A 72,089-nucleotide genomic window follows, 5' to 3' on the forward strand; every position below is an offset into this window, starting at 1 on the left:
GCTCGTAAAAAGTCCAGCCCCAGGATGCAGGCATCCTGGACGTCAGCCACCCAGGCAGCAAAAGGCATGGTTAGGTCTCCAACCTTAAACTGAAACATCCCCCTCCCTTTTATGGGGGCCAGGTCACCAGTCACTGTCTTAAGCTGCACATTGGTTGTTTGCATGGCAGTCCCAGCTGGAATGATGTCAGGTCGGACCAGTGTTGTGTTGGACCCTGTGTCGAGGAGTGCTGTGCAGGATACCCCATCAACCATCACCGGAATGTGGCAAAAGTCACCAACTTGGGTCCAGCCTACAGTAATGACCATGCCAGGTGACAATGTGGGTGGTGTGGGGGTGTTGGTCACGACGGCCCGTGTACTCCCACCTACACGGGCCCCTGACCGTTTCCCTGCGCCGCTGCAAACCTGGGGCACTGCCTGATGAGATGTCCAGCTTGTCCACATCCCCAGCAGCTTTGTGGTCGGCGGCGTGTGCCAGCACGGGGAGGTGACTGAAGAGCAGCCGCCTGGGTCATGCTGTGTGGTCCCCCCTGCCTCTCCATCCGCTCAGCAGGTGCAGATGTTGCTCTGACCACTGGTGAATCCTCAGCCCCTCCAGGAGGTCCTGTCAGCATCTCCCTCTCCAACGCCAACTCCAGAGCTGCACTGAGTGTGGTTGGACGAGCAAGCTGTGTCTGAATACGGAGCTCTTTGGGACTGAGGGCCTGTAGGAACTGATCACGGGCGAGCTCTGTCTGCACTGCAAGGGGCATGTTGTCATAGGCCCGCCTGCAGAGGCACTCAATGTCATGGGCCAGGATACGCAGCGGTTCTCCAGGCAGTCTCCGTCTGTTGTGAAACTCTGACCTCAGTAGCACAGGCTGGTTATACTGCCCAAACCGTCTCTGGAGTGCCCCAACTAGAGCAGTATAGTCTCCCCTCTCTCTTTCACTCAGCAGCAGCAGGCATGCTGCTGCATCCTCACACAGGCACAGAGCTAATTGCAATGCTTTATGTTCGACAGACCAGCCAGCTGCAGCAGCTAATAGTTCAAACTGAGCAATAAACACTTCCCACGGCGTCTTACCGCTGAACTTGGGTGTCTTTATGTTTACCGTAGCCGGCTGTGCATGGGCGCTGCCATCATTGTTTACATCACATGACCTCCGCTCCGTCCCGCCGAAATGGCGATCATGGCGCGAACGGCCCTCCAGCCGAGACAAACCTGGGGAGAACCCAGCCTCAGCAGCCAGCCGGAGCGCCGCTTCCCTCACGCTGCGAGCGGGTCGGATATCCATCTCCTGCTCCTCCTTCTTAACAGTATTCCTCCGCATAATCGGGAGTTGTGTCCCTGAGCCGTGAGCAGAGCCGCTGGCAATAGATCCAGGCGTGGTAGTTCGTAGTTTAAGCTTCTGACACCAGTGTAACGTTCCGTTATGTCACCCAAGCACCAGGCAGAGGTTTCGTTACTAACACCATTTAATCAGGCCGGACACACACAGAACAGCTCTCGCCGGATACAGCCAACTCTAACTCTCACAAGAAAAAAAGAGACCTCCCTCCCAAGAGCGACCCCCCACATCTCCTTCCGGTTCAACCCCAAAACAACCTAACTTAAAGAGAACAATAACTGTGACACACATTTAGCAATAACGTCCATCATGGATCATTACAATACATTTAACAAAATTAAGTAATTTATACAAAGGTTTTTTGTTTGATCTAATGAAATGAAGTTGCTTTTACTTGCTAATTTCATTTACTACATTGAAAAAGTTGAGTGATTTATTTATAAGTTTATAAGTGCTTTATACAAAGTTTAGTTTTGCTTAAATTCCATGTTAAAGTTTCACGGAGCTTAGCCAGCAACGTGTCCCGCTCGTGAATTTGAGCAACAGACGAAGCAGAGGAAAACACGCCCTCGGCGTATCCTCACTGCCGCTATAAGGAGCAATGTAAGTGTAAAAAAGGCTGTTCCGGGGGAGATTCAGCACGGGAAGTATCAGGAGACCTGGCTCGCTCTCTTCCTGCTGACGGCGGAGGGATTGAGAGCCGCCTGCGCATGAGCTACCGGCTACGAGCGGAACGGGTGAAGAATATCGACTGTCAACCCAGAGGGAGATTGGTGCAGCGGCCAGTGGACTGTGTGCGTCTATTTCAAGTAAGGACTGGGGTTGGGAGTAATAGCTTAAGATGGTGGAGCATCTACGCCCTGGACTGCCGTGATGTTGCTAACTGCTAGCCCAAGGAGCGTGTTATTTCCGGCGCAGCATGTTAGGGTTGTATTGTATTATATTGTGTTGTATAGTATTGTTATCTGTTAGACTGGGCTGGTGGCTGGTTTAGAGGGGTAATTATACGGAGATTCCCTACGTTTTATGTGATCGCGGGACGCACCCGTGCCGCGCATTAATCAGAGTAATTAGCAGAGTGAATGCCGCTCCGAGTGCGACTGTAAGCGGTCATGTTTGTGTTCGCTTCAGAGACTAGCAGAGGGTGCCACTGGATCGTTGTAAAGAGTATACCTACTAGTTATGTGCATTATATGTTAAGTCTGGGGAGTAAGGTTATTTACTGAGCTATGGTTGCTGTGTTATGGTTAAACCTGTTACATATGTGATTTGTTATGTTTAGATTGTAAGGCTGCGGGGTGTACTCACATGTGCATTTGTTATGATGTAATTTTCATATAGTTAAACCTGTTTTGGTGGTTCTTGTTGCAGACCACACAAATACCCACACACCTGCACCCCCGCAGACCCATACTACTGACCCTATGCGACCACAACCTGGTGGAGCTAGGAACAGCTGTAACTGCCTTGGTGGTGGAAATAAAGCAAAATAAAGCGAGCAAGACATCCGTGTGGTTCTGACCGATCACCTGCTGTGGGTCCCAATTCAGTAATCTGGCATTAGTAGTGTAGAGGAGGCAGACTGCCCCTACAGTAAGATATTTACAAACTGCCAAATAACACTTATGTACACATTTAACAACAAAATTATTATGCTAATGAAAATTAATATTTTATCAAAAAGAAAAAAAAAAAAAAATCAACCGTAGGTGGAAAAAAAAAAATGCAGAAAAAAGATGTATTTTTTCTGCATTTTTTTTTGTGGCTGCGAGGCATATCCGGTTAAAGTGAGGAGCCAATCAAATGTGTCCCGCTTTTGTGTTTTGAATCGGAGGGCGTTTTAACCGACGCAGCTTACGGTGAGGAGAAACACGGACTTGTGCGCGGATTTTTGTTCAAAAAGCGAAATAAACATTCACACACCAACATGGATTTGGACTCCATGAAATATGCAGAATTGCGATGTCTCGCTAAGGAGCTCGGGCTCAAGGCGAACATGAAGGTAAGAGCGCGGTACTTTTTAAAATAACTTCTCCTTTGTGTTTCCATAACGTTAAGTAGCTGTTGTCTTAGTTCAACGTGCGTTGGGCAGACTACATTCAAACGCATTTTTTTTCCCCTCAACATTAGGCCGACAAACTTCTGAAAGCCATAAAGCAGCATTATCAGCAAGAAAAAAAAGAATCGGAGGAGCAGGTAACTTACTGCTGTTTTTTAATGTATTGGCTTTGTTGACAGTATGTCATGTGTACAGCGCTAATCAGTGAATGGCTCTTCCAGAGGCGAGACATTGATAATGCCCTAAAAAATGAAAATGAAGCTCAGGAGAAATCTGAGGATGGTCAGGATTCATCTTGCAAAGAAGACGTTTCCAACACTGCTGGCTTTGTGAACACACGTCGAGGGAAAAGAAACGGTACCAAGAGAAAGATCTCTGATACTGCAACACTGACTAAGGGTGATGCCGAGATACCTCCTAATGCTGCAAAGGTATTATATATTACACCGCACTCAACACAAATGCACCACAAATTACTGCTATGTCTGTGTACAGGGTTGCTTTGTTGCAGTGTCAGTTCTTTGCATTCTGGAGGTTTAGACTTAAGTGCTTGTTTTTCCTTTTAAGGGTGACACTGAAATAGGTGCATCTAGTGCACCCTGCAGTGCTAGGGGTTCTAAGAAGAGAAAGGTGTCCTCTGCCAAAGATACAGACAAAACAGCAGAGGAACCTCCAAAAAAACTCCAGACCACTAACATTAAGGATGAAGCACCTGTGGCTGCTGAAGCAGGTCAGTAATAAAAGTTGATACACACTTATAACTTCTTTAATCTACTTGACAAAATTAAGTTCACTTTACTTGGATTTTATATTTCATGTAAAGAAATAAGAAATGAGTAAGTACTTTAAACACAGAACAGTCTTGCTTGATCAACATAAATAAATTATGCAAATAGTTGCCTTAATTTTATTATGTAGATAGGGCAGGATATTTTTATCAGTGTAGAGCATGGGAGCCAAGGGCTGTTTTTCTGAAAACTCCCATACAACAGCACATCTTTTTTTTACAACCAGAGGAGTCGCTGCTGATGGCCAGTCAGCAGAATGCAGGCCCAAAGAGCCTTCACAGTGGCTCAACCCAGAAACTACATCCATCTTTGCTCTGCAGCCTCCATCCACAGGGCAGCAGTGCTCTAAAGCTGGAAATATGTAAATGGATACCCTTTCACTTTGTCAGCATCTTGTTTAACCCTCTGCTATGAATTTTTTTTTTTTTTTTTACAGTTGTCTGCACACGTCTTGGCAAATATAACCATTCTGACACGTATCAAAAACCATTTCCTGTTTTTAGGGTTAAGATTGGGATTATCGCTCATGATGACCTCACAGGGCTAAATGAGATGTTGCTTTTGTATATAAGAGATTTTGGCTTCAAAATATGCTAAACTCTGAGATTAATCAAAATGTAATGCTGTAATGATGCTGTAATGAGATGCTGTAATGAGTAGAAGCAGAGTTGAGATATTTAATTGGGTTTGCCCTTTTAAGTGGACATCAGGTAGTAAAAGGGACCTGTATTCAGAACTCTTGTGGTCAACAAAAGGCGCTGCAGTGGAAGGAAAAAAGTGAAATAACTGAAGTCCAAAATACGTGAAGAAACCAAGGAATGAAGACAGAGAGAAGACTTCCATGCTAACTACACACCAATGAGAAAGATAAGAGACGGGAAGTGAAAGCAGGAAATAAAAACACAGTAAGATGCATGAGAAAACTAACCTTCAAAACAACTAATCTTAAAGAAGGACAATATGCAGTTAAGAAGCATTTCAGGGGGAGGACAAAAGAGAACCTGCCTGACTGCATCAGGGAACATCATCTTAAATAATGGTTCTTAAAATATCTCCAGACTGCTGACATTTCTCCTCCTCCACCATTCATATGTACCAGAAATGTCTGCAATGCCAGTGACAGCGAATGCAGGTCTGAGCTCAACTTTCTGTTGCTCCTCCCTTCTGTGTAATTCACTTGATTGTGAGGCTGGAGCCAGCCTTTCACTTCTTGCATCACCATGTGTCCACTGAGCTGCGCAGTGGCTTCAGTCCATTTAAGTTGAGTGGGTGGGTTTCTGACAGCTAGAAAAACTCATAGTGGCATCAGATAAACTGCTGGGAAAAATGGCCACAACTTTGAAGAGCTTAATTTGAACATCCCACAGATGTAAAGATGAGGTTGCTATACTCTGTGTGGTTAAGTTGTTAAAGTGCTCATAAGCTGTCATCTATTATCACTTCAAATGCTTTTTGTCTGGGAACCTCTGTGTTAATCAAGGATCAATATAATAAAGTACAGTGTGAACTAGTGGAGTTGTGGAGGTGATTTAAAAGCATCTACATGCTTCAGGCAGACAGAGCTCTTTTGACAGTTCACAAGCAACACGGGAGGAAGATACTGTAAAGAGCATCAGTGTGAAGCATCTCATGACATGCTCAGTTTTGCCAGTGTACAATTGTGCATTGAAATGAAATCAAAAGGGAAACTCTGTTTATAAAACGAATCTCATCCCACAGCAGATTCTCACTGAGCAGAACCTGCAGCGTTCTGGTTGGTAAGCTTCTGCTCTCACCTCAGCTGAGCACTGACCTGATTTGTAAACCTAATAAATTGAAATTTCAGAACCCTGGGTACACTGCAGCAAAGCACGACTGATTTATTGCCATATTTATGAGATACGAGAGCATAATTCTAAACAAAATTCACTGGGTGTTGCATTAAACCTGGTCTGCCCCTCAAAAGAGCAAAAGCTTGGAAACGTGGGTGTAAAAATCCTGCCTGACTCAGGGATGCTGGCAGCCGGAGAGACTCTCTCAGACTGGATTTGGTCGTTCATTTGTTTTTTTTTTTAGACACTGAATTGTTAATTTCAGCTACGGGGAACAAACAGGAGGAAGAATGAAGGATCTCACTCAGCCAACATGTCTTATTCCCTTTAAATAATGCAGAAATGTTATCCCTTTTCAAAGATGCATCAAATCAAACCATGGAATAATCTGCTCTGGTATATCTTGGAATACAGAATATGTTAAAAATATATGCTACTATCATCTGTTTATGGTTTTCACATTAAACTGGGATCACTGGGGACATGTCAGTGTCAGTTTACACAGCATGTAAATACCACTTTATTCTTCTGAAGGAGGTTTATCAGACTTGGGAATTATAACCATGATGATGTCATAGAAGTTATCTTGGCACATATTTAAAATCCAAGACTTGTTACAAACCCGAGGGCAGAGAAATTCCTCACAGAAATATGCCATCTGGAAACTGTGGGAATCAGGCTTTTGAGGACTGTGGCTTATAACACCAGGGACTAATTTGATGTCTCGGCCTTAGCTGTCTGAAGTTTAAAATATATATTTTAATCCCCACTCTGTCCACCTGCCTGTTCTGATTTGCTGTCTTTTCCAGGTAGTTGGTAGGCATAGTTGTGATGCTTGTTTGCATCATCTGTCATGCAAAGTGCAATACAGGCATTTTAAGCCGTCTCACTCTCTCTCTGTCCCTCTAATGAACTCTTTTAGGTTTTTTGGTTTGCTTCAGTACAAGATCGCCCCAAACACCACAGTCCTCATTATTCTGTCCTGTTTAGGCACATTTTTACAGTAGCTACATTTAACTGTTTAAGTAAATTACTGTTTTCTCAGTTCTTTGTGCAGCACAGCTGGCACAAAATATGGTCTAGTGGTCTGATTCTCGCAGAGGTTGCCACAGGTCATGGGCTCACATATAGGACAAGCAGCACATTTGTTACTACCTTGTTTGAGGCACACACATAATTAAGGTAATGCATTCAACCCAAGGGACAAAGAGGAATGCCTGAAAAGGTAAAAAGAAAAAAAAAAAAAGGAAGCCCGATGTTTAAGTCTACTGAATCCAAACTGGGAGCTTGTTCCACAGGGGTGGAGGGCCTGATAGCTGAAGGCTCTGCTCTTTAGAACTGATTTTAAAATAAATGGATCTGGATGTAACAAGGAGTCAGTGTGAGAAGCTAATATGGGAGAAAGCTTGCTTTCTGGAGAGATTATATTGCATCAGTGCAACAAGCAGGTGCACAACAGAGATGCACTGGGGACAGATGCAGCTCTGTACTCATTATTGCAATAAAAAAGGAGGTAAGTGTGGTTTTAAGAAAACAGTTTTCTTGGTTTGCCATTTCCATAATGTGAGTCACCATTTGTTCAGCGCTCTGGTAGGATGAGTCGAGATGCTGTTCGTGTCATTCAGGAGTGAAGGTGTGCGATGTCGTGAAGCTGTATGCACACACTGTACAAGCATAACTTACAAGGGGAAAAAAGTGTATTAAACCTTATTTTGGGTCAAAGTCGGCAAACTACTGATGCACTGGGTTTGACTGCCAATTCAGTAACCACTGAAAACCACTAAAAATTACAGCTCCTCATTCATTTTGACAGGAGTTTGCTTCTATTTGCTTCTAGAAGGACTTTGAGGTAAGGTGAGTCCTCATTATTTTTTGTTAGACAACACTAATAGATTACAAGGACTGTAATGAAGCTGGTGGACAAACCACTCCACACGACTCTGTGCAAATGACACCTCCTAATATATTCTGTAAGCCTGCGTCTGTCCCCAGACTGCTGCTCTAGATAAGTGTGTTCTGTTCCAGCTTGCCTTATTAAATCCGCTTAAAAATAAAGCAAGATCTCAGTTCCATAACACTGTGCAGGCCGCGACACACAGGCGTGTGATTGACTAGTCGAGGTGGAAGCCCAGGTATCTCCTGAGCATTAATATATTGTACTGTCTCACAAACACATGCACAGAAGGCATATTAAGCTCTCTCTGTGTTATTTAGAGAAACCACTAAATATTCAGTGTAAGCTCTACCCTTGCCACAGGCTGCACACACAAACACACACACAGACACATCGATGTAAGAAAACACACACACATCCACAGCAACTGACAAAAAAGCTGTGACAGACTCAAGAGGTGAAAGATAAAATTGTTGTTTTTTTTTAATGTCAGACAAATCTCAGGAGAAACCCCGCTCTGAATCCTTCCCTCGCTCTTTATTCTTCCCTTTTCACCTCTCGGGAGGTTTAGAGTTTTGCTCAAGGACACCTCAGCATCAGGAGTGGTCGCCTACGGCAGCACGCATCAGGGTGAGTCAAGAACAGGAAATTCAGCTGAACCTCCCTCACACACCTGTCAAATGTTCATTGCATTAACTCTTCCCACTCTGAGAAATCATCTGTCAGTGCTTTTCTGTCTGTGGGTGACGATCACAGTGGGTGCTTCATTTTTGGTTTTTTGCACCAAAACTTGTGAGTTTCACTTGATCATGTTGGTGTGTGTTTGCGCAGATTCAGTAACATCAGTGTTCAGGCTGTTACTCTCTGATTTATAGTTTTGATTTGGTAGAATTAGCCAGGAAGTGTTGACTCGTAGTAGTTGGCTGAATTTGCAGAGATTATGTAAAACCTGTTGATCACAGAGATTTATCACATGAGCTTCCATTTTGGTAAGTGAAGCAGTGTCTTAGTCTCTGTAAGATGTCTAGATGTTTCCTGGGCCACAGTTTCAGGGCCAAACCACACATGACTCGCTTTGATGCCTTGAGATATCAACTCTGGGAATTTGGGGGCTAACTTTGATTGGCTATTAGATTGGTGCAGTCACACAAAACCTGGAAACCCTGTTTCACTGATTCTCTCTGGATGCCGTTCAATTCAGCTTTATTTATGTAGCTGTTACAGCACCAATTCACTTCAGCAATCGTCTTATGGAGACCCTGTTTAAAGTCTCCCTCCATATTTGCTCTGCCTCACAAAATGAGTATGAACACTTTTGGGAGGATGTCATCTTTCTCTCTCTGCCCCCCCTCCTGTTTGCATGTCAGGATGCAGCACATGAATCATGGATAGACTACTAGGACTCATACCTGCTGTCCCACTGAGTGGCACGAGAACACAAACGCACACTCGCATGCACACTTTCACCTCGCCTCTGCTGTATAAATTATTCAGTGTGATATCAGAGAAAGGTCTTCTTTAGAGTGTGAGGCTGCATTTACACCTCGGCTGCTCTGACTTCAACATGTGATTCTCAGGCTGTTTATGTGTGTCTCAGTGTGTGTGTATTTTTCCTGTGTGTCTCACCAGAAATATGACTCTTGCTTCCTGTGTGTGTCTGCACACATTATTGTGTGTGTATGGCAAATATTTGGAATACAAAGGAATGCAGGTTTGTGTAAATGAGTATTCTTCATTTGCATTCCTACTGTGCCCGTGTGTGCATGAGAGGCGCAGTCATTGTGCATACAGAGAGGAGGCAGGTGCAGCCTTAGGTTGACATTACCAATGACATGGCCGGGGAGGAAACGGGCGAGGAAGGGCAAAAACGCAGGACTCCAGAGGTAAACATAACTTAAAAGGGCGTTTATTCAGGTAAGGGGGGAACACAAATACCAAAAAAAACCTCGGAAGGGAGACGGAGGGCAGGCACAGGGAACACAGGAACACACGGGCACACAACGTCAACGACGCGACAAGGAACACATGGAAACTGAGGGCTTAAATACACACTGGGTAATCAGGGCAAGAGGAAACAGCAGGGAACAACAGGTGAGGCAAATGAAACTAATTACACAGGGGAAGCAAAGCTGAACACAAAGCACAGGAAAACCAGACTGTCAAAATAAACAGGAAGTGACAAACCAAGGAACATACTGACTAAACACGGGGAACAGGCACAGACTCAGGACAGAGACGCAGACATATCACAACACTAGGAAACACAAGACATCAACCTACTGGGAGGACACACTCAGGAAATAAACTAACACAAAACGCTGGGCCAACGGCCCAGGACATGACAACCAATGACATACTTTGAGGCTAACAGTCACCAGCAGCAGCAACATCATGTAACATATACAGGCTGCATCATGTTTCCGTGAAATACAGCTGCACAAATATATTTGACAACATTAAAATTAATGTGGGGTTTGCCAAATGAGGGCAGTTGTGTTATTTTGATGAATGTATTGTTTTCCTCTGTAGGGAATGTCGACAGTAGCCACAGAGAGAGTGAAAGATGGACATGACCACTGGTTTAGTCTCTGTATTTTGAAGATTTGCGCATAGCATTTTGGCCGCCACCATGTTGGAGCTTTGGAGGCAGAAATGACCATATCTGAACAAAAGGATGTGCCAAGTTATCAGCTAATAGTAGCTAGCTTGGTTAGCAAGCTCCGTTTATAACTGCACAGACACAAATATCTGCTAAATAACTAAATAAAGCATTGTGATTTCCCTCACTAAAACTGAAGCACAAACTCCTTGGATGGCCTACACCACATACCAAGCCATAATTCTAACCAGATAATCCATAAATAATCCTGCAATAGGCACCAACAGTGCACAGTGAAGAGGCCTGTTTCAGTGACTCTCAGTAGCAGAGATTAGGACTAGTAGATGCTGATTGGCTCCAGCATCCAGAAGAATGAGTCAATAAAAAATTTAGAGTCGTTATAAAGCGGAAACGTTCCATGGAGGCCAACCACAGGCGGTGAATATGCTTTAGAGTCAGCTCCCATCAACAACCATGTTAAAAAGCCCAACTTTACAGCAGACTTCAACATACTTACAGCTTTCACTGTATAGCAAATTGACAGCTTCATAACAAATGCTTAACGTCCCTGTTTAAATGTTAAAGGCTTCAAGTTAAGGGCATAGTTGCTTTGACTGACCAGAGCTGCTAGCTATCTGCTGGACTTCACCTCAGTTAATGTCAATCATGACTGGACCTCACTGCTGTGTTCGTGCTGTTGTACTGGGATTTTAATTAATCTCTTTAGACTAATTAAATAATGCAACTTGTTTTAATAGCACATCCAAAAAGTTTGTGCTCCAGTTTTGGTAAGTGAAATTCTAGTATTTTATTTGAATGTTATTTTGCACTAATTAGCAGATAATGCACTCATATAGCCTGTGGATGCACCTTATTAACAAAGCTCACTTGCCTTGGCTAAGAACTATAAATATGGTCACTCCTGACTCCCCCCAAAAAACGTTTTTTCTTAGATTCAGGTTATGGTTTAATTGCTTGAACCGGGTTTAAAACAAAACAAACAAATAAACAAAATCTGCTCCAGTGACAGCACATTACTGTATCACATAAGTAGTAAAGCAATGAATTCAGAGCAACATGTTAATACAAATGTAGCCTCTCAGATGGCGGGAGCACAAATGTTTGCCATGAACGCAGCCACATGATGTCTTAGGTCCCTGTTGCAGGGCCTTGATTAGTATGCGGGTCAAGACTTATCCCATGTGACCGATCCAGTTTAACATTGTAGTATCTGCTCTTTTTTGTTAGCAGATCTTTTTAGTAGCATGGCAACGCAGCTTATCCTGATAAGGGCTGGTCATTAGAGATGCATCTGTCCATACATTTCCAAACCCACTCCCTCCCACCCTTTCATCCATCGCTCCACAACCAGTATACGTATTCATGTATTCCCAGCTCTCGAGGTGCCAGGACTGCTGTCTGTTTGATCTCCTCTGTGGCAGCCAAAGGTCCCTGAGCTCCCCTCTTTGTTGTCTGCTTCCTCTAACTGAGATCGCCCTCAAACTACAAAACCTCGCTTAGCAGGCGTCAGCATTGGTGCTGGACAACATGTTGGGTTTAGTGTTATTATTCCAATCTCTCTACAAGGCAGAATGGCTATATGAATAATGAGCATGAATGTGATGGAATTCAGGTGAGAGGCTGTGAAAAAAGTATCTGCACTTCCCTGTAACAGATTTAGCCACCAGCTACTCTCCAGCTGCATTCCCTGGATATACTACACAGTCTAGTCTGGTTTAAACACATTTTATCACTCAAACGGGTGAAATTCGTCTCATATGAAGAATTTACAGATGAGTACAGACTTTGAGAAAGAGCTTAGAGGAGAACCTTCATGTTCAAAGGAGACAGATGAAGCGGTTCAACATCTGATTGGGTTTTCCTCCCTGTGTTAGCTGGAAGATGATCCAAAAAATGTTGAAGGATGAGTTCAAGGATGTGGCAGAGAAGAAAATAGGACTAAAGGTCTTAGATCTGAAGAAAAGAATATGAATTTGAGTTCCTGTTTGATTACTTTAATTCTACCTTTTGTCATTCAAGTAGTACAGATAGAATAGTGTATCCTTTAAATAGTCTGGCAAGCTTGCCCTTGGATTTGTCACCAAAGTTTAGGTTTATGTGTGCAATGCTCTGATCTCCTATCGGTCCTCATGCAGAAAGTACCTGACTTTTTGAATCTCAGTGTCTTTAAATTCAAAGTCCTTTCACAAGCCTGATGTTTAGTGGATACGGTGTTAAAGCTTTCATGTTTAATCATTATTATGTTAAACTAGTTGGTATCAGAGTAGAGAAAACAGGGAAAAATGTCATGATTATTACTGTAAAATGATTTAACTTTAACAGACAGGCCTATTGTGCTCTGCTTCCTTGCCTGCAGTTATTTGTGAGAGATGGCAGGATATTTTTCTAAAGGTTGACACTTTTACAGCTCAGTTCTGAAATGAAACGAGCACAGGAGGCAGGATAGTGGGTAAAAAGAACTTCCTGTGTGCAGCACATCTCAGTGTCAGTCATGTACCTGCCGAGTGTCTTTGAGCAACACTAACAAAAAAAACAACACAAAACTCCTGATTCCTAATTCACAATGAGGCTCTGCATAAAATGTTGCTGAAAATTGTAACTTCTAATTTCCAGACTGACGCACTGTTGAAGGGGTAGAACTCTGCTTAACTTGTATTAATCTTTACACCTCGTGCCTCTGTCGAAGGTTTTTTTGTAGTATAGAAAACCAGGCTTCCTGAGGTTGACACGCTGATCCTGAAACTAAATTGGACAACAGAGCTAAACATGAACACAGTGAGAGCACTGTGCGCTGTAGGATGTTGCTTGGTGTAGTTCTGCTGCTGAAGTGAAATCATTTGAAACTGATGAGCTGTTATTTACCTTTAGTTTCTCAAATGAGGAAATACATTTAAGCTAAGATTTTTTTAAAGTCAAGCAAAGTTTCCCACTTGCCTTGAATGTAAATCAAATTAAAACACTGCCATAAACTGGAGGAAACCCAGCACACACACAAAGCGGAAAGAGGATAAATGGACTTCCAGGGAGTGATATTAATAAAAAAATCAAAAATAAAACAGTAGCCAAGCATATCTGAAACATTTTGACACATTATATTTAGTACAGTTAAACAAATTGTTTTTCTTTATGAAATGCCTAATACCAAGCTCTGCATTAGAAAGCAAGAGGGATGAAATTGGCACAAATGCAACCATCTACTGAACAGATGACTGGAGTTCAACTCCTATCTAAAATAACACAAATGCTTCACTCGGTTTGGCTTGGTTTGGAAACAACAAACAAATTGGTTGTGATCGGTAAAGATCATAATTTGGATTAAATTACAAATCTCCATTATGCCTGTTTTTAGGATGCCAGTTTCTCACCACTTTAAAGGAGAATATAACTAACAGCCGACACACAAGACCTGTCTGGTTGTTATCTGCTGAAGGACAGTCTTGAGCTTTATTATTTATTAAATTTTTGGACAATGGCAGTTGAATATTGTTGCAAAGGTTTAAAGGCCTAATTTTGCCAAACTAAAAATTTTAGTCTTTCCCACCTGGCACAGTGGATGATGCCGTGTGACTCTCACTGAAGACAGAATGATGAGACTGAGCTCTTATTTTAGCTCAGCACTACCTTTCACTCTCACCTATCGCCCTTATTTTAATTCATATATTAATTCTAACATGATGTCTTCCTGTTGGACCACCCTTCCTTATTCTTCTGGTTTTTCCTGTTTTCTAATATCCTTGTTACTGTCACGGCACGAGGAAGGAGAGGACACACAGGCAGTTGCTGATGAGAAAAGGTGTAAGTTTATTTACAGTGAACTGTGAGAAACGTGAGCGCAGGAATGTCCAGGGAATGAGGGGGGAGCGGCAGCTGAGAGCGGGAGGTGAGGTCCGAGGTGCTGGAAGGAATCCAGAGAGAGGAGGGCAGGAAGGGCAGGTGAGTGAGCGAACAGGTGAGTTCCAACTGCCGCAGCAGGCACGGTGTGGGAGGCAGTGACAGGACCAGAAGGCTTCCGAGCAAGCGGGCTGGAACGGACACGAGGATCTGGGAGAGACAACGCAGAGCAGGTAAGTCACGAGAATCACACATGAAAGCAAGTCACAGGATTGAGGCCGACACTAACTGAAAAGTTGTCAATGATCCAGCGATGAGTCGAGGTCTGCTGTCATCTTAAGAAGGCTGTGCTGATTGCCTCAATGGAGAACAGGTGTGGAGCAGCTCCATGGAGGGACCGCCCTCACATACCAGAACCCACAGGGCATGACAGTTACCTTCTGAACTGATTACCACCTTCATCTCTCTATATTCTTTTATCTTCTGCTTCTTGTTCTGCCACGCTCCCTCTGTTCTCTGATTTGCAGTATTTGAAACCACCACAGCAATGAATGCCGTTATTGTAGAGCATCAATTCTAATGTGCTACGTTTGGCGCTATGGCAAACGGTGATAAGATTTACACAGACGCAGACATGTTGGCTCTGTTCTAGCCAGCGGTTGGCACGGCTATAAAGAATGCTGAGTATCATATCAGTACTAATATGTAAAGCTTAGCCCTTGTGGTAAACACTCAGTGACATATTTGCATACACATAGAGGAGCTGGCAGTGTTATTGAACTGATTGGCTGAGCTATAAAGAAATTTGAGGAAGCAGGTTAGATTTGCGCGGGTGAAATTTTGCTTCCTGTGAAAATGCTTCCCTTTAGTGAGCCTCTGACTCTGCAGCCTATGTTAAGAAAAGAAAGCACTAAAAGACATTAACCACATGTTACATTTTGTACTTGGAAATGAGCATAAGCGCAACAGTTTCACACTGTTGATATATACACAAAAGCTCATTATGGCTGTTGGTTGATAGAGACCATGAATGTATTGGCTTTTATCTTCCACGGTTATGAAACAAAGGATGACTTTGTGTTGAAAGTCTAAAGAAACTTCATCAGGGCAGCTGCTTATTGTCCCTGGAGCTTGTGGGTAAATAGTGAGGTTTCTAATAAATGCCATCAATATGATTGAACATATGAGCCAGAGATTTACTGATGGGTATGACTGTGGCAGTGTTGTACTTGCCACCCTACCTAATAGTGATGTGAGTGGTGGAGAAAGGCATTTTGTGTGTGGTCTACATTGTCTTATTCACTTGAGTGTCCATGGTACATGGATGGTACATGCTCTAAATAGGAAGAGGGGAAGAGAACTTCCACCGGCTTCATTACAGACAGATTTAGACAAGTCACCTGGTGAAGAAAAAATTATGTTTAGAAGACAGACTCCTGCCAGCGATGCAGCTGATTGGTGCAAAATTAGTGACATTCACCAGTCAGGGAGTAGGTCAGTCAAAACACTAGCTAAAAAAAAACATCACACTTGAGCAGTTTATATTGTGACAGATTAATTTCAGTGAATGTGTGCAAAGTTTTTGCTTAATGCTTGACTATAAATATAATCCTTTGAGCCAACTCTGTGTTTCACTCTCTTTTTAATGTAGGTTCTGTCACAGACACAAAGGGCAAGAAGCTGGAGGCAGAGCTTTCAACCAAAGGCAAGCATTTAATGCTGATTGAAAGTCCAAGAAATAACAGAAGTTCACAACAGCAAGGGAAACGGAGTCCAGAAAGATAACAAGGAATAAAGAAAATAAATCTGATACACAGGGTGACATAAGGGAACTACACAGATGACTCAACAAACAACAATAATCAGGGGGAGTTGAGACAGCTGGGTGATGAGGGACAGGTGAGACTAATCTTAGATAATTAGACAAAGAAAGTAAAACTAAGGATAAAGTACAAGAGAAAAAAGGCTACCAAAATAATACAGGAATTAACTAAACACAGAGACAAACACACTAAAACATGACATAGAGGAACATGCAGGGAAGCTAGGAAAATGACATAAGCAACTATACTAAAAAAGAAAAAAACTCAAACCCTGACCAGAATACAAATGGAAATAAACTGAAACTAAAAACTAAAAGCTCAAGATATGATGAAGGAATATAGAAATCAAAAGAAACAATAACCAACTAGGAACCAAATAGAACAGTAAATAACAAAACTTCAATCAAAAAACCTACGACCCAGAGCCCGGGACCATGGCAGGCTAACTTATGTCTCAACTCGTACATTTGTATGTATTGTGATTTTGTATTCCTGAGTTTCTGCAGGTGCACCAATCACCATACCTTAAAAACACTTTTTGGTTTAAAAAAAGAAAAATTATGATCCAAAAATGGCTTTGCAAAAGTAAGTACAGTAAAAGTACTTTTTCAAATCAACCTTGAGTGACTGGACATGGATATTTTAAGCCATAATTTTTCCTTTTTTTTTTTTTTTTTTGCCACTGTTCCCCTCCATGAGTGCTGGTGGTTTGAGGGACACCAGTAGCGCTCTTCTTACTTTTGTTTAGGCTTTTAGGTTTGTTGGTCAGTCACTTGGTTTTGTTTTGTTTTTTGTAGTTTGGAGAACTTTCTTCCCAGATGAATATTCTGGTGTGGCATCTGCTACATCACCATATAGTATTAACCTACAGAGTTGACTTGTCTGATGTTATGTGTGAACCTGTGTGAATGTCCTGGGATTTAGTGATGTTCCAAGTCTGAATCACCGGCTCAGTTTGCTTCTTAGGGACATCGTAAGGGTCTTGGCATATATCTGTGCCTTGCTGCACAAGAAACAGAAGTTACTCCTCAAAGGAGCTTTTCAACCCATGGTGTAAATCTGTAGAAGAGCCAGCAACAAAACAAGTAATCCCCTGTGTCGCCCTCACTTGAAGTTATTCATCTACATACAACATTGCTCTCCTACATCTCTTTTATGTTACTCAATAAAGGACACGTGTTTAAGAATAAACTGGCCTTGCTGTTTTGTATTTAAAAAAATGAATATAGTAATTTTAACACTCTTTAATTAAAAGCATCAATAATTTGTTATGAGTACCTCTGGCTTCCACATACAGACATTGCAGCAATTCTTAGTTGTAGGAAAACTGTGGGTCAAGGGGCAACTGAAGGCAAGGCCTAAACATTACACAAGATCAGGAGGAGAAGTGTAGTCATGATTTTACTTGTGGTTCACAAGGGGCAAAGGGCAAGGGGCAGCAAATCAGACAATAGTTGGATGAAAGAGTTATTTTGAACAATGCATCATGTAAGGCCATTCCAGAAGAGTCCAAGAATGAAAATATGGAGTTTGGAAATGAGCATAATAAGTCAGCCTTAAAAGTGACCTTTAACCCAGTGTGCCTTAATAAAGCACACTGGCAGTTTATCAAGTAATAGAAACTCAAAATGTAACAAAATCAAAATTTTTGAGTTATATTTCAACTCAAACCAAGACTGTGTTGCTCTGAAAAGAAAAAAAAATCCTGTATGAGTTTAGGAGTTGAACTAAAGAGAAAGAAAAATGAAGTTGAGTTGCAGAATAAGAGTGAGTGCCGTCCAATCCACTGATTTCCCCTGAGAGTGAACCAACATAAAATATGGTGGTGTCTTAATTATTCATAGAACTTAACAGGCTGAGATCTTACCACTCACTGATGTATGTGTGTTTCTCTGCAGTAGGAGTGCTGACTCACTTTTTGTGCATTTATGAGATGCAAATCAGAGTAAAGCCTAAAGTTGAACTGCAAGTTGTAGAGAGAATGAGCCTGAGAGGGAGTCAGAAACAAAGAGAAATAAAGTGAGTCAGAGACATAAACAAGAACACTGCTGACCTAATGCTTCATGCATTTCCTACTTCATCACAGGAAGCTTCACTGTCTCAAAATTTTTCTTATTTTATCAAAACCTCATTTAAAAAATATAAAAGAATGAGGGGAGAATCTGTCAGAGCTGTAATTACACACCAGCAGTGCCTCAACCTGAGTGTGATGACCTTAGGCTAGTTAGAGAATAATGTCAGAACTGCAAAGCTTCTCAAATGAAAGTCATTTTAAAGTCAGCTCTTAAATTATATTATAGTATCATCAGAAAAAAATTATGGCAATGACATTTTTTTTCAACTCCATTGATACAAGAGGCTGGACAGCTTTTGTTTTCTTCATAAGCAAATGAGGACAACAGCTGAGCTTTTGTTGTGTGATAAAAGATGGTTGTAAATGGGGCTCACTGGGATCCCATCACTGTTCAGAAATGTTAGAATTTAAATGGCCTGCTTGATCATTTGTTAATAATAATTTGATGTCTGTGATATACATGTGTAACAGTACAGTTAGGGGGTAACTATTGTATGTCTTGCGGCAATGTCAGGGAATTTCTCCCCTAGGAAATATAAAGATTGAATATTTAAACAACTACACAAGTTCAAAAATACACCCTGGTAAGAGAGATAGTTTCAATGATTAAAAAAAAAAAAACACTATTGAAAATAAATACTATGGGATAAAAGGTTAAAACTCAGAACACAATTAAAAATAGACTGGAGCTGTGTATTGGCCTAATGGTATTCTGGAATCAATATCAAGAAAAAAAAATGTCAAAGAGGCTGGGATGGACTTACCAGTAGCCAGGGGCCTAACGAAGGGGTATTAAAGAAACACACTACAGATCAGCTTCACATCCCAAATGCTGTACAATAAAGGCAATATGGAAGGGGGTGGGGCACCAACAGGGAAGCCTCACTGCTACTACAGTAGCTCATCCTCCCGTAGCCAAATCCAGCAACTAAAAGGGATCAAACAAAACAATAAGTATTTCACACGAGCTGGACTTTATAGTTATGAACACCTGGCTCAAGAACAAGTGCTTAGCAGTCTTACCTCAAATGAAAACTAAAATTTGTTCAAAAGCTTACATACTCACTTGTGTGTATTTTGTAAGGTGTTTTTTGTCCTCCAAGCTTGCAAAATCTGATCCAAATTACTTGGGCTATCTCAACAAGTTGCTGCCAGCCAGATATCACATGGTGGGGAAGACAAAGGAGAGGCGTGAGAGGCAAAGCCCGAGTGACTTCATGCTAAGGGAGACGCTGTCCCACAGTTAAATTGCAGGTGTGCCTCCCCTCAGCACAGCACAACAATGTGGGGGGTGTAGAAATAGAGTGGGGAGAGTAACCTGCCTGGCTACCTGAGAAATGTTTAATATTTAACAACAATACTTTGTGTTTGGTCTACACTCTTTGATTAAAAAGGCAGTTCACTGATTAGTTAAGGGGCAGTTTTATTAATGTTGAGAGTCCTCCAATTATTAAAAGCACACAAGAGTTCCAGGTGCCAGACTCAGTGGATTAGTCTCAGTGCTGAGTAACACTCTTTGTTCTTACAGTCACTGATTAAAGGGCTATTGCTGGACTTCCTGGCATGACTGTTTGATTTAAATGCATTTTTAATGAATAAGAAGTTCTAGTCAGTCATATGCAAAAATCATAGAGTTCCTAAATGTGACTCCTCCTGTGGCTGTTACAGCTTTGTTTACAAAACACTTGTTTCCAAACCATCAGTACGTCTATTAGACCCCATTCCTACAAGACTGCTCAAAAAAAGTCTGATCATAATTTAATTCTTTAATCTTAAATATGATCAGTAGATCTCTATTAATGGGCTACATACCATATGCCTTAGAGGTGGCAGTAATTAAACCATTACTGAAAAAGTCATCATTTGATCCAATTATAGGCCAATCTCCAACCTTCCTTTTCTCTCAAAGATTCTTGAAAGAGTAGCTGTAAAACAGCTAACTGATCATCTGCAGAGGAACGGTTTATTTGAAGAGTTTCAGTCAGGTTTCAGAATTCATCACAGTACAGAAACAGCATTAGTGAAGGTTACACATGGTCTTCTCATGGCCTCTGAGAGTGGACTCATCTCTGTGCTTGTCCTGTTAGACCTCAGTGCAGTGTTCAATACAGTTGACCATAATATTTTATTACAGAGATTAGAGCATGCCATAGGTATTAAAGGTACTGTGCTGCAGTGGCTTGAATCATATATCTAGTACACTCAGATTTGTTCATGTAAATGGGGAGTCATCTTCAGACACTAAGGTTAATTATGGAGTTCCACATGGTTCTGTGCTAGGACCAATTTATTTATATTATGCATACTTCCTGTTTGATAGCAATGAATTCTAGGTTCAGACTGTACAGGTAAGGATTCTGATACTAATATCCCCCTCGGGGGTGCTGGTAAGGAGCACAGACAGGATGCTCGAAGATCTTTTAGGTTCTTTAATTAGGAACAGATGACATGCAGCAGCCTTTTGCTGTAAGTACATTGGTATGTTGAGCAGGTGTGGGTGTGTGTGGTGTTTTGTCAGCTATGCACACAACTTGAGCTGCTTACACTGCTAACATGGCTGGCTCCGTGTCAGACTAATCGAAGTGTTGTGCAGTTCTGACCTAAAAAACGCAGTTCCCCATGTTTGCCACTAGATGTGTCTCGACACCTTAATACCTCTAAATGTCTCTCAGTGCTACAACTCACTGCCTTTCCAACACTTCCCTTAGGCAGTATTCTTAGAAAGCATTGCATACATTTTCATTGCTATGCAGATGATACCCAGCTTTATCTATCCATGAAGCCAGATGGTGCACACCAATTAGTTAAACTGCAGGAATGTCTTAAAGACATAAAGGCTTGGATGACCTCTAATTTCCTGCTTCTAAATTCAGATAAAACTGAAGTTACTGGGGTACTCCCTACAAATCTTAGAAACATGGTGTCTAACCAGATACTTATACTGGATGGCATTACCTTGGCCTCTAGTAACACTGTGAGGAATCTTGGAGTCATTTTTCAACAGGATATGTCGTTCAATGCACATATTAAACAAATATGTAGGACCGCTTTCTTGCATTTGCACAACATCTCTAAAATTAGAAACATCCTGTCTCAGAGTAATCCTGAAAAACTGTTTCATGCATTTATTACTTGGCTGGACTATTGTAATTTATTGCTATCAGGCTGTCCTAACAGCTCCCTGAAAAGTCTTAAACTGATCCACAATGCTGCAGCAAGAGTACTGACAGGGACTAGGAGGAGAGAGCACATTTCTCCCATCTTGGCTTCACTTCACTGGCTCCCTGTTAAATCCAGAATAGAATTAAAAATTCTTCTTCTCACATACAAGGCCTTGAAAAATATTCTTATCTAAAAGACCTCATATTACCATATCATCACAATAGTGCACTTCACTATCAGGGTGCTGGCTTACTTGTGGTTCCTAATGTATTTACAGGTAGAATGGGAGGCAGAGCCTTCAGCTTTCAGGCCTCTCCTCAGTGGAACCTCCTCCCAGTTTGGATTAGGGACACAGACACCCTCTCTATTTTTAAGATTAAGCTTAAAACTTTCCTTTTTGATCACACTTATAGTTAGAGCTGGATCAGGTGACCCTGAACAATTTCTTAGTTATGCTGCAATAGGTTGCTGGGGTGTTCCCATGATACACTGTGTATTTTTTCTTCATTCACCTTTTTTCACTCTCTGCATTTATACACCACTCTGAATTCAATTATTAGTTATTATTAATCTCTGGCTCTCTTCCACATCACATTTTTTGTCCTGTTTCCCTCCTGCCCCCAACCGGTCATCACAGATGACTGCGCCTCCCTGAGCCTGGTCCTGCTGGAGGTTTCTTGCTGTTAAAAGGGAGTTTTTCCTTCCCACAGTTGCCAAGTTCTAGCTCATAGGGTGTTGTCTTATTGTTGGGGTTTTCGCTGTATTATTCTATGGTCTTTGCCTTACAATATAAAGTACCTTGCGGCAACTGCTGTTGTGATTTGGGGCTAATTAAATTGAATTGAACTGAACTGAAGTGAACTGAATTGAATTGAAAATCTAAACTGAAAATGCATTTTGAGTAAGCTCTGTCTGGTAAAAATGTTTTCAGCTGTCGTGGTATTGGCCAAATAGTTTGATCGCCCAGATTGGTTGGGAAAGGCAAGAAAGCTGAATGATTATGTAGAACACTTTCAGTTTCTTCAACCTTAGTCAGTTTTTAATTTAAACCTTTATTTAACCAGGCAGACAGATTAAGAACATGTTCTTATTTACAACTGTGGTCTGGGGGCTGTTCTTTGGGCAGAGCGTGTCCTCATTCAAAGACTGTTGAACAGTTCCTGCTTTCCCTGACAGCGGGAACTGTTCAACAGTCTTTGAATGAGTGTGTCCTCATTCAAAGACTGTTGAACAGTCTGAAGCCTATCCCAGCTATCATAGGGTGTGAGGCAGGGTACAACCACTTCTAGAACATTTAAAATGTATGTGCAACATGTTTAGATAAACAAAAGAGGAACCTTCACCTAAATTACTTGTGTGTGCTTTTCATTTGCATTCTGTGAGCTCCACCTCCTCTCCTCTGGCTGTGCTGAAAGGAAATGACTCATTATGGGGAGCAGAGAGAAGATTCATCTCTGAGATATGCCACGTGTCAGAAAAATCACTGTAAGTCGAAAAGGAACTTGAACATTCATATGTTCAAACAGTTACATCTCATTATTGAAGAAGGGGCAGTCCACCTCTTTCATTGCTGCCTCTCTTACAATCTGACATTCTTCCTTTGAGACTGGAATAGCAATAGGAAGAATATCAGGGCACGTAGTGTAGAAATATAATATCCCAGAGTTAACTTTGTTCTGCAGTATGAAGCCTAACATGAAATACTAATAAGCTCAGAGACATACTGAGGTGGCACTAGTGGACTATGTTTACTACCACTTAAGGAGAAATACATGATGAGATGAGATGATCTGTTGATCCACAGCTCCATAATGTTCCCTAACCTGCACACACAGTCCTCATTTACAAGTCAAAAGTGAAAATGACTTAGAGTTCTGAAAATGAAAGTTTTCACAAGACTCTGTGCAGTTTAAGTACAATCTATGATTGATTAGCTTGTAGAATAATAATAATAATAATTTTATTTATATAGCACTTTTTAAAACACAGAGTTACAAAGTGCTTCATAGCTTGAGTAAGAGCCATACATAAGTATGCATGTAATGAACAAACTGTCACAGCTGGTGCAGGCAAGGCAGGGAGGACCCCAATGCAGGACGCAAGGCGAGAGCTTTAATTGGACTTAGCTTTTATTGAAAAGTGCTTAAACTCAAAACTGGCTGGTCAGGAGCCAGCTACACCAAGAACTCGAAAACTGAAAACACGAAGACTCGAAACTTGAAAACACAAAACACACAGCTGACGTCAACCTAGGTGTACAAACGACGAGGACCCGAACAAAGAACTAAACAACACTGAGACTGGGAATAAGGGGTGAGTGGTAACATCTGGGCACAACAGGTGAAATGAATGAAGTTAATAACACAGGAAGTAAAACTCAACACAAAACACTGGGAAGATGGGACTGCCAAAATAAAACAGGAAGTGACCAAACATAACAGATGCAGACATAACACAGAAAACTGGTAAACACAAGAAACTAGAAAATCAAAACATAGCCAACCTCACAACACAAGAAAATCCCCAAAAATAAAGCCAAAGCAAAACACACAGGGTCAAACGAACCCCGGACCATGACACAAACAGTCACATAACAAAACACACAATCAATCAGACGATCTAACATTCTTTCCACATACACAATTCCATACCCGCCTATAGAGGTAGACAATGGCCTGGAATTAAAGAGAAAAAATTAAGAGAAATATAAAATGTGTTTTCAGTACACGTGTGAAGCAAATCACAGACTCAGCTGCCCTGATTGGCTATGAAAGGCCGATCCTTAATCTGGGCACAATAACCTCAATATCACGATTGCCTCTGGTTTAAAATGAGAGTGTGTCAGGATGTGGTGGTGTTGTTGCTGTGGTGCTCTCCCTCTTTTCCTTTTCCTCCAGGAGGCAGGCAGCATGGAGTCCCTCCGCCCCTCGAGGGCGGGACTGGTGGTCAGGGCAGTCACACCTGTTTCTCATTTGGTGGCCATCAATGCTGTACTTAAGGCTCTGCCTGATGCCCCAGTCTTTGCCAGAGTGTCTGCAATTGTGGGGTAGGAACTCCAGGCCTTCTTATGGATTTTGCGCTTTCGCTCATGCCTCTGTGTTTGTCCCGCACTTATATTACTAGGTTCAACTCTGCTTCCATTTGCCAGTACTTTGGATATTCCCACCTGCCTTACCTACCTTTTGCCTGCCTGCCCTCCTGGACAACCTCAAGGCTTTCACAGCAACTACATTTCCCTTCCACGGATTTCACAAACCGGCGCACAAGTAAGACCCTCTACATCTTCCTGGAATAATCTGTATAACACTACTTCTCGCTGCCAAACATTTACTTCTCCTTCTCTCAATCCAGAGAGGCACCCTCTCTCCACCGGTGTGCTCCCTCCACGCTTGGTGGAAGGAGCCCTGGACCTCCCCTGGGATTTTCCCCACCTAACATTTTGATTTGATTTTCTGTCATTGTAAATAAACTTTGTGCACTTACGTCCAGCTGTCTTGTCCTGGTTTGCATTTGGGTCCTCCTTTTGCCTGTGGCTGTTAGCCATGACAGAGAATAGGACAGTTAGGAGATCCTGGTTAGAGGATTGGAGAGGCTGGGTGCAGTGATAAGGTGAATCTATGCAGTCCTGTGAAAAACTAAGTACACCCTTATTCCACAGGAATTAAGAGGTTAAGTAGAAGCCAGGTGCTGCTAATCAAATGCACTTGATTAAGGATTCAGATGTGTTTTAACACAATGCCAAGGAGGAAAGACATCAGCAATGATGTCAGAGAAGCAAATGTCGTTGCCCATCAATCTGGGAAGGATTATAAGGCCATTTCCACAAAATTTGGAGTCCATCATTCTGCAGTAAGAAAGGTAATGAGATTATGAAGAATAGACAAGTCAGCTGCCAATTTTCCCAGAAGTGGACATCCTCAAAAATTCGCACCAAGGTCAGACTGTGCAATGCTCAGTGAAATTGCAGAAAACCCCAGAGCTCCACCTCAGACTCTACACACTTCATTTAGCATGTTAAACACCAAAGATCATTAAAGCACAATAAGAAAAAACTGAATCACAATCATTGCGGGTTGCGTTGACACATAGTTACATTTCTTGGGAGGTGCAGGTCAGGTTACAATGTAAATTTCCCACATGATAATTAATGGTAATTAACAGATAATGAACCTGCACAAGCCTAAATGCCGGCAATGTTGCTGGCCACTTATGTAGGTTACGTTGTAAGCCCTGCAAAGACTCAATGCTGCAGAATATATCAGGGCTAAGAGTATACTTGCAGAGTGTAATGTGACAAGATAATTTTAATAATAATTTTTTTGTTGATTACACTGTTTTTGTGATAATTTGGCACCAAAATCGAAATCAAAATTTGACTAATTACACAGCCCTATGTTTATCCACAGTTCTCATGGTTGGCACTTCTATGGTCCAATGTGTGGCGTTGCTTTCTGCTATCCTGGTGCCTGTGTGAAGAACATGACTTCAACCACTCTGCAGCTGTTGAAAACCCACCACAAAGCCTCTGCAATAGTTGTCCATGTCAGCACTAACTACTTAAATAATCAACAGTCAGAGACCCTCAAACAAGATTTTGTACACCTCTTGTACAGTCTGCTGGACACCGGAAAGCAGTGCTTCATCTCCGGTCCCTGTCACCCCCCATGAAATATAAACCAAACAGAATGCTCAATGGCCCCTGAGATATCATGAACAAACAACTGGAAGCTGGATGCCATATTGGATCGCTCCCACTGCAGTGTGAATAACCACCAGTCGCAGCAGATGACTGCCCCTCCCTGAGCCTGGTTCTGCTGGAGGTTTCTTCCTGTTAAAAGGGAGTTTTTCTTCCCACTATCGCCAAGTGCTGCTCATAGGGGGTCGTTTTGACTGTTGGGTTTTCTCTGTATTATTGTAGGGTCTTTATCCGCAATACAAAGTGCCTTGAGGCAACTGTTTGTTGTGATTTGGCGCTATATAAATAAAACTGAATTGAATTGAATAAATGAAAACCTGCAAAAACATGCACAAATCTGTCTCAGGGAATAACTAATCTCTTTCAAATAGAGTTCTCTTTTACACAGCCGAGTCAGAAAGTGGATCACTTACTCTTTATGTTTTCATTGTGCATAGAAGCTGGTTGCATTCAGAGTCAGTGAGTACAGTTAGCTAACTCATCAATGACCCAATGGGCAGTTCCTGAGTTTGCATCATCACTCATAGTAACCTAATCATCAATTAGTTTACTAGAATTAAGAATCTTTTGAGTACAGAATTATAATATTACTATGTGAATCATGAATGTCACAATCATGACAATGTCACTAATGATTCAGGGCCTGTTTACATGAGGATGTTTTCAGGTGAAAATGGTAAACTTAAGTTGCATTTCGCCATTCTTTTACAGGATAACCCGCAATGTTTTCAAAGTCTTGGGGTTCTGTGTGAACGACGATCATTTTTAAAATGTTGCAGTCAACAAGCGTTGTTTTCAAAAACAAAAACGGAAAAAATATACCGTTTTATATACCGAAGTAACCGTTCTCACGTAAACAGTACCTCGGGTGTGTACTTACATGTCCTTGTCTTTCTCTGGGTGAGGAAAGCAAGGGACATTTAAGCACTTAGCTATAGAAAGAAGTGCTTGTACGAATGGGTGTGAATGGGTGAATGAGGCATGTTGTATAAAGTGCTTTGATTGCTCAAAGTAGAGTATATAAGAATTAGACCATTTACCATTTACAATGGTCAGAACAAGTCATTGCTCTGGAAGCAATAATAAAAGTCTCATGACTTTTGACATAAATATAATTCCACATTTCACCCAGTTCTGTTCTCCGAATTCAAAATAATTTTCATGTCAGATCTCCTTGATATTGTTTCACATATGCGCACTTCTTCCTGCCCGACAATGATCCCTCCTAAGGGATCATTCACAATTATCAACATTTTCCAAAGCGTACAAACCATACAACAGGGGGGAGGGGGTTAACAGCTAATGTACACTTTTGAAATAGTTAGAAAATGTCGGTCAGAACGACGTAATTTGAGCACTGTCGCCTGACCGTCAATGCCTGAGGCATCTACTCTTGTTCACTTGTACACCACTGCACCATTGCATGGTCTGCAGCAATATGGCCTCCGGTCTGGTGAACTAGTTCAAAGGCCTCTTTGAATTCTCTAAAATAGGCCATCAATTCACAGAATGACTTTACTGACGATAATAGACAGGAACAAGCTATGAGTGCCGCGCAGCAGGTGTTGAAAGCAGCCAAAGCCTCCAGAGATAAATTCAACATAGAAGTGGAAGGATTGTTCCAAAAATGGAAACCGTAAGCAGTAAACTGCAGAAAACAATGATAGTTGTCCGGGGAAGGGGTCCCCCTTGGTTCTGAAAGGTGATACGGGCAATGACATAGCATACAAAGGGATGCAGTATGAGCGCTGTATGTACACAAAACACGGCGACAGCGGGATTTTCAGGTTTCCGGTGTTGTGCCAAAAAGTGATTTCCATTTTTTTTTAAATGTATGATCTTTGCTTATATCTGTAAATAGACTGTGGTACACAGGATTTATGAAGGGCTTCTATAGAAAAAGAAGAAATGACTTGTTTTGCAAATATATTCATGACTCTGCATTATTGTATCTACATTATAATCAATCCAGTCCTTTTTGACTACTCTTTATAGAACTGTAATGTTATATTTGTCACAATTTCTGCAGCCCTCTTGGCCAGATCTCTCAGGAAAAAAGACATTTTTAATGTCAATGATAGTTTTTACCCTCATTAATAAAGAATATATGAAAGTCACTGCCAAGAAGTGATTGCAGCTTCTAACTTCTAACAGGAGTGTTGTTTCTTGCTCAAAGTGACCTAATATTGTTTATGAGAGATGTTTAACACGTTTCACAGATTGTAGGCCAAAAATTAATCTACAGCAATTTAAATACAACCAAGGACTTTTTTTTCAGCAAATTCAATTCAATTCAGTTTAATTTTATTTATACAGCAGCAAATCACAACAAACAGTTGCCTCAAGGCACTTTATATTGTAAGGTAAAGACCTGACAATAATTACAGAAAAGACCCAACAGTCAAAACAACCCCCTATGAGCAAGCACTTGGTGACAGTAGGAAGGAACATCTCCCTTTTAACAGGAAGAAACCTCCGGCAGAACCAGGCTCAAGGAGGGGCAGTCATCTGCCGTGAACAGTTGGGGCTGAGTCCCACAGACCAATGTCTGGCCACCCAACACAATCAACAGCGAAGCCGGTCCTGAGCTATGCACATAATTGTTGTATACAGTAGCTGTCCTGTGTCGGCTATGTGGCAGGTGAATGGGATCTAACTAATGAGACAAGGGGAAGAAAAACTGAACACAGTGCACAAGAGACAAAATAAAACAGAACTAACTAAACACCAGAGACAGAGACTTGACAAGGCACTATACTATAACCAAAAGCAGCAGAACCTGGATAACCAAAACTGAGCAAGCCTCAGAATATAAAGAGAAAACCAAATCATAACCAAGAACTGGAATAAAAACTCAGATCCCAAAACACTAAAGAAGTTCAAAATGCTGGGTCAATCACACATTTAAATTTTGATTATTGTATGAGTTTCAACAAGAAATAAGAGAATAGCAAGTGTTCCAGTTTTTTTTTTTTTTTTATTAATTGAGGTCTAAAATACAATAAAATATTAATTGTACATGCACATGTTTCCTGCATGCTAGTCATGCCTGCATAAGTAAATGATAATACTGAGTGGCTAAAAACTGCTTGCCGATAGTAACTGGCCCCATGGGAGGAATAAGATAGTGACTGTTCTACCCTAGTGTAAGTAATGGTCTCATGCTGGGCACCCCTAAAAAACAAATAAAAAAACAAAAAAAACAAAAAACAAGTAAATAAATATGGCTCTGCTACTAATCTGTATGTGTTGAAAAATGGCAGATTTACTTGGTGTTATGTTTGACTTAGTTCCAGCTACTTGGTGGTCAGTCAGGCACACATTCTTTTCCATTATATCTGCAATAAATGGAAGAAAGTGGAGCATTTCTGACTTTCACATAGCATAGGCTGTATTTTAAAACCAGAAGCCCAGGCTGGTGGAACACAGGCAATGCATACATATTCTTTAGAAACCTGTCATTTCAGGTAAGGAAGAGATAAACTCCCAAATGCTGAAACTCAGAGCTGCTGATTTCACCTCAGAAACAAAAAAGAATGACAGATGCTAAATAACCACTGATGCCAAGACAATTACCCCTGTAACTTGCACCCTACGTCTGTTTACCAAGGCTACAAAATGTAAGTGATATAATTGTGAGTGTGGTAAAACCCACCATGCAGTTCTCCTGTTAATTTAGAACACTAAATAAAAAACAAAAAACAAAACAAACAATAATCTGCTGAGCCTTCTGGGCCTTGTTCCATTACGAAAGAGTGGTCATGCTTTCTTCCTGCATTACGTTCCAAACTTTAATCCACAACTATTTCATTACAGCCATTTCCAGGCATTTTAATAACCATAAACCAAGACGACAACATTAGCAGCCTTGCTGGCTCTGTCCCTGAAGCCCTTTAACTGAACTGTGACGAGTCAAAATCAGCATGTGGGTTTATTTGTGTGTGTTTGATTGTTTGTTGTCGCTAGATGTAGGTGTGTTTGCGTGTATTTGCATCATGACTTTTGTGTGTGTGTGTGTGTGTGTGTGTGTGTGTGTGTGTACGCTGGTCAATCAAGGCAGCTCTAGCATCCTCTGCATGTTAATTCAGCCTTTTCCTGAAAACTCATTATAGAAACCATCGCTCCAGCTATTAGCCACCAGTGTGTAATGTAATTGAACTCTGTGTGTGCGTGTGTATGTGTGTGTGTTTGTGTGTGTGTGTGTGCGTGCGTGCATGTGCGAGAGAGAGAGAGAGAGACAGAGAGAGTGATACAAAGTCTTTCTAGGTCTAAGAATTCTGACCCTGGCTGATATTATTAGTGTTTTTTGTGTGTTCTCCCTCTTACCACCTAGGGGGTGTTATGTGTGTGATCCTCAAGCTCAGGTCCTGTACCAGAGACCTGGAAGTTTCAAGATTCTGCATAGCTGTTCCTAGGACTGCACTCTTCTGGACAGAGGCCTTTGATTGTGCCTGGAATCTGCTGGAGCCACTCTTCCAGTTTGGGGATTACAGCTCCTATTACTACTGGGACTGCTTTGAACTTTGTTCCACATGTGCTCCAGTTGTTCCTTGGTCCCTTTTTTTTGTGTGCTCCTTTCTGATGTAGCTGTGTGCTGGGGTTGACAAACCCTAGCACACAGCAGTATCTGTTACAGTATCTGTTACAACTGCGGTCTTCTGCTCTATGTCAGCCACCACTATGTCTGGTTGGTTGGCCAGCAGCTGTCTGTTTGTTTGGAACTCAAAATCCCACAGGGCCATAGCCCTGTTGTTTTCAACTACCTTTGGTGGTGTCTCCCATCTAGACTTTGAGAATTCTAGTCCATGTGCAGCACAGATATTTCTGTACACTATCCCAGCCACTTGGTTGTGTCTTTCACAATACACGGTCCCAGCTTGCATCTTACATCCTTCTACTATGTGGTGGATAGCTTCTGAGGTACCTTAGCACACTGTGCAACATGGGTCCTGTTGGCTGTCGTAGACTCCAGCCTCTATGGATGTGGTGCTTGGGGCCTGTTCTTGTGCTACCATTGTCAGAGCTTCTGTGCTGTCCTTTAAGCCACTGGTAGGATTTCTGATGTCAGCCAGTTCCGACAGACAGAATATACTATTTATAGATGTAAAAATGCCAGCTCACCCTGAGAGCAGTCTTTGTTCTCCAAGCGTGGGTCCTCTACCAGAGGCCTGGGAGCTTGAGGGTCCTGCGCGGTATCTTAGCTGTTCCAATGACTGTGCTTTTTTGGACAGTGATCTTGGATGTCATTCCTGGAATCTGCTGGAGCCACTCTCCCAGTTTTGGGGGCCACTGCCCCGAGTGTTCCAATTACCACTGGGGCCACTGTTACCTTCACCTTCCACATCCTCTCTAGCTCTTCTCTGAGCTTTTGGTATTTCTCAAACTTCTAGTGTTCCTCCTTTTTGCTGTTGCCATCACTTGCAATGTCTATCACTATGGCTTTCTTCCTCTCTTTGTCCACAATTACTATTACCAGTTGGTCGGTCTGTATCTGGAAGTCCCACAGGATCTTAGCTCTGTCATTCTCAATCAACCATAGGGGCGTATCCCATTTTGACTTGGGGACTTCCAGGTCATACTCGGCACAGATGTTCCTGTATACTATGTCAGCAACTTGGTTATGGCGTTCCATTTATGCCCTGCCTGCTAGCATCTTGCTCCCTGCTGTTATGTGCTGGATTGTCTCAGGGGCATCCCCAACCTGTATGAATCTTGTGCTGCCAAGATTAGTGCCTCTGTGCTGTCTTTCAGGCCAGGTTTATCCGGCCTTTATCCAAATTTTTTGATATCATCCACTTTTTTTATCTGCTGGTGGTCCATGCAGTGCAGGGGCCTGTCCTCCCATGATGGTTCTTCTTCTTTCTCCTTTTCTTTCTCAAGTTTCTGCTGCCTGAGGTATTTACTAAGCCCATGATCATTTGTGGAAATTTTCCTGATGTATTCATGGATCTTTGTTGTTTCATCCAGGGTAGTGGTTGGGACACTCACTAGTCCTCGGCCTCCTTCTGCTTAGCGTGCAACTGCATGGTAAGGAGCTTTCTTGTATTGATGTAGTGGCTTATATCTCGTCCTTTGGCCAGCTTATTATCACAGCAGGTTATCTGACAAGTGGCAGGGCATATGTGTTGATTGCATGGATCTTGTTCTTCCCATTCAGCTGACTCCTCAGGACTTGCCTCACTCTCTGCAGGTACTTGGCAGTTGCAGCTTTCCTTGCAGCCTCTTCGAAGTTCCCATTTTCCTGTGGGATTCCAAGGTACTTGTAGCTGTCATCAGTGTCTGCAGTGTTGGACGGGGGACCAGTTGATAGCTGGTTGACTTCCCTCTTTTTTGGCTTCACAGTCTTTGGAACAATAGGTCAGGGGTTTGAATCCTGGCCCGGGCACGCATCCAGTAATGGTCCCTAGGCAAGACCTCCCAATGCTACCCAAGACTACTTTGGAATATGAGGAAGAGAGATATAGCTGAACCCATACCACCTTAGACATTGACCGGATTAACAAGGTCTATGTAAGGTGCTGAGGAACCAGGGCATACTGATTATAAGTGGGCTATTGGAACAAGAATACAGCATATAGTGCGTTTGTTTTCATCAGATCTTAAGAGATAAATAACATGAGTGTGTGCTTTCACAATGTGAATCTGTGAATAAGCATACTTGTATTAATATGTGCATGTGTGTGTCTGTGAGCATTCAGGTCAGTAATGATTCAGAAGCAGATTCTATCTTTTGATTAGAGGGGAAATTACAGCGAGACCTTGAATATTAATAACTCCATTCTTTCATCCACTTGGTAACAGCCCAGACTATTTATAGATCTTGTTAGAAGTGTGTGTGTGTGTGTGTGTGTGTGTGTGTGTGTGTCTTCTGGTACTTCATCTGTGATGATTACTGGCTTACATTAAAAAGTGGTAGCTGGGAAATAGGTAATGGTGAAATGTATATGTATATTTTTTGTGTTTAGCTCATTGTATTTAACAACAAATATATGATCATTTTTGGCTTAAAAAAATAAACAGAAACCACAACCACATGTGACAGAACTGCATTAACACAAATCCATGAGGTGAAGGTCAATACATTGGTTGAATTTTCAGTGAGTTTTTGGTTCTCCTCTTCATATTTCTATTTTTACCTAGTCTTTTTTATTGCCTGACCAAAAAAACAAAAAACAAAAACTGAACAGATATTTTTAGATGATTTCAAGTGACAAAAATGTAAGTGAAAGATTGCTGAATTTCATAGGGTTTGAAACAGCAACTTGATGCTAACCACAGAAGTAGGGCAAGAAATAGTTGCAAACAACATCTCTGAATGAGTGCTGTACACACATTCTCTCCCTCAGTTCAGAGTGATTTAGCTCTGCTGGGATGTAAGACTGGCAAAGGTTCATTCATAAACACCATCTTGGACCAGTGCAGAGTTCAACCTGAGGTGACAGAGCCATTCTCTGAAGCTGAATGAGTCTAAATGCACAGCTGAGGACAACTCTGTTAATGGTTTCTGCTCTCAGCTATAAAGCGTTAATGTGACAAAACCAAAATAATTTGAAATTTTGTTGTTAGATTCAAGACCCTGCAAGCTAATGTAGACATTATCAAAAAGGCAAAAATCACTGACTGAAAACAAAGAGGAAAAAGAAGAATACAATGTACAAAAAAAAAAAAAGCAGCAATTGAAATTTTTTGCTTTTCACATGTGCCTCACACCATGTAGTCACCATGGTACTGACTTTTTGTTACTTAAGCCGCGTTTCCATACGGAACGACTCGGCGTGAGTCGACTCACTCAACACAACTCGGGACGTTCGTGTTGTGTTTCCATTGCAATTGAGAACTACCACAGTGTGGGTGGAGTCAATATAGCAGCACGGGCAGTAGTCTCATGACGTAATTCGTATGCGGCTCAAAACTCAACACAACAATAGATGAGATAGAGGCAAGCTAACAGCTAATGCCAGTTTAATATCATCATCATGCATAAGTCCCCGTACAATGTGTTAATGGATGAAGGTTATCATTGGTAAGTATAACGCTATACTCCCGAACATAATCGGCTCAGTGTACTTCAAAAGAGCCGCCATTCGCGGACTTACGGCAACAGTTACCGTAATAACACCACAGTAATACCCTGTGTTCATTATGAAGTGCAGTTTCTCAGCTTTCAGAAACTGAATTTCTTTCGAAAGGACAAATGGTCGCGTTATTACGGTAATTCAAAGTTCCTTTGATCACCCCTCCGGCTCTGTGCTAATCAACTGTTCAGCTAGTAGGGGCAGGTAATGGTGCTTCAGCGACAATTGCCTGGCAGTATAGGGTTATAATATGTATGCTGTGTGAGCGTTTCAGATGGCTCTCATGTTGCAAAACTACTGCTGCAAACTGTCGGTCTGGGGATTCAACCGGTGCTTTGCGCCTCCAGTTTCTTGCTGTCGGGTTTTAAAAATGGCAGGCTTGATTTTGGTGAAGGAGTGGCTCTAATGACTCTGCTAGTGATCACACTTCCTGACCAATCAGTGGCATGCTGTCCTCTGCGTCACATTTTTGTATCGCCTCTTATCGCTCAGAACCTCGGGTGAGTGGGTATGAAAAAGTACCTGCACCAGTTGTACCAGTTACTAATGGAAACGCCATCGAACTGCGGCGAGTCGAAGCGACCTGCGCTGAGTAGTCCTGTATGGAAACGCGGCTTTACTGTGCAGAGATAAACCTGCCCCTCATTATAATCACCTCACCATTTGACTTCAAAGTTTCTGATGTAGACATATCAAGCAAAATGACTTTGATATGCTGTTTATATGTGGCCATTTAAGCCATTTTAGATAAAATGTATCAAGCTTTGGATACACAGGTCTTAAGTTTTATTAGTATTCTCTCTTGGGTTTGTTTTATCTAGTAGCTCCTTCTTTCCAAAATATTTTGAGAGTTGTCATGACTGTGAGGCCTTCATGTGACTTCAGTCCAATTTAATACTGGATGTCAGTAATGGTCAGTTGTTCGGCTGAGCTACAGTAACATAATTTGATAAGTGATGCATGAGCTGCCATGAAATTTGTATCAGTTTGTTGGATCTCTTCGATGCATTTTGACTGTTGACTCTTAGTTTTTTTTGCATTTTTGTGAGAAATTAGACTTCTGGACTGCTGTAAGGCCTGAACACATGTTTCTAAAAATGCATCAGTCCGACACCCCCCAGGTTGCCATAAAAGTGTTTGATATATACTGAGGCATAAACACTCTCACCGGGGTCTTCTGGTTTTCTCAAGCCAGCTTAAAGCCTGACACCTACGTTGGGACACAACCCAGCCACAGGAGTGGCACAAGCCAGGGCTGGTCACAAGCCTGGATAAATGTGAAGGGTTGGTTCAGGAAGGGCGGCATAAAATCTTTGCCAACTCAAACGTGAATCATCAAGTATGAAATTTCCATACCAGATTGGTCAGTGCTTAGTTTAACAATGCCTGCCTACCGTGCTGTTGCCCAACAGAGTGCTGATGGAAACTGTGATACTGTTGGTCAAAAACAAAGAAGAAGGAGAAGGCATTTTAACAGGCAGTGAGAGAGAAGGAAAGGTGGGAGTGTGGAGGTGAGAGCAGGCATTTTAAATGTATGGACTACTGGTAAAGGGAAAGAGCTAGCTGATATGGTGGAGAAAAGAAAGGTAGATGTACTGTTTGTGCAGGAGACCAGGTAGAAGAGAAGCAACATCAGGAGCATTGGAGGTGGATTCAAACTGTTCTATCTGTCATGGTCTGCTGCCTGTCAGCCTCCCTGTCACCCTGGTTGAGTGGATCTCCACCCTTCTGGGCGGAGCCTGGATTCTTCCACTCAGCTGAGCACCTGTACCATATTAAGTCTCATAAGCTGTGGTATTTCAGGACCAACTCAACCATCCAGTCTCTGCCAGATTATCTGCCTCCTTAGAGTGGTAACTAGGTTCAGTTCGGCATGCCTTCCATGCAGTCTGTATTAGTGTACTAACACCTTGCTTCTTGTTCTCTTAGACTGCATTCTTCAACATGCTGCAAGAAGTGGACTGCCTGCTCACCCTACTCAGCACATCTTTCCAGCTCAAGGGACTGGCAATTAATCTGGACCTCAGACTTCCCCCAGACCACTCATCTCAGAACCAAGTAAGGTCTCTGTTACCATCTTCTCCGTCAAGGACGGACAGCCCTTCTCATTAAGAACATTCCTGAGACCAAAACTTTCCTCTCCTCTCTTCTCAGAATATTCCACTTGGACCTGAAAAGTCTGGCTAACCTACCTTTGGATCAGACCACGAGCTCTTTTGTCATGAAATAAAGATTTGTGATTACTGTTACTACTTTTGTTGTTTCTTGATTGGGTTCTGCATTTGAGTTTGCTGCCTTTGATTCAGTCAGTTCACGACACTATCATGGTGTAGATGGAGTATGGGTAATCTTGAAGGAAAAGTATGTGAATAGTGTTGTGGAGGGTGAAACATGTCAGACAGGATCATGAGTTTGAAGCTGGAAATTGAAGGGGTGATGTTGAATGTTATCAGTGAATGGGTGATTGTTGTCAGAAGGTGGATATCATTTAAGAGAGGAATTCTGGATGGATGTAATGGTATGGGGGGATAGTGGTGATCAGAGCAGATTTAAATGGATACGTAGGCGAAGGGAACAGAGGTAATGAAGAGATGTTAGGTAAGTGTGCTGTTGAGAAGAGATATGTGGAAAGACAGATGGTGTTAGATTTTATGAAAAGGATGGAAATGGCTAAAGTGGCCACTTGTGCGCAATTAGTGAATTAGATGACTAATCGTTGCTGTTGTTACTAGACGGTACCACTATGCATGAAAGGGTTAAACTAATTAAGATTTTAATTGATGCCAAACTTGGGTAAATTATTATGCATCAATCTACCATCAGATGGAGCTGCAGCATTTTTCAGACATTGTTACAGAAAAATGCCATAATTCTGTTAATCTAGGCTTGAAATTTTTAATAGACCTCATATTGTTAGTTATTTTGAAGGCGAATAAGATCGTGGATTTAAGTGGCAGAAATGAGCTTTCTCTGAAGGGTGGCAGGGCTCTGCCTTAGAAACAGGGTGAGGAGTTCGGTGATTCGGGGGAGGCTCAGAGTAGAGACATTACTTCTCCGCACCGAAAGGAACCAGTTGAGGTGGCTCCCTCCTGGATAAGGTGTTCTGGGCATGACCTGCCAGGAGGAGGCCCCGGGGCCGACCCAGGATATGCTGGAGAGATTATGTGTCTCATCTGGCCTGGGAAAGCCTCGGTGTCTCCTCGGATAAGCTGGTGGACATAGCAAGCGAGACTGAGGTCTGGGTTTCTCTGGTTAGGTTGCTTCTCCCACGACCCAGCCCCAGCTAAGCGGAAGAAAATGAAAGGATGGATGGATGAGTGTTTGTATTGTATATATTATATATATATTTAGAATTTTAGCTTTTAACTTTTATTGAAATGGGTCTCATGAATTATAGAAGAATGTGCATCGGTCATAATGCATGGCACATTGCGCCACACTTTTCAGTTGCATTTCATTTGTTTTTTGGATGCTAATTATCATTTTTTAATAATACATGAACATCTTTTGGAACAACGTGTTTTCATATCATATTTAACATCAGTTAACATTTTTTTTCTTGCTTGTTTTCAGTATAATATGCAATATACATAATTCATAATGCAAGGTGCCACAAAGTTAGGCAGCATTTAAAGTATGGTTCATTATTGAAGACTGTGATTAATGGTTCCAAATGCCTTTGTTTGGAAAATTTTTGAGATTGTCCGTTAAACAGTCCTCAAATTTAACTTGAGTGTTTCTTAATTTTAGACTAATACGTTAGTCTAAAATATATTTCAAGAAATGGGAGGAGCATAGGGTGATATATTAGTGGAGGAAGGTACATGCACATCTTATTGCAGAAGGTGCAATCTTCAAAAGATAGGAGACTGAAAGGTGGCTTGAGGGGAGAACGTAGCTAGGCAGTTTTTGATGGTGCTCTGTCAGATGACTTTGAAAATCAAGACGAGGAAGTAAGCGAAGGCAGAGGCAAAGATGAAAGGGTGGAAGTTGAAGAAGGAAGAATGTTGTGCAGAGTTTAGGCAGGAGTTGAGACAGGCTCTCAGTGGTAGGGAATAGTTACCAAATGACTGAGAAAGTGTAGCTGAAATGGTGAGGGAAACTGCCAAGAAGGTGTTTGGTGTATCCTCTGGACAAAAGAAAGAGGACAAGGAGACTTGCTGGTGGGACAAGGAAGTACATGGAAGTAGTCAAAGGAAGAGGTTAGCAAAGAAAACGTGGGATACACACGGAGATGAAGAAAGTAGACAGGAATACTGGGAGCCTAGGTGTACAACAAAGAGAGGTGTCAAAGTAAAAGGCTTAGAGTGAGTTATTAGAATGAGTTACTTTCTCCTTCTCATTAGGGAAGGAGAAAAGGACTTGTACTGATTGGCTAAACAGAAGATTGAGCTGGAAAGGATGTGTGAGACAGAGAAGGATGGATGGAAGAAAGTTAGTGAACCAGGAGGTGCATAGGATTAGTAAGGAGGAAGTGAGAGCAGCTGTGAAGAGGATGAAGAGTGGAAAGGTAGTTTTTCCAGATGACATGGAGATGTCTAGGAGAGAGGGCAGTGGACCTTTTGACCAGATTGTTTAATAGATTCTTGGAGAGTGAGAAGATTACTGCGGAATGGAGAAGAAGTGTACTGGTACTGATTTTCAAGGGCAAGGGTGATGTGCAGAACTGTAGTAACCACAGAGGGATAAAGTTGATGAGCCATACCATGAAGATATGGGAAAGAATTCTTGAAGTTAGGTTTAGAAGAGAGGTGACGATCAGTGAGCAGCAGTATGGCTTCAAGTTGAGAACGAGCACTACAGATGTGGTGTTTGCTAGAGAAGTGCTGATAGAAATGTATAGAGAAGATCAGAATGAGGTGCCAAGAGAGCAACTGCGGTACTGCATGAGAAAGTCAGAAGTAGCAGAGAAGTATCTGAGGGTGGTGCAGGATATGCATGAGGACAGGAAGACAGTGGTGAGGTGTAGGAATGACAGATGGGTTCGAGGTGGGAGTAGGATAACATCAGGGGTCAGCTCTCAGGCCCCTCTTGTTTGCGATGGTGATGGACAGCTTGACAGATGAGTTCAGGCAGGAATCTGTGGACTGTGATGTTTGCAGATGACATTGTGATCTGTAGTGAGAGTAGGTATGTTTGGATTGGCAGCGCTAACAAAAAGACAGGAGGCCAAGCTGGAGGTGGTAGAGCTGAAGATGCTTTGATTTTCACTAGGAGTGATCAGGATGGACAAGATTAGAAACGAGTACATCAGAGGGACAGCTCAGGTTGAGCATTTTGGAGACAAAGTTAGAGAGACAAGATGAGAGGGTTTGGACATGTGCAGAGGAGGGATAGTGGATATATTGGACAAAGCATGCTAAATTTGGAGCTGTCAAGCAGGAAGAAAACAGTAAAACCACAGAGAAGTTTCTTCCACATTGGCTTTTTTCAGCCCTCAAGGTTGCCACTTGATCAAGCCATGATTTAACCAGAAAATACTATCCTATAACATGTTAATGTGGAAGCAACTTTCAGAATATGCAGTAGTTTTCAGAAACAGACAGATCAGTTATTATACAGGTATGTAGAGAAGAGCTGCTCTCTTGAGATGAGTGTGGCCATGAATTAATTAAACAGTGATAAGTGGTAACATCTGAAACCAAACCCTCTTTATTTGCATCAGTATATCGTGATCTTAGCAATCCAGTCAAATGATCTTATCCATTCTGTACTGACTTTGAATGTTCAGACACTTCACTTGAACATCCTGCTGTACTGCTTGGCTGTCAGTTTCCTCTCTTTTCCCTGTCTTCTTCTAACACAAATGCACACACTTACCAGCAGCAGCCTAATGAACCCATGTAGAGTTTGCTGAAGCACCTCATTTATGATTCATTTGGATGCATTACTGATGCTGTTGAAGGGTCTGAGAGGCACAAAGAAAAAGAGGAGAGAGAAAGAGAGAATTATGGGATGCTGTCAGTTGTTTTGATGTCCCTCCGCTATGTCACACAGCCCGAAGCACAATAATTTGACACACAAAAAAAAAAAGTGATAGAAACTTGAACTTCATGCCATCAACTTGTCATCTCCTGCAGAGTGGATAATCCGATTAACATGTGGAACTCCTGCTGTATAACCGTGTATGTTAATGTGGAAACTAATTATTTTGTTGCAAACACATTGCAAATTCTACAAATTAATACAGATAACTGAGAAAATGATCTTGATGAAGCTACATTTTCAATTACGGGCTTAACTACCCTGATGATTTGCCCAATAAGCTGAACTGTTCTGTTTCATACTGATATTTGGAATGCTGATATTAGATGAATATATTTAGATTTGATTTATGTTCATGTTTTTTTTTTTTTTTTGCCTTTCAAAGCACCAAATATTCTGCGGCTGAATATGAGAGATATTTTGTGAATCCACATCATTCTGCCTCTGCAAGTTAACAAAAGGTTGTAAAAATCAGTGCCAGGTGACAGATAAAATATAGTTGTTGCATATGTAGATCTATAATAAAATATAACGTATTTAAGGCGCTCACACTGTGTTCCTTTGCTGTTTCAAGTGTGAACCTGAACTTTAAAGATAATTTTTTGTCCATTCTCAATGACAGAATAGAATGAAACAAGATTGTGCAATGTGACAATACACAAATTGTAGAAATGTTTATATGAAGACAGGAGGTCTGTGTAAATGAATAATCAGTACCACAGCACAGAAATGATCACTGACAGGGTTAGGAGAAATTAGGTCATGTAATAAAAATAAATAAAATAGAGCGATTCGAAGGAAAGGTGCTCCAATGTTCCCTTTATTACCAGGTTTAGCAGAAGATACAGTGGCTCATCCTTTATGAGAAGGAAAACAATTTCACAATTCATACAGTAGCAGTGGCCCATTCACAAAAACAATCAACATAATGGACACAGTGGCACCAATTATGATTATTCTAATCCTCAAGCAGAGTTATGATTTTGGAACTTTAGGGCTCCTCATTAGCCCATCAGTGGTTAAAAAACATTATTTTTAAAAAAAATTTTGATTATATCTAAATGTCGACAGAAGGAAGTAAATGAAATGTGTAATTTCTGGGAGAACGGGGATTTTCTTGTCTACTTTCTGATTTACAAGCTCAGTTTCTGAAAGCTCATAATTCTCCTGCTGGGAGATGAGAGATTGACAGGTTCACCAATTAGCCGGCGTGACTTAAAATGATGGAGATGGGCAACTTCTGCAGAGCAATATGTGGTGCGAAGATAAGAAATACCCATGTGGTTGGTAACACTTCCAAGAGAGAGTGCACAAACGTGTTTGCCTGCATTATGCTTTTCAGTCATAACCTGGTCAACAAAACTGCCATACTGCAGCACAAAAATGTTTGTTTTATTAGCTTTTTGTAAAGTTACTATTCACTGCTGACCGTTCCATATTTCTGTTTCTAACTACAGTCTCTGGTGAGGGTCTAGTCTTTGCTTTAATTTTTGAATACGCATATCACTAAAACTGTGCAGTCCTCATACCACTCACAATATAAAAATGCGACTCATTCATGAGATGAAATTAGCTTTAATGGCTCCCCATCAACCTCAGAGTCCACTTTAAGATTCTGGTTTTGACTTTTAGAGCTCTGCATTGGCAAGCACTCTGTGTACGTCCCTGAACTTTTGCATCCATACATCCCCGGCAGATCCCTAAGGTTCTGTGAGCAGGGCCTGCTGGCAGTGCATCATACAAAGCTGACAACCTAAAGGAGACAGAGCTTTGGCCACAGTGGCCGTCAGATTCTGTAAATTTCTCTTGAGCTTGAGATCTGTAGACTGGTTTCTTTTAAAATGCAGCTAAAAACTCATCTTTTTAAACCTGTTTTTGGTTAACTTTTTCTTATTATTTTTTTATTATTTAGCACTTTGTGATATTTATGTTGAAAGGTGCTGCATAATAAAATTTTACTTACTTTTTACTTTAGTTATGTCAGGGGCAAGAGTATTAATGCTTCTGAAAAGATAAGTTACTGGACCAAGTTTCAGATGAACGTCTTGGTTGTAAAATAATTTAAACCATGTCTGGTGGTTTTGGCATGCAGGGCTCAGTAGCGCCTACCAGAGGGGGGCAGTCTGAACAGTTTGCATGGGGGGTGTGAGGGGTCTGAAGTGATGCTGCCCACCTATTTTCTGACTCTTCCTAAAGTCCAGTGGTCATCTCTATAGTCTAATTAATGGTGTTATCTCAGACAGTCTCTTGGCTGTAGTTTTATGTTTGCCTACATGATGGTCTCTGCCCATTAGGCACGTGCAAAGGTTTCACAGTTTGACCTTCAACATGATAAAAATTTTTTTTAAAAAGCATGCTTGTGCGACCTGAAAGGGAAAGAATTGGATATTAATTGGATAGAATTTAGCTTCACTGTTTTACTTGATTTCTGGTTTGCTAATCTTGGGCCCTAATAAGTTTGATAAAACTGAGCACATTCAGGCTTCTTGACTACAAACCATTTATATTAAAGTGTTCAGCTTAAACTCAGGGTATCTAATCAACTAATAAATAGCTGCACAGGAATTTGGCTTAGCAGAGTTGTATTTCTCAGAATAAATCCTTCAGATTGTGGTTTAAGAACAACTTTTACATATGTAACTCTGCTACACTTAAAGAATAGGTAAGTCATCAGCATATTGTTTTGTTTCTTTCAGTGGCTCTAATTAAGCCAGCAGCCTTGTACATGTTTTTCAAATACAGCATCTGTGGAGATACGCACTGCTTTGGGGAAATTGCCTTCTCTGCTGAGATCATTTAGTAACACTACAAAGTGCTTGCTGGTGATACCATTTTTTTTTATGTAATCCTTGTTCTGAGCCCTTCTCTGTTGGGCAAACTATCATCATTATGCTGAACAACACAGACACCAAGATACCCCTCGGCGGCTTTACCGCATTTGTTCACTCTGCATCTTTGTCTGACTGCACACACATGTATTGTTAGCCTGTGGATAACATTTGGCTTTGCAGGGGCACTTAGCAAATGACACACTGACCAGTCCTTACCTTTTCTCCATGTTTTTGCTATGCAGACGTGCATATGTGTGTGCATAAACTATAATGTATTTTCTGTGCCTGTATGCAGCCTTTTATGGTGACTGGTTATAATTTGGTCCTGTGCATGACTATGCTGATTTCTGCCTGCAGCTATCTGACTGATTGACAGCGCTGTATTCCCAGGATATACCCTGAGGTGGCACCTAAATGTTGAATAATACATACTGTCAGCATCTGCCATAAACTGGAATGGTGTGTGTCACAGGTTTTAGTTACCAGTCAACACTCAGGCATTTTGTAGACATATAAACAATACATTATTTTGATAAGCTGTATTTTGGTCCCATTGTGATGAAGTTTCTTCCATATCTTAACAGCAAATTCTGGTGCTAGTGCAGGATTTCTGTGCTTGAGTTTCTCCACCAGTATAAACATTTCAAAACTGAAGCGCCTCATAAAGTTCCTGTCAGTGATCAACATACCTACGAAAGCCTTACAGCTCAGAGTCTCTTGGTTTGATTTCATCAGTTAGGATTGTGTCCAGGGTGGAATGTACAAAATCAATGTGTTTAAAATGAAGCGTGAAATGTCAGAAATAAATGTGTCTATGGAAAAAAGAAGCCTATATGTATGGTGTGACGGATACACAGTCATATTAAATATGTACTTAGAGTAATTCTGATAATATTTTTACTTACAAGCATCATTTTTTTTTCAGTTCCTCTGGATGTCTGGCTCCGCTCAGGTTGAGCTGAGCTATGCAGACAGTCACCATACATAGTAATAAAAATGGAAGTGTTCCATTTGATCATGCAAACATAACTTTTTTCTTTTTCTACATTCAGAAACACTGTGGATGTGGATATGAGGAAAAAGGTATTTTGAAACACATTTGACTGCTGCCTGTGTCCATGCTGTGCAGCTGCAGACAAGTTGGCCAAAGCACTCTCTCCTGTTAAAACCACAATGCTGTGCTAAGGCTAAGGTGTAACCTGAGCTTATTTCTTCCTTTGTACTTTTGACTGGTACTGTATATTATGCTGAAATTCAAATTAGCATGATGTCATGATGCAGTTTCACTAGAGAATTCAATAAATGCACACTTGGACAAGTAAAGCTGCCTATTTGCACCTACACAGTTGCAAGTACAAGTAAACAATCCAAAAGAGAAAACTGCCGTTCCTCCATCTTTCACTCCCTTTGAGTTAGATAAAAATGCCAGATAAGCTTAAAACATGAATAGTGGCAACCTAATACAAACTTAAATGTTGGTCTAATGAGGGTAATTTGTTTCCTTCCTGGGCACAATCAAAACCATTCATTGTGTTGTTATGTCTGCTCTGCAGCACAGTATCAGACATTACGACTTTAGTGTGATAGAGGACCAAATAGCTTCTTTTATGGTGTCTATCAGCCTGTAGTCAAAATTTATTGCAGCCTGAATGGCCTCATTAACCTTGGCCTGCCCAGGCACTCTGTATTAACACAGAGATTTAATGAACTGTCAAACATTTATGGGAGGATACATCTCAACTTCACTGAGAATGTGTGTGTGAGAGAGATATATGCATGTATATGCATCACTGAGCTTGTTAAGATAAGGTACTGAATTTACACCTGCATGCAGCTACCTGTGGTCTCTGTGTGCAGCATGTGCAGTGTATTATGGTACGTCAATGAGCTGATATCAAGAGGATGAACATCATTCCATAAAACAATCACTCAGGAGCAGACCCTCCTCAGTTCCTCTTCTCTTCTGTTTCTTCCTGTCTTTGTTCCTTTACTATTTTCATAAATCCACAGCTTTTTTTATTTGTTTTCTTGTATCCACTCCTGTCTTACGATAGTGATGTGCGTTTTAAAATTGCTTCTGCAGAACAAACTACCTCATTCACATCAGGACCTCTCCAACATTAGACGCTTTCAAAACCTGTTTGAAAACCTACTTTTATTCTTTGGGTTTAAATGAGTTCTGAGTATTTTTATTTCTGTTGTTTGTACTCAGGTTTTCTCCCTTTATGTTTCCTTTTTTTACATATATAAATGCTGTCATTTTCTCTTGTGTTTTTATGTTATTTGGTTGTTTTAGATGTACCACACTTTGCTCAACAGCTGTTGTTTTTAAATATGCTATAGAAATAAACTTGACAATTTGAAATCTTCTTTCTCCTCACATATACACATAAGACCTTCAGGTCTTGATTAATCAGGCCCCATCTTATCTTAAAGACCTCATAGTACCGTATCAGCACAGTCGAGCACTTTGCTCTAGGGCTGCTGGCTTACTTGTGGTTCCAAGGGTGGGTTTAAAAGTAGAATGGGAGGCAGAGGCTTCAGCTTTCAGGTCCCTCTTCTGTGGAATCAGCTCCCAGTTTGGATTCAGGAAACTCTATTTTTAAGATTAAGCTTAAAACTTAAAACTTTCCTTTACGTATGATAAAGCTTATAGTTAAGGCTGGATCAGATGACCCTGAACCACCTCTTAGTTATGCTGCAATAGACCTAGGCTGCTGGGGGGTTCCCATGCTGCACTGAGTGCGTCTTCTTCACTCACCTCTTCTCATTCTCTCTGTATTTATAAACCACGGCATTTAATTATTAGTTATTATTAATCTCTGGCTCTCCCCCACAGCATGTCTTTTGTCCTGTCTCTCTCCCCTCAGCCCCAGCTGGTCACAGTAGATGGCTGCCCCTCCCTGAGCCTGGTTCTGCCGGAGGTTTCTTCCTGTTGAAAGGGAGTTTTTCCTTCCCACTGTCCAAAGTGCTTACTCATAGGGGGTCGCTTTGATTGTTGGAGTTTCTCTGTAATTATTGTAGGGTCTTTATGTTACAATATAAAGCACTTAGAGGCGACTGTTGTGATTTGGCACCATTGTATGAATAAAATTGAACTGAAAAAAAAATGAAAAATTGAATCTTTGCTATTGCAAATGGTTGAATCACATTTCACAAAATCATTTGGTGAGAGTTTATTTTAAGAGAGGCCAGCATACAACTTATTAACATGTGTAGACTACAACACTTTCAAGCTGTACAAACTACACCAAATTATTTCTAAATGCCAGTTTTTCTTTGATTGGTTTTGCTGAAGGCTCAAGCCTTCAGTGCTGCTTTGTAATGTTTATGCTACTTATTTTAGACATTCTGAGCCTTGTGTTAAGAAATGTAGAAATAGTTTATTATGCATTTAGATCTACTACTAAAAAGAAGGAATAGCAGAAGCTACTGTTAGTATGAAAGTGAGGTGCTGCAACAGGAATTGGCTAATGGTCCATTGGACACAGTCAGTTTGTTGAATTGGGAGTAACGAGAGGCATCTTGTTATTGGACTTTGGCCACTGGCATTCTCCACCACTGGAAAGAGAGACTAATGCTACCCTGCTGCATATTTAAGTCAGGGCTGCCCCAGGGATACTATCTACTGTTAAATTCACAACCCAACCTGAGCCATATACTGCAGAATTTAACCGCCTTATTATGCTCTGCCTTTACATGTCATCTTTGCAAAATGATCATCTCTTAGATTTACCAATATTTACAATGTTTTTACCCTCAGGAGGAGGTTTTGTATTGGAAGTTGTGTCTCTGAAAGTCTCACCCCAGTTAATGCAGCAGACTCTAGAGTTATCACTTCATACCAGACTGGGTCCAGTTCTACTTGGTAATGTGCCTTCTAATGCTTTGTGCTTTGTAGAGCTGTAACTAAAATTATCTATAAAGACTGCATGCTTTGCTTACATGCCTGCACAAGGGAAGACAGTGTGAGTTGAAATGCTGTTCAGGGGCCTGTACTACGAATCAGATACTACTGCAGGCAGGAAAGTGACATTTTTACAAGGAAAGAGCAAACTAGAAAGAAAAATAACAGAAAAATATGAACATGTTAAACACCAAAAGGCCACAGTAACATGTGTGTGCTTTAAATGCTGCTGGTCAGTGAGAATGGAAAAGCACCAAATTAGGTTAATTTAAAGCCAGGAAGGAAGGCTAACTGAAACTGCTTACTGATTTATCAGTATCACTGCCTCGTCACTGACATATGTTAAGATCTGGCTATGGTAATACCTGTGCATTCCTTCAAATTAATGCGTCAATATTTTGTGGCTTTAATTTAATTTTAAGCACACACACACAGACACACAGACACACACGCACACACACACACACACACACACACACACACACACACACACGCACACAAAACATAACCCAAACCAGTATATGGCCTGACTTGCAAATTTTATATAAGGTTATAAAATATAAGGCTTAGGTTCCCTGTTTAAAGATCATATATCAAGCTTTATAGAACAATAATGTTGCCTGCTCCCAACAGAAAAAATGCATAAAGATGCTGCAGAGTATCTGGATTTCTTATTGGTATTATTGGTTTCATGAGGGAAAAAATAAAGATGTCCTCTATAACTTTAGATCTTCTGACCATCTTCACACTGAGGTCTGAAGGCTCTTCCAAGAACTGGTGACACTATTTTCCAGAGACTAGATTGGTCACTAAGCTGTGTGCGTACAGCCGTGTGTGTGTGTGCGGCCGTGTGTGTGTGTGTGTGTGTGTGTGTGTGTGTGTGTGTGTGTGTGTGTGTGTGTGTCTGTCTGTCTGTCTGTTTCCTCGTGTAAATGTTTAGGCTCAAAGAGAGCCTGTAACATTATTTACAGGTATAAGGAGGTTTTACACTAGAGAGTTGTGTCACATCAGATGTGTGTATAGCCAGTAGCATTTAAGAGGACATTCATAGGTTTTCTGTATCAATATTATAATCAGTAAGAATTAAAATACTTGTATAGAATTTAATTTGGCCTTGTTATCACAGGCCAGTGACTGTTACTAAGCTCAAATAAAAATGTAATGGATTATATAATTTTGCCAATTGAATAAGCTCAGTGTGGCCAGGAAAATTAACAGCTTCTTTAAATATTAGATGCACGCATGTATTCAACATGTATTTTATGACATTACAAGAAGAAATATTTTTATTATGGTTTATTTATGTGTTATTTTGTTTTTTCAAGAAAAGTGCTAAACAGTACAGAGAAAAGACAATGCAGGTGACTGCTCAGCTTTCAAACTAAAATGTAACCAGTTATCTCAAATGGAGAATGCAGAGTGCAATTAGGTTTTACTGAGTCTCTTCACTGCTTCATGCACTAACATTATTTTCTGCAAAGCTTTGGACCTGATAAATTGAATTTTAATGCCTAAATAAACTTTTCTAGGACATGAGGTCATGGCTATTAACCTGCTCTCTGGACCCCCATTCTACCATTGATAGGACAGGGAAGTGGTGGCAGCTGTGCGACAGAGGAGAATTAAGGATGGATTATGTTGCATATAGAAATGTCTTTTGCATTCTTGCAAAAATAGCTTAACTGCAGAGATGACCAGGTTAAATGTCAGTTTGCTTATTATTTATGCATTTGCTTGTATTCAAGTCATGCACATACACAGATTCTGTCTCTAATTCTACCCTTTTCATGTCCCACTGCTTAAAATATGCTATTTCCCTTTTCTTGCTGTCTCATGTGGTCCCCATTTAGTCCTGTATGTGTGTCCTATATGTGGTCTCCTCACCGAGTCACAGATATCAGGTTCCTTTGGTCAGAACAAGACAGAACTATTTTTCAGTTGATATACAGTTCACACAAAAGCACTAATTTCTCACTGAAAGTCTATTTAAACACTTGGATACTTAATGATTTTTAAGACAATAAACTTTTAATGCAATTCACTATATATATTAAACAATAATAGTCTTTTTTCCTCTACCATTTTTTCACCTCTATGTCCTGAGGCTTGTCTCAGTATTTTTAACCTGAGTTAACCTAACAAGGGAAAAGCCTGGTGATGGTGACTCATTGTGTGTGTGTGTGTGTGTGTGTGTGTGTGTGTGTGTGTGTGTGTGTGTGTGTGTGTGTGTGTGTGTGTGTGCTTTCTGTAGGTGTGTGGGGTGTGTGTGGGCAATATCACAGGAATTTCTCTCAGTGAATTAGTGCAGGGACAAATTAACACATGAATGTCTGAGCCAGAGGAAAAGAGGATGCTTACCCACTCACAGTCCTCCACAGCCAGAAACAGGGGGGTTTCCACGATGACCAACTGGTTCTTGGCCAACAGGGGAAACACTACACAGAACACTTGCTATTATGAGATTACTATTACTGTATTATTTCTCTTTAGTTTTTGGATTATAGTCCGAAATCTTTACAAAAATGGTTTCCCTAAGTTTGAATTGTTTCATGGAGACAGTCACAGAACCAAAATCATGTAACTCCAATGTCAACTACCCAAAGGTAAACCGTTAGCACAAAGCTTCAGGAAAAAGTTGCCAAATCTCAATTTAACTGGTTTATTCTGTCCACATTAAAAACAAAACATGCTAATATTTTGGTCTTTTGGCCATTAAATCAATTGTAATTAAACTCATGGTTACAAATAGTAGGTGCCATACTGTTCTAACAGTCTTGAAGGTGTGTTATCCATGTCAGTCATTTAGTAACCAAGAGCACCGTCGCAGTTATGTGTTCACATGCACTTCCTGACAAACTGCCACAGCCTGGAGTGATTCAAAGAACAAGTCAGCATGATATTACATTGCTCAGAAGGCAAGTGGGAAAAGAGGCCCCTTCTGGAGCCAGACCCAGAAGGTTAGTGTCCAGTGGCCAGGCCTAGATTCTTGGGAGTTGGCTGGGCACAGCCTGAAGAAATAACAAGGATCCGCCACCCTGTGAGCACACCACCTGTGGGGAAAAGCATTAGGGAGTGCATTGTGGAATGGGCAGCGAACAAAGACAGGAGCCTGAGCATGTGTACAGCACCTGCAGGCCCACACTTTGGGAACCACTGCCCTATAGTATCCTTGACTTGTGGCAATATTACAGATGACTCACCGTTGTCTGCGACAACTCACTCATACTCATACTCATACAAACACAAACTGCACTCTTATTTTTTGTTAGTGTTTGTCTCTCCCTGGTCCTCATCATCACCGGAGACGCCCACACAGTTAAGTAATCAAAGTGTCTTTTTCTGCATTTTGTTGTTTATTAGGGAGAAAACAGATTTCAGAAAGTGCAAACTGAACCACTGGGTCATTTCGAGCTGTGGGACACTGAATTTATTGATGATATTTCAAACATAACTTTTACTGCAAAAGGACATGTTAGCACTATGTAAGAATTTGTCATTTTTGTCCACAATCCACACATCTTTTACAAACTAAGTGCAATTTTACTTTGCTGTTAATATTTCAGTATTATGCTATTAATCAGGGTTTTTTTTTTTTTAAATATTATCCTCTTTACCTGACACACTGTAGACAGATTTTTATTTCTTGCTATTACAGGACATGTAGGTCAAGTACTCCTAATAAAGCTGTTCAGCTCTGCTGGGACCTATTGAGCTTGGGGATAAGAAAGTGATGATTAAAAGCTGTAGCAGGTTTAATCCTTTTATTGGAGGTTTGACCATGTGGATGAGATCCACATGATTCTCAAAGGACCAATAATCACTGAATAAATAACTCCTTGGGGGCCTTTAAAGAGATCAATGTTGATAGATAAATCTCAGCTGATTGGAAGACTAGTCTATCAGTCTGACTGAGCTCATCTGAGGTCAATAATTTACAGATTTTCTCACAACCTCTAAGACCACAACAGTCAGCAGTACTCAAAGCTTTTATAGCAAAAGGAATAAACTGTTGGAATTCAGAATATAACCAGTCAATACTGAAAGTATTCAGTTTCTATTATATATTGTTAGAGTTTGTTGAAGGATGGATTTTCTTTGTCCTCTTTGGAAAAAAATCAAAGAATACCATAAATATAAATACACAACATTGCGAAAAGTATTCAGTCACCCATCCAAATAATTGAATTTGAGTGTTAGAATCACTTCCATGGTATATAAAACCAAGCACCTAGGCATGCAGACTACATCTATAAATATTTGTGAAAGAATGGTCCAGTACAAGTTCAGATGTTAAATTTCCTTGTTACTAGATATTCCACGGTCATCTATAATTGGTATTATAACAAAGTGGAAGTGATTGGGAATGACAGCAACTCAGCCATGAAATGGTAGGCCCTGTAAAATAACAGAGCTGGGTCAGCAGATGCTGAGGTGCATAGTGTACAGAGGTCACCAACTTGCACTACAGACCTTCAAACTTCATGTAACCTTCAGATTAGCTCAAGAACAGTGTGTAGAGAGCTTCATGGAATGGGTTTCCATGGGCGAGCAGCTGCATCCAAGCTTTACATCACCGAGCGCAATGCAAAGCGTCAGATGCAGTGGTGTAAAGCAAGCTGCTACTGGACTCTATAGTATAAAGTGTGGTGGAGGGAGGTTTATGGTGAGGGGTTGTTTTTCAGGAGTTGGGCTCGGCCCCTTAGTTCCAGTGGAAGGAACTCTTATTGCTTCAGCATACACTTTGGACAAATTCATGCTCCCAACTTTGTGGGAACAGTTTGGGGATGGCCCCTTCCTATTATAACATGACTGCACACCAGTGCAAAAAGCAGGTCCATAAAGACATGGATGAGTGAGTTTGGTGTGGAAGAACTTGACTGGCCTGCACAGAGTCCTGACCTCAACCCGACAAAACACCTTTGGGATGAATTAGAGTGGAAGCCTTCTCATCCAACATCCGTGTCTGACCTCACAAGTGTACTTCTGGAAAAATGGTCAAAAGTTTCCTTAAACACACTCTTAAACCTCGTGGAATACCTTCCAAGAAATGTTGAAGCTGTTACAGGTGAAAAGGGTGGGCCAAAATCATAATAAACCCGATATTTTAAGAATTGGATTCACTCAATTTCATATGTGTGTGAAGACAGATGAGTAAATACTTTTGGTAATAAAACGCACATACTGAAATGCAAAAAATAGACCAACTTTGAAGACAAAGTGCATTATAAATGGCAGATAACTTGGGCTGACAGATGAATAGAGGTTGACCACCACATTGCTAATCCTTGAGTCTGTTGCAGGGCTTTTCTCATGTCTTATTCTTGCCTCCAAGTCCTTCATCTTTCTGAATGTGACCCAAAAATTTATATCCGTGTACCATCATGAAAAACACCTCAATTTTTAAAACACATTTAGATGAGCTAGAACAAGTGTATCCTTTGTGGAAGTCTTTTCACCTGTGACATAAGAGCTGTGACACATATGAACCCTGATAGAGGACTCTACAAATGCAAGTTTCTACCTGTTTGCTTCAGCTGCATTTCTTTTTGACAATTTAACTAATTTAGTTTCCACAATCATGGCATGTTTACAAGTGCAAACAGTCAAGGTTAAATTATATTCATGATACTGCCTAACATTCAGCAGTAATTTGCTGTATTTCATATTGTCATGTAGTAATTTTACTCTGTTTATACCCCACTCTGCACTTACTCAATAGTTATTAATCTTTGGCTCTCTTCCACAGCATGTCTTTTGGCCTGTCTCCCTCCCCTCAGCCCCAACCGGTCACAGCAGATGACTGCTCCTCCCTGAGCCTGGTTCTGCTGGAGGTTTCTTCCTGTTAAAAGGGAGTTTTTCTTTCCCACCATCACCAAGTGCTTGGTCATAGGGGGTTGTTATGACTGTTGGGTTTGGGTAATTATTGTAGGGTCTTTATCTTACAGTATAAAGAGCCTTGAGGCAACTGTTTGTTGTGATTTGGTGCTATATAAATAAAAATGAATTCAATTCAATTCAATTTCATTTATATAGCACCAGTCACAAAATGTTACATCCTATTTTACAGCCTTTGCTGGACTAAGGATTTTGCCATTGGTTGACACACCTCTGCAACATCGCATGGAGCTGTGGGGCGGTCACTCTGGAGTGACAGACTGGGGTGGTGGTTCTCACCTTCAAGATGGTGGATCGGAGGGTGTGCTCCAGCTATTGAGGGATCACACTCCTCAGCCTCCCTGGGAAGGTCTTTGCCAGGGTGCTGGAAAGAAGAGTTTGTTAGTTTGAAGAAGAAGCAGCAATCATAAAATTTTTGTTGCAAGTGATTTGGATGGACAGAGTCAGAGGTTAGTACATTAGAGAGACAGTTCAGGATATCTCTTTTTGCAGTATTTTTATTGGTCTTTTGTGTTTCTCATGTCTCCCTAGCTTTGATTTAAACAGTAGTTGTAGATAGTTTATTTCTCTTGTTTCACTGGTGGTTGTGTCTTCCCTTTGTGATTATACACTGCTCAAAAAAAATAAAGGGAACACTTAAACAACACAATATAACTCCAAGTAAATCAAACTTCTGTGAAATCAAACTGTCCACTTAGGAAGCAACACTGATGGACAATCAATTTCACATGTTGTTGTGCAAATGGAATAGACAACAGGTGGAAATTATTGGCAATTAGCAAGACACACTCAATAAAGGAGTGGTTCTGCAGGTGGGGACCACAGACCACTTCTCAGTACCTATGCTTTCTGGCTGATGTTTTGGTCACTTTTGAATGTTGGTGGTGCTTTCACACTCGTGGTAACACGAGATGGACTCTACAGTCCACACAAGTGGTTCAGGTAGTGCAGCTCATCCAGGATGGCACATCAATGCGAGCTGTGGCAAGGTTTTCTGTGTCTGTCAGCGTAGTGTCCAGAGGCTGGAGGCGCTACCAGGAGACAGGCCAGTACACCAGGAGATGTGGAGGAGGCCGTAGGAGGGCAACAACCCAGCAGCAGGACCGCTACCTCCACCTTTGTGGAAGGACGAACAGGAGGAGCACTCCCAGAGCCCTGCAAAATGACCTCCAGCAGGCCACAAATGTGCATGTGTCTGCACAAACGGTTAGAAATTGACTCCATGAGGATCGTATGATGGCCCGACGTCCACAGATGGGGGTTGTGCTCACAGCCCAACACCGTGCAGGACGCTTGGCATTTGCCAGAGAACACCAGGATTGGCAAATTCGCCACTGAAGAAGAAGAAGAAGAAACAGCCTTTATTGTCCCACAGAGGGGAAATTTGGGTGTAACAGCAGCCGCAGTTATTATAAATATAAATAAAGATATAATAATTCACACTATTAAGAAAAGAATATATATAAAATCAACAAACAAGATTAACCTTAATACTACTAATAATAACACTATATACAATGTACATGATGTGCCTGTGTGTTGAACCTTAACAGGCCGGACTATTTACAGTATATTATATATTATCCTACATTGTGTAGGCTATTGTGGTTTTTGTTGGGAGCAGTGATGGTTATAAAGTCTTACAGCTGCTGGGAGGAAGGATCTACGGTAACGCTCCTTTGTGCATTTAGGATGCAGCAGTCTGTCACTGAAGGAGCTCTCCAGCTCAGCAACAGTTTCATGCATGGGATGGGAGACCTTGTCCATCAGTGATGTTATTTTGGTCAGAGTCCTTCTGTCTCCCACCACCTGCACTGAGTCGAGAGGACATCCTAGGACAGAGCTGGCTTTCCTGATGAGCTTGTCTATCCTCTTCCTCTCAGCTGTAGACAAGCTGCTGCTCCAACATACTGCTGCATAGAAGATGGCTGATGCCACCACAGAGTCATAGAAGGTCTTCAGGAGTGTCCCCTGCACTCCAAAAGACCTCAGCCTTCTCAGCAGGTAGAAGGCGCCCTGTGCTCTTCACAGATGAAAGCAGGTTCACACTGAGCACATGTGACAGTCTCTGGAGACACCGTAGAGAGCGATCTGCTGCCTGCAACATCCTTCAGCATGACCGGTTTGGCAGTGGGTCAGTAATGGTGTGGGGTGGCATTTCTTTGGAGGGCCGCACAGCTCTCCATGTGCTCGCCAGAGGTAGCATGACTGCCATTAGGTATCGAGATGAGATCCTCAGACCCCTTGTGAGACCATATGCTGGTGCGGTTGGCCCTGGGTTGCTCCTAATGCAGGACAATGCTAGACCTCATGTGGCTGGAGTGTGTCAGCAGTTCCTGCAAGATGAAGGCATTGAAGCTATAGACTGGCCTGCCCGTTCCCCAGACCTGAATCCGATTGAGCACATCTGGGTCATCATGTCCCACTCCATCCACCAACGTCACGTTGCACCACAGACTGTCCCGGAGTTGGCGGATGCTTTTGTCCAAGTCTGGTAGGAGATCCCTCAGGAGACCATCCGCCACCTCATCAGGAGCATGCCCAGGCGTTGTAGGGATGTCATACAGGCACATGGAGGCCACACACAATACTGAGCCTCATTTTGACTTGTTTTAAGGACATTACATCAAAGTTGGATCAGCCTGAGGTGTTTTTCCACTTTAATTTTGTGTGTGACTCCAAATCCAGGCCTCCATTGGTTAATAAATTTGATTTCCGTTGATGAGTTTTGTGTGATTTTGTTGTCAGCACATTCAAGTTTGTACAGAACAAAGTATTCAATGAGAATATTTCATTCATTCAGATCAAGGATGTGTTATTTGAGTGTTCCCTTTATTTTTTTGTGCAGTGTATGATCCTCCCTTATTACTGTATCTTCACCTGTATCTTGTTACCTTTTTAAATCACTGCATATCAGTACTTAGTTTTCCTTGGATTTGTGCTTTTTTATTAGTTTACAGGATCTAACATTGTTGGACTTGTGTATTTCCACCTACAGCTTTTGTTGTTGCAAATTTCCCTCACAGCTTGTGTTAGCACCTCCTGCAGGGTTATAAAGTTATCATGCTGTGTCTTAAGCTGCTCATGTGTCCTTTGATTGGGTGACCTCTTTGAGTCCCATTACATATCACAGCACTGACATGACAGAGCATTCTAGGTGTGGCAGCAAAGGAGGAAGGAAGGAGACCAAGAGGAGAACAATGTGGATATCAACAAAGCTGTTCACTTAGGCTACGTTCACACTGCAGCCTGAAGTGACCCAATTCCGATTTTTTGTGAAATCCGATTTTTTTTTTTTGCATGGTTGTTCACATTTCCAAATACATGTGACTTGTATGTGATCTGTGGGTGAACTGCAAGCAAACCGGAAATGTCCCGCATGCGCAGCAGAGGATGCAAAAATGTCCTCAGTGTTTGCAGAAGTAAGTTTGTTTTTCTTCCCACTTCCACGTAGCAAGACGCAGAATAGTGACGTTTGTAGAGTATCACTGATGTCGGATGAATGCGACCTGGCCGTGCAGACACAGATCACATTTGAAAAGGATTTAGGACCACATATCCAAGTGGCCTGCATTGCAATTAAAAAAAATCGGATCTGTGTTGCTCAGACTGTCATGAAAAGATCAGATACAGGTCACATAAGAGCAAAAAAATAGCAATTGGGTCACTTCGGGCTGCAGTGTGAACGTAGCCAAAACTGTGTTCATTCCGTAACCTTAAACATGTAGTTATTGTCAGGTAACTACATAGATGGATGAAAATCTCCCAGTCCTAATAGTGTGATTTTATAACCAAACAAAATTGTTTTCCAAAGTATAACACAGTACTTTTTACATATTTTTAAAACCATAATCTTTTCTTTAAACAGCTTCTTGTGACTAAATCTAATGAAAGATCAGAGAATACCTTATTACTGGCAGACAGTATTGATAGGTTCCACAAGTCTGTTTTCACCTGTTTTCTAGTTATTCCACATCATCTTTCTATTTAGTATTCCTCGTCTTCTTTCCAATTTTGTATTTTCTTTTGTTTTCCTTGTGTTCCTAGTCTTCTTCCCTTGTGTATGACCTTCTTGGACTTTGCTGTTTAACTGGTATTTTTCCATGTATGATCTCAGCCTGTTTTATTAAAAGATTTTGGATTTTTGTCCCCCATTTGGTCCTGTTCTCCTGTGAACTATTACAACACTCAGAAGCAAACCTTTGACCAAAGATGTGTTTGCATTACAGTACAGACTGTTAGACTGTTACAGTTAGACTGGAGTCCTAAGTGATGAGTGTACTCAGCATACACGGTCAAAAACATACAAAGAAAACTACAGCATTAATCCTTAGAGGTTGTAAATGCAATAATGGACGGCAAGGTTTAGTCTGAAATGATATATTTCCAGGCTGTGACAGAAGTTGAGCAGTGATTCTAATTCTGAGGCCCAAACCGAGGAGAGTCTTGACTAAACTACATCTCAAAGTGTCGGTCAAACACTTATCAGAAAACAAACAAACAAAAACCAGTACAGCATTAACACAATGCCTGATTACAAGTGACTGAATGTGATGAGTGGAATTTCTGGGGCAACATCACCCACACACATAACTGCAGCTAAATTCTGTTTAAATTAGGATGGCTGCTTCACTCACATTCAAGAGAAATTAAAACCACTGATTAAGTTTTCACCACAGAAGAAGGTCTAAGTGCTGCTCTTTGTCTTTTAAATGGCTGGCTTACATTCTTGGACAAAACCCTTCAAAACTCACTTTGTCTGTGTGTCATGCATGAACAGAAGAATGCCAGGTAGAGAAAGGAGGCAGTGTATGTGCAACAACAGCAGCGTTTCTTGGCTCGCCTTTCATGAAAGCTCTTGATCCTCTTTTCAGCGGTAGGCCGGGGAGCTTTAGAAGGTTGCTCTATTTTAGCAATGACAGACAAAGTGTTGGAAGTGCAGCCAAACATCCCCCAGCTGTCACATCGATGTGCAGATTATGGCCTTGTTTTCGTGCTCCCACGTGGTTCACAGAAAGCTGACACATGCTCGTCTCTTCCCGTCGTTTCTTTTCTCGCCCCTCTCGTCGTCTTCTCCTGTATTCTTCTTGCATCCTTTCATGTCACTTCACTCCTCTTAGCTTTGAGACAAAAAGTAAGGAAAGGATGAAAAGCTACACATGTGGTGCCAATACATCTTTATTTTTTAAGTTTGAATGACAATTTACATAAGCAAGCAGTGATACCCTCTCTTAGTGTCTCTGTAGGCTACTAAATATGCACAAGATGACCATAGGTCTCATTGTCACTGAATTGTCTCATTACTCCTTGAAACAGCTTTGCAGTCCAGTGACACGACAACCTGTTAATGAATCTTTGCCTAAAGGATAAAGATGCTTTCTGGTTGTGATTAACTGTTAACCCTTAAATACATAGAAACTCCAACTCTTAGTGAACACTTGAATCAAAACTGATTCTGGACAAAAGGTGACTTAATTTTGTTCATCACATCACCAGCACCCCATTCTCATGGGTATGTGTGCATGCTGAGAGTTGAATAAAACCTTTAAGGGGCCTTGTGTTTCTAAATAAGGGGACTCTCTGAATGCTACTTCATAACTGTCTGATAAGTAAATGTATCTGATTTCTTTCTTTATTTTAGTAAGACTAAATCACCTGAATGCAATCTTTTAGAGACTTTCACACATAATTTATAGAAACTCTGCTGCTCTTGGAGGAGTACAGCCTCCAGTTAGTTAAAAAGTATTCAACAGTTCAACAGTTCTAAAACAAAAGTCTTAACACTACCACAGTTAGAAAAATGAGGATATATAGCAGTTATAAACAGCCACATTTTTTTTTTGTTAATGGAAAACTAAACCAGAGGTAAAGGAGTGTGAATGTTGGACCTCATTTATTAGGTGGCTCATTCATGATAGTGCAGTGTGTCTTCTCAGAAACTCATTATGTTTGGTTATGTGAACAAATAATTAAAACTTGCAAAGTGACATGGACAAAGCAACTTCAACCACTTCAGTGCTGCAGTTACAGATTAAGTTTAAATCAAACTCAGGCAGTTAGCTCAGATAAATCACTGCTTTGTAGCATCTGAAGACTGAAGCTGAGCCGAGGCCAAAGGAGTTCAGATTCACCACAGACCAGGATTTCCTGTTAAAATTCAAGCCGGAAGCTCTGTGTTGAAAAGCTTTTATTACAAGAGCTTTAAGCTACTGCTGTCACCACTACACACTGTGAACACAGTGGGAGAAAGGCTGCATGAACACTGGATCCATCTTTAAAGCAGCGAATGCTTTTTCATGTTTTTCTTTAAAGTATGAAGTGTGTATGTACACATTCCCAGCTTCATTCATGTTTTATGGCTCCAAACAGCAACGCCACACATGCTCATCCTTATTTGTTTTGAAGGATATTTAACAGTAAAGAGGTTATACAGTACCAGTCAAAAGTTTGAACACTTACGTCCAAACTTTTGACTGGTACTGTATGTCATCATAAGCAAGTGTGCAACAAGCCTCTTTTTAAACTTTAACTCAAAAAAATCAACCATATTAGTATCTGCATATTAATTAAAGTTTAAATGCTGAATTTTTTGAATAATGCTTCCTCTGCACAATGTTTAAAAGGTGCATCTTGACCTTTTGCCTAATTTCATGCTTTGTGAGGCTGCAGCTGTTGCCATCTTTAGTGTGTGCAGTTACTAACCAGCAAACATGAACAACCATCGGCTGGCAGTTTGGTTTTTTTCCTCAGTGTCTAGTCATGTTTGAAGAATAGTTCCAGGATTAAAAATGAACTGACAGTGTAGACATTACCGCAATGTCATTTCAAGGTACTTCTTGAAAGTCCCTTTGACATACCAAGGGAAAGTTTCCCTTCGAGAATTTGGTTTCTACTATTTCTTTATTGATTAGAATAAAAAAATTAAACAAAACGTGCTCAGTAAAAAACAAAACAAAATATACAGCAGTGGTGACTTGAACTCATAAACTCATGCTTCCAAGTCTCTGTTTCATCATACTGAGCGATCTGCTGCCACACTCAGGTAGCTGACAGTGGGACTAGAGAGGCAATGGCTGTAACTTTACCATGCAACAAATGAGACATGATTTAGATGTACATAAATATATGTGGCTTAAATATTTTTTAAGTTAAAGAAAAAATAAACAGGCTACAGTAATACTAGTTTGTGTACATGGAGATGATGTGCAGCCATCTGTTCACAACCATGCACTAAACAGAACAAACCAATACACAAAAACAATGCATGCATTTAATTCCCTCACTGCAACAATGTTTCTCACTTTATAAGAGACGGTCTGATTAGACCTGTGTTCTATGTGGGAACAAAGTCAACATCTGTGTGTCTACAATTCACTTTTTGTTGTCATACTGTGAACGGTTTGACCCTGGAGATTATGTCAGGGTTTCGACCATGTTTGCTGGCTGGTGTTACAGGTGTTGTTCTAGTCTGGCACAAGGACAGGAACATACAAGATGGATTACAGCAGAAGCTGTTTTGAAATTCCATAAGTGCAGTTCATTTTCCCTCAAATTATTTTAAATGAAGGTGCTGCCAAAAGACTCTGGGTAAAATTTATGTCCATGGAAAGTGAAGCCAGTTCTGAAGCACATTAAACCAGCATTCTTTCAAATTGCTAGCAGGTTTCACAAGCAGATTTAACCAATCAGTGGATAATGTCACAGTGTCTATGGCCTTCTTGTATTTATAGTTTACAGGAGTGGTTCCCCAAGTCAAGTGTGCTGCAGCCCACTTAAAAACCATAAAGTCCCATGGGGATTCCTATGTAAAGTGCTAATGCCAGTATCTGACCTGCTTGCCACTAGGACACAAACTTCAATACAAGAGCATTAAATCTAGGTAAAGTGTAGGCTGCTAAGGTACTGCAGGTTGGCCACAGTAATCACAGAAATTCAGTTTGAAATTACACACAAGTACGCATAGTTACATAGTTATATAAATGTATTTATTTATATAAAATGTTCTTTAAGATATGATAGTGTTAGCAACAGAATTGTATCAATAAAACACCTGGATTACAATGTTGTTGTTGTGTATGCTTTTTCTGCAAGCCCGTTGGTGCTCTGGGACACGATGAATGCATGATATGTGGGTGTAACTCTTCTGGTTTTTATGCAAAACGAATTATTGATGTAACTGTTCACCATCACTCAATTAGGAAGCGAGCGTTTAACATTAGCGTTTAACATTAGCGTTTAACATTAGCAAGCTAATTAGCATTAGCTAATTAGAGAGCAAAGACAAACTTCTAGCCAGGAAAATTTCACAGGCCTGACCACTGCTGTCTGTGCCATCCGCAAACCTCACAATATGACAGCCTGGGTGTTTTGCTGAGCAGTCATAATAAGAAGGCCCCAATTTTGAAAGAAAAGAGGAAAAAAAAAGCCTCACATGCATTTTGACAAGTTACAATAATTCTACAAGAGAGTGCTCTGAAGAAAAATGAGAAGGAAAAGAAACACTATCCTCATTGTGACACAGAAAGAGGTTCACTTGTGTTAATGGGAGTTCTCTGCCGCATCTGGCAATGGATGCAGGACCCAATTAGAAGGATGAGATAGATAAGGTATTCTTAAGGGAGCTGTGTATCAGTTAAAGCATGACTCCTCCAAAAGGATGATGGTACAAACCGTATATATCAAGGAGCACCAAGTGTGACTGAGAAGAAAACAGAATGTTTTCAGGTTCGTAATTTTAATCTAAAATGTAACAGGAACCACTCTATTAAATGTAGAATAGAGAACTGTGGCTTGCATCATGTTCAAAGCATTTTAGAGAAAATTGTGTTGCTTTTAAAGATGGTCCTTTCAGCATAAAACATGCACGGATGAATCTCCAGGACAGAAAACAAGTTAAGGTCTGAGTCATTAGACATCTGCTCTGCTGTAATTGGCTGGTATGTTCAGTGTCAGAAGTTTTATTTTCTTCAAATTGTTAACGATTTATAAGAACCAAAAGTTCTTTTGCAAATGTGAACTATAATTTTAATTGGGAATACTTCTGTCAGGGAGAATCATACATCACTTACTGGGCTCCATTAAGCTAGAAATGAAAATAATCTCAGCAAGTTTGAGTGGGGTGATGATGGGGTCACATGATAATGGCTTTAAATGTAATTACACAATTTTATTTCATTCTGTCTTCATTTTTACATAATTCATTTGCTTTAGTGCCATCTCTGCACCCTTAGAAAGTTTTGAAGTTGCTCCTGTCACGATGAGAGGCTGTGTGCGGAGGGAAAGGACCCAAGTGCAGGACTGATGCAGATGTAAACTAAAAACGACTTTATTTCAAAAATACAAAAAATACAAAACTCTAAATCTCCACCAGGGCAGGAACAAACTAGAAACCTGGGAGAAACCAAAAACCAAAACACACAGCTAGGAAGGGAACACTAGGGGGGAAACAATGACGACGACGCAACAATGAACAAAGGAAGACTCAGGGCTTAAATACACACAAGGGAATTAGGGCAAGTGGAAACAACAGGGGATGACAGGTGAACCAAATGAGACTAATGACAAAGGGGAAGCAAAACTAAACACAAAGCACAAGGATCACAAGACTGTCAAAATAAAACAGGAACTGACCTAACCAAAAACAGACTGACAAAGGGAGTGAGAACATGACCAACTAAACCAGACCTGGGACAAAGGAGAGACACTAAGAAACACAGAACTAAACCAAAGGGAACCTAAATACAAGAGGGTCATGACTTACACACACACGGGAGTATAGGGAAAAACAGAACATGAGAAACCAAAACAGAAAACAAAGAAACTAAGACTCAAATACTAAACTATAACCAAAACTAGAAATAGAACAGAACTTCACAATTAGAAACCAAAACACTGGGCCACCGGCCCAGGACCATGACAGCTCCTGGGTGTGGATGTGCATGTCTGCTCTCATTCGTGGCAGGGCGTCTCCAATTCTTTTTATGACATGAAAACAATGCTGTGATTTTCTGTATTTCAGGGACTGGCAGACAGTAACACACAAAAAGAGATAACTAATATTGAAATACATGAAAGGAAAATTGAAAGAATACACCCTCCTCTGTGAAAATGCTGTACAAAACAGTCTGATGGTGTGTGACATTGTGGGTATGAGAACTTGCTGTCCTGCATATTAAAGGACAACAAGTGAAGAGAAATGACTCATGTTCTAATTGTTAAATTGTAGGAATATGGCAATATTAGTCAGAATGAAAGAGCCAGTTTGTTTTATTTCAACATTTATTTGTTCCCACATTCATAGAAATGAATTGCAGCCAGATATTATAAAGCCAGACAAAAATAGAATGGGAGGCACAGCCTTCAGCTTTCTGGACCCCCTTATGTGGAACCAGTTCCCAGTTCGGATTCAGGAGACCGATACCCTCTCTACTTTCTTAATGTTTCTTTTTCACTCTCCTCTTTTCACTCTTTTGGATCAGCTGAAGACTTTTCAGTGAGCTGTTAGATTAGAAATATTGTGCAAATGCAAGGAAGCGATCCTACATTTTTGTTTAATATGTGCATTGAAGGACATATCCTGGTCAAAAATGACTCCAAGATTACTCACAGTGTTACTGGAGGCCAAAGTAATGCCATCCATAGTAAGTATCTGGTTAGACACCATGTTTCTAGGTTTCTAGGGCCAAGTACAATAACCTCAGTTTTATCAGAATTTAGAAGCAGGAAATTAGAGGTCATCCAGGCCTTTATGTCTTTTAAGACATTCCTGCAGTTTAACTAATTGGTGTGTGTCATCTAGCTTCATGGATAAATAAAGCTGGGTATCATCTGCATAGCAATGAAAATGCATTTATTACCTTCTAATAATGCTGCCTAAAGGAAGTATATATTGTGTAGATAGAGTTGGTTCTAGCACAGAACCCTGTGGAACTCCATAATTAACCTTGGTGTATGAAGAAGACTCCCCATTTACATGAACAAACTGGATTTTATTACACAGATGTGATTCAGAGCACTGCAGCACAGTACCTTTAATACCTATAGCATGGGCGCCAGGGTGGCTTGGTGGTGAAGCCGGCGACCACATACATATGCCGCGTTGTGGCGCGGGTTTGCGTCCCGGCCCGTTGCCATTTTGCCCACGTGTCTTCCCCTGTATCCCCCATTTCCTGTCTCTCTCCACTGTTGATGAAAGCCGCTGTGACCAAAAATGCAAAAAAAAAAAATATATACCTATATATGTATGCTCTAATCTCTGTAATAAAATGTTATGGTCAACAGTATCAAACGCTGCACTGAGGTCTAGCAGGACAAGCACAGAGATGAGTCCACTGTCAGAGGCCATAAGATCATTTGTAACTTTCACTGATGCTGTTTCTGTACTATGATGAATTCTGAAACCTGAAATAAACCGTTCCTCTGCAGATGATCAGTTAGCTGTTTTACAACTACTCTTTCAAGAACCTTTTTTTAGATAAAAGGATGGAAGGAGATTGGCCTATAATTAGCTAAGACAGCTGGGTCGAGTGATGGCTTTTTAAGTAACAGTTTAATTACTACCATCTTGAAGACCTGTGGCACATATCCCATTAATAGAGAGAGACTGATCATATTCAAGATCAAAGCATTAATTAATGGTAGGACTTCTTTGAGCAGTCTTGTAGGAATGGGGTCTAATAGACACATTGATGGTTTGGAAGAAGTAACTACTGAAGTTAACTCGGAAAGATCAATCAGTGAGAAAAGGTGTAAATAAATATCCCCAGTACTGAAAGTAGCTGCACATAATGATATGTCTGTGAAATGGTTATGAATATTTTTTTCTAATGTAGAATTTTTATTTGTGGAGAAATTCATGAAGTCACTACTAGTGAAAGTGAAAGGAATACTCGGCTCAACACAGCTCTGACTCTTTGTCAGCCTGGCTACAGTGCTGAAAAGAAACCTGGGGTTGTTCTTATTTTCTTCTATTAATGATGAGTAGTAAGATGTCCTAGCTTTATGGAGGGCATTTTTATATAGCAACAAGTGCTTTTTCCAGGCTACATGAAGATCATTGCTGTGGCACCAGGTGTCACTACCTTTCTCAATTCAAACTGTTTATTGTATATTGTTTATATTTATTCAGTTATGTATATGTGTATGGATGGGATATATGTATATGTGTGTGTGTGTTGTGTATATACATGTATGTGTGTGTGTGTATATTTATATTTTTATTTCATATTATTATTACTTTTTATTTATATTTATTCTTCTTTAACGGCAACACTGGGACCTGAGAACAGAAATTTTGTTCCATAGCTGTACACAGGGAGGATGTAACACTATTAATGAGATAATCGACTTCTGTCAGAGCAGAGTTTAGGTAGCTGCTCTGCATTGTATTGGCACATGGCACTGAAGGGGATAATAGTGGAGGAGTTATATCCTTAAACTTATTTACTGTACTTTCAGAAAGATATTATAATGAAATTTATTCCCCACTAGTGTAATCCATTATTGCAAATTTAAATGATCAGACAGGAGGGGGCTTTCAGGAAATACTGTTAAGTGTTCAGTTTCTATGCCATATGTCAGAACAAGATACAGAGTATGACTAAGGTGGTGGGTGGGCTCATTTACATTTTGAGAGAAGCCAATTGAGTCTAATAATAGATTAAATGCAGTATTGAGGCTGTCATTTTCAGCATCTACATGGATGTTAAAATAACCCACTATTATTATTTTATCTGAACTGAGCACTAAATCAGATAAAGAGTCTGAGAAATCAGACAGAAACTCTGAGTAAGGACCAGGTGGACGATAGATAACTGGAGTTTTCCAGTTAGGGTGGACAAGGCTAAGAGACAGGCTTTCAAATGAATTAAAACCTTGTCTGGAGTTGGAGTGGACGATTGCTGCTACTCCTCCTCCTTGGCCTGTACTTCAAAGATTCTGCCAGTTAGTGTGACTCGGGGGTGTTGATTCATTGAAACAAACATCTGTATCCTGTTGTAATCATGTCTCTGTAAGGCAGACTAAATCAATCTGTTGATCAATTATTATTACTAAGAGGATCACCAATAAGTAATTAGATTACTTAGAGTTAGAGCCCTAATGTTTATTAATTCACATTTAGCTGTTTTAATCTTTGATGCAGCTGAGGATGCTATGTTGTTCTTTGTAAATTTTTATGCTTAAATTGTTTTTTGCTGATTTTCGGTTTGTTTTTTGGTAGTCTGGGAGCAGGCACTGTCTCTATGGGGAGAGAGTTTTGGGGGGGTGACAGGAGGACAGAAGCTTCAGAGAAGCATGTAAGACTGCAACTCTCATAGTGTTTCATTTAACCTGTTAACTTTCAGCACCAAAATCACCTGAAAAAAATACATAATGCCTTCTGGTTATTATTGGCTTTGAACAATCCATTTCATAGACTATTAACTGGTCACATCTCATCCGCAGGACGTATGAAGTGCGTTTTATATGGCAGGCTAGATCCTCCCATTTTGATTGACACCTCATTTGTCTTTTATATGCTACTTTTTGATATATTTTTTTTTGTCTTGTTAGAGTTTGCACATTGGAGCTTGGGAAACACAATCTCATTCAGCTGTGCACTCCCAGCTGTATAGTCTGAATGACAATAAAGTTCACTTTGACTTTGACTTGGACTTTGATTTGGCCTGATGAATGATGTATTCAGGCTTTTACACAATATATGCTGCCATGCAAACTACATCTTTTTTTCAGGGAAAGCCAAACCACATAGAAGCATGCATTACAACAGCATGCTTCTGTCCCAAAATGGGTGCTAAACTGCCGTCCCTTGTTTGAAACCATCCAGCACATCATGAAATAAAAAAAAAAAAAAAAAAAAAGTTCAGCAGCTAAAATCCTTTCTCAAGCAAGACTAGGGGAAAATATTTTGCTCTCAAAACTGGTCTCCCTTGGACAACAGGTCTCAATTTCCAAATTCTTAGTGTTGTTAAAAGAAGACGGTATTCAGGAAGTATTGCTGTTGTCAAATGTAATATTTTTTCTTCATGCAATATTGTTAAAAATATTTAAAAATCTTTTTTTCTTCATTGATGTTTGCATGAAGAATGAAGTTTCTTCAAAAACTTCATTCTGTTTTTATTTACATATTCCATAACTTTTTCCTCAAAACTGGCTTCTAATTAAAATGCCTGCTTGTGATCTTGTGATCTCTTTACTAAATGTCATTATGTTATTACCAATTTATGAAATTTAGACAGGAAGAAATTGTAAAATAACTGTTTGCCTCAAAAGTCTTCTAAGTTGCAGCGAGTTGGTTCTAAAATAGACTGTGCCTGACAGATAATTGTTATACCCATATCTAAATCTAAATAGAATGGCAAACTTTAAAGCAGAAACACTTTTTCTCTCTTGGTTTCGATAAAGTTCAACAAGCAAACTACGATATCTAAACCTGGAGGGAGTCTCAGCTTTAAAAACATGATCAGACAAGTGCCTGCTTTGATTTGGTTTAAACAGAACTGCCATAGAATATTGTCTATATTTAAAGCTTTGCTGCAGAAAGTGACAGGAACAATCACACAGAGGGTTGGTGACATATGTGAGATGACATGAATCTGTTATGAGGCAGATTCTGCCTGCAAAGCCAGGATACAGTTTGTGTTGTGAGGGCTGGAGTAGATGTAGAATCCTCTGGGTGGTTCTTCTGTATTTCAGAACTTTTCAAACTTGTATTTTTCTCTCCCTGGTTCTCTTTCAGGGACCATGTTGAGATGGTACTGGCACTTGAAGTGCCTGAAAATTTTAATATATTTGTATTGTGAATGAAAGCCCCTTTAAGGCTCTTCAATTGAATCCTCTTTTGGAGGGTGTTAGTGTAGTCTTAAAAGGTGAAGGATTTGACATTTTACACAGCAGAATGACAGGAACGATGGATATAAGGAAATGGCACAAATGCTGTCTGACGGATACAAATGTACAACGTCTCGTTTGTTTAATATAAACTCCACTGAGTCCCCAGAACGCCTTTGGTTTGTTCAACTCTTTTAGCTTCACTGGCTTTTTCTTATTTCCATACTTGCAAACACAGACAAATAATCCTGAAAATAACATTAATAATACTGTAATTAAAAAAAACCCAAAACAAAACAAAAAACACATTTTTCTTTTGGTAAAATTCCTCAGTAGCATTGTATGATAAGTTTTAGTGAATTTGACACTTGCAAATACTGACAAAAATTAGCAACATCTATCACTTTCATCTCTTCTGCTTTTTAATGCTACTGTGTCACAGTCAGTGATTTGGACTCAACAAATCAGCTGTTTACCAGTAAAATCTACTATTTCAGAATCTTAGAAAGCAATGTCCTCAGTTCTCAGTCAAATTCTACAGGCTTACTATGCTTACACTCTATGACCACTGACCACCGTCTTGAAAACATGTACAAATTAATTTAATATATGAAGTCTCTGTGGAATTTGACATTCTGATTTTTAAAGTTGAAATTTTATGATCAACACACTCCATCACGCACTGACGCTAAGCCAGGTACCCCCTTACCTCCATTTTCCAGCAGCAGACAGACCTCATTAGCATCAATCTCCAATGTGAGGAAGCTTAAAAACCTAAACCAAACCACAAGTGGGTGAAGAGGTGACAGATGGCGCATAAACTCCAATAAAAAAAAAAAAAAAAACAAAAAAACATCCAAATCATGTCTGTGATGTTTCCAGACTTTTGTTTTTCTTTTATACTTAAATAGAATTGAAGAATTCATACTTTACTAGTTTTCTTTGAGCAATTCCAAATATTTTGAGTGGAGCTCAGAAAAAAAAAAATCTAGATCTTTGCTCACTTCTAAAGAGCAACACTGATTTGATGCTTGTACTGTCAGATGATTGAAAACTATGTAAAAGCAGAGGAAAAGATGAGCATGACTGAAGAAGGTTAAGGGTGAGAGAGAAGAGGAAAAACAGTAGTTGTGATTTGCTTTTGCTTGCAATAAATTGGCATGTCTAGGTTTTTCTGTAGCATGGCAAATGCTTATGAGTCGACCTATTTCATCTTTTGGTATTTATAAAGAGCTACTTGGCATTCACTAAAGGAGAAGCATCTGTGTAAAAAATGTTATACCAGAACTCTCTGAAAGGAAAGATCAGCTGTCAGATGAATGAGGAGGAGAAAAAAAAAGCCTTGCGCGACACCCAAAGTGGATGTGAACTTTGAGAGCAGCAGCTCCTCCTCAGCTGAGGGGAAAACAGAGTCTCTTCTTCTGGTGTGATGACACATTGTCATCCTTCTGTCATTTCTGAGGCGAGATTGACGCCGTCAGTTTGTCAACTGAAATTTAGGATGACTCTCCTTGGTTTGACACAGATGCTTTGGTTCAGAAAAGTGATGCATAGGTGATCACAGGTTCACAACTGCACAACTACAGTCCAGAGCTGAACCACTCACTTAATAAGTCACATGATTTTACAGGCTGTCCTAATGTAAATGCTCAATTTTGTGCTGTAGTGATTGTTTTTAATCAAGGGACAACCTCTGTGCCTAAAGAATGTGACTAATAAAGTAAGGCTTTATTAGTCACTAATTCAGCACATCTGAGAAAACTGACTGGGTTGTCATATTGACTATGTATCATTTTATTGGAACATCCAGGAGTACTGATGGTGAGGTTCTTGTTATGATAAATATGGAAAAGGACTCTTTGTGTCATTTGTGACTGGTGTGTCAAACAATGTTTGGTTACTTGACAGCCATAGTGGTTATCTGCAGATATTATAGAATAAAAATATTTAATTAAAGCCTGTCACAGGCCCCATGTTCTGCTTCCTGCCTTTCTACCTTAAGGGTGTGCTGCCTCCTGCATTGGCCCTGGTGGTTGATACTGGCTATAAATTATGTAATGAAGATTTGTCCAATATGAATGTAATAGGAAAACTAAGCTGCAGGGACTGATGGTCCTTGTGTGGGACAAACAAGTACATTTCAGGTAAACAATGCAATACACCAGGCTGCTGACGTCTCTTTGTAGCAAAGTAGTTATTGAAAAAAGTCTAACACATAGAGATGGCAAAAATAGTCTGGAAGCTGTCTTCAGAACCAAAAAAAAAAAACAAATTAACTGAACAACAACTATTTTATGTTGAAATTGCAGAGATGAAGATGATAAATGGCCAAAAAAAAATGTGTTTTTAAAATGCAGGAGAGGACAGTGACATTGATTATTCAGAGGTTTTTCTCCCTCTCTCTGGGGAAGCATGAGATGGAGAGGAGGATAAAACAAGAGACGGACAGAGAAATGAACTGTCGACCTCTATAATCCAAAGGACTGAGTGACAATTGTAAATGTCAATGCTTTCTAGGAGGGACAAGCTAACAAATAAAGATAGTGGAAATCAATCTGATTATGCATAAGCAGGGCTTTTAGACTATTGCAAGGAAGAAACAAAGAAAGAGGATAAAATGCTTTGGGACACATTCAAGGACAGTCAGACATACAGCCTTTGAGAAATATTTAGAGAAGAAGTCTGTCACCAGATCTTAGTTCTGATGACGTGTTGTGGGACCGGTCAGATGTCATGTGAAGGAGGCACTGAAATGAATATGAATGAAAATGGAGTGTTAACACTGGCACAGCTGATTCAGCACCTCTGACAGATATTTAATCATGAAGCTGACCAGGGTGTGACTGTGAAAAAGAAAATCTACAAACCTGTGACTAGTTAAATGTCACAAATGTTTCTTTATCCTAGAAAGAAATATTTCTGTCCTAATGGGAGTGGTTTCTTCTAGGATGACAGTGCCCCGATCCAAAGACTGTTTGAATGATTTGATGTGTATGAAAATTTTATGACTCATAATTTATCATGTCTGCCCTGGTCACCAGGTCTCAACCATTTGAACAGTTATGGGGTGAAATATGTTTTGGAAGAATAGTGTTCGAGTCTACTCTTCTGAAGGAATGAAGGATCCGTACCAGGAAGTGCTAAAGGCATTTGTCACGTACTACTGACTTTTCATTTCATTTACAGCCAGAAAGCATATAAAAATTAAGCACCACTGTTTATTTAGCATGACTTAATGCACTGTTTTTCCTCATTGGACATGCACAAAAATGATCTATATTCAAGCAGTAGATTAGAAAATAAAATCAAATCTTAATAAATAAATTCAGGAAACAGAGAGAAAGAAATGGGAGTGTAATTGTTGTTCCTGCTCTGTTACATCACCCATGTATTCCTATTTATAGGCTGACATTTTACCATCTAAAGAACAAGTCCAAACAACGCGGTGATGGATAGATTGTGTGTGTGTGCGTGTGCGTGTGTGTAAATTCCCAAAGAGCAGAGTGATGGATAGTGGGTGTTTGTGCATTTCACAGTTCAACACACCTTCATTGCAAACCGTGTGTGTGTGTGTGTGTGTGTGTGTGCGTGTGTGTGTGTGTGTGTGCGTGTGTGTGTTTGTGAGTGTGGATAAAGGTCAGTGAGGTGTAGCTCTTGTTGTTGATCCACTCTATTTAGCTGCACATTAAGCCACCATGCAGGAGTCGACCTGGAATACATGGTCCTAAAGGACCATGGCACTACATCCATTTTCATATGCACATAATGTGAATCAAGCTGACTCTTCACATCTGAACATTTAACCTTTATAAACAGCTCAAACTGTTGTGTGTGTGTGGCAACACATATTCAAAGTCCCTGTACGTGCATGAAGCTGCGGATCTTTTTGAGAATGAATCAGTATAGCTCACTGTGCTTTTAATAGATTATTCAGTCAAGTCAGTGGTTTTGTTTAGGGGAGCACAGTGATTAGCAATGTCACCTCATAGCAAGAGGGTCCTGGGTTCAAATCAACTGAACAGCTGAAGTTTGAGTGTGAAGTTTGCATGCTCTCCTGTGTTCTCCTGGGCTCAAATGGATTCTCAAAGAAAGGCATGTTTGATTAACTGGTGACTCTAAATTGGCCATGGGTGTGACTGTCTCCTTGTGTTAGCTCTGTGATTGACTGGTGACCAAGGTGACCCCGCCTCTCACCCTATGACAGCAGGGATAAGCTCCAACCCCCTGTGACCCTGAACTGGATAACTGGTCAAGAAAAGAGATGAATGGAGATTCTCATTCTTCTTATTTATATTTTTCTTGTGATGTTTCTTTCCAGCAGTCAGATTGGTAGAACAAACCTTACAACCCATTTTAGCAGACTATGCAATGAGATTAAAGTGGCCGCTACATCTCACTTATATATAACATCACCGTACATTGTACCTACCTTTCAAATTTCCTTTTTTTTCAGTTTAATCTTCATGGTGCCAATTC

At 40.7% G+C, this 72,089-nt stretch overlaps 1 protein-coding gene across 4 annotated transcripts; it reads left to right on the forward strand.

Moving 5' to 3' along the window:
* Positions 1-3,151: 3,151 nt before the first annotated feature.
* On the forward strand, positions 3,152-36,219 carry LOC115791085 (nucleolar and spindle-associated protein 1-like). 4 transcript variants are annotated; one of them, XM_030745181.1, is made up of 5 exons: positions 3,152-3,335; positions 3,464-3,529; positions 3,614-3,823; positions 3,960-4,122; positions 36,096-36,219. In XM_030745181.1, exons 1-5 carry the CDS (start codon positions 3,261-3,263, stop codon positions 36,179-36,181), a joined length of 600 nt encoding a protein of 199 aa, XP_030601041.1. In that variant the 5' UTR covers positions 3,152-3,260; the 3' UTR covers positions 36,182-36,219. The 4 variants fall into 4 exon arrangements, with proteins under 4 accessions (XP_030601041.1, XP_030601040.1, XP_030601037.1 ...); XM_030745180.1 differs by lacking the exon at positions 36,096-36,219 and adding an exon at positions 15,988-16,337; XM_030745177.1 differs by lacking the exon at positions 36,096-36,219 and adding an exon at positions 4,407-5,645.
* Positions 36,220-72,089: the final 35,870 nt, after the last annotated feature.

This window comes from Archocentrus centrarchus, chromosome 13 (genome assembly GCF_007364275.1).
Source record: "Archocentrus centrarchus isolate MPI-CPG fArcCen1 chromosome 13, fArcCen1, whole genome shotgun sequence".
NCBI lineage: Eukaryota > Metazoa > Chordata > Actinopteri > Cichliformes > Cichlidae > Archocentrus > Archocentrus centrarchus.

Bases quoted from the DNA above. Each gene is read 5' to 3' on its own strand.
- LOC115791085 (XM_030745177.1), top strand. From the start codon at position 3,261: ATGGATTTGGACTCCATGAAATATGCAGAATTGCGATGTCTCGCTAAG. The intron at 3,824-3,959 runs GTATTATATATT...TTTCCTTTTAAG, and splicing joins TACCTCCTAATGCTGCAAAG to GGTGACACTGAAATAGGTGC. The intron at 4,123-4,406 runs GTCAGTAATAAA...TTTTACAACCAG, and splicing joins ACCTGTGGCTGCTGAAGCAG to AGGAGTCGCTGCTGATGGCC.